This window comes from Panicum virgatum, chromosome 1N (genome assembly GCF_016808335.1).
Source record: "Panicum virgatum strain AP13 chromosome 1N, P.virgatum_v5, whole genome shotgun sequence".
NCBI classification, from domain to species: Eukaryota; Viridiplantae; Streptophyta; class Magnoliopsida; order Poales; family Poaceae; genus Panicum; species Panicum virgatum.
This window is the reverse complement of record NC_053145.1, coordinates 2389069-2458661: the sequence shown is the minus strand read 5'-3', so window position 1 is coordinate 2458661 and position 69593 is coordinate 2389069. Positions and strand designations below refer to the sequence as shown.

General features: G+C 44.8%; 6 protein-coding genes and 3 pseudogenes across 9 annotated transcripts; 3 read left to right on the top strand and 6 right to left on the bottom strand.

The window, feature by feature from the left end:
• Nucleotides 1–513: 513 nt before the first annotated feature.
• LOC120654292 (65-kDa microtubule-associated protein 3-like) lies at nt 514–3135 on the top strand. The gene is made up of 9 exons (XM_039931798.1): nt 514–735; nt 844–1080; nt 1227–1415; nt 1493–1648; nt 1724–1883; nt 1975–2123; nt 2230–2317; nt 2406–2479; nt 2571–3135. Exons 1-9 carry the CDS (start codon nt 514–516, stop codon nt 2877–2879), a joined length of 1584 nt encoding a protein of 527 aa, XP_039787732.1. The 3' UTR covers nt 2880–3135.
• A 2194-nt stretch (nt 3136–5329) lies between these two features.
• LOC120654522 (general transcription and DNA repair factor IIH subunit TFB4-like) lies at nt 5330–9452 on the top strand. 2 transcript variants are annotated; one of them, XR_005667090.1, is made up of 12 exons: nt 5330–5513; nt 5617–5705; nt 5845–6115; nt 6201–6247; nt 6493–6530; nt 6604–6649; nt 6880–6933; nt 7030–7098; nt 7830–7906; nt 8102–8197; nt 8943–9055; nt 9221–9452. XR_005667090.1 is itself a non-coding variant. In XM_039932081.1 (11 exons), the coding sequence occupies exons 1-11, from the start codon at nt 5483–5485 to the stop codon at nt 8998–9000; spliced, it is 876 nt and encodes a 291-aa protein (XP_039788015.1). In that variant the 5' UTR covers nt 5330–5482; the 3' UTR covers nt 9001–9436. The 2 variants fall into 2 exon arrangements, 1 of the variants encoding a protein (XP_039788015.1); XM_039932081.1 differs by having other exon boundaries at nt 8943–9436.
• A 34-nt stretch (nt 9453–9486) lies between these two features.
• LOC120654523 (light-harvesting complex-like protein 3 isotype 1, chloroplastic) lies at nt 9487–11160 on the bottom strand. The gene is made up of 3 exons (XM_039932083.1): nt 10708–11160; nt 10033–10170; nt 9487–9920 (listed from the first exon to the last, which is right to left on the bottom strand). Exons 1-3 carry the CDS (start codon nt 11066–11068, stop codon nt 9673–9675), a joined length of 747 nt encoding a protein of 248 aa, XP_039788017.1. The 5' UTR covers nt 11069–11160; the 3' UTR covers nt 9487–9672.
• A 3256-nt stretch (nt 11161–14416) lies between these two features.
• Nucleotides 14417–18191, bottom strand: LOC120654521 (annotated as a pseudogene).
• An 18579-nt stretch (nt 18192–36770) lies between these two features.
• On the bottom strand, nt 36771–38555 carry LOC120654291 (annotated as a pseudogene).
• A 2001-nt stretch (nt 38556–40556) lies between these two features.
• LOC120654520 lies at nt 40557–44306 on the top strand (annotated as a pseudogene).
• A 675-nt stretch (nt 44307–44981) lies between these two features.
• On the bottom strand, nt 44982–49697 carry LOC120654518 (RNA-binding KH domain-containing protein PEPPER-like). 3 transcript variants are annotated; one of them, XM_039932078.1, is made up of 7 exons: nt 49217–49697; nt 48124–48379; nt 47248–47393; nt 46943–47152; nt 46684–46794; nt 46331–46516; nt 44982–45705 (listed from the first exon to the last, which is right to left on the bottom strand). In XM_039932078.1, the coding sequence occupies exons 1-7, from the start codon at nt 49625–49627 to the stop codon at nt 45538–45540; spliced, it is 1488 nt and encodes a 495-aa protein (XP_039788012.1). In that variant the 5' UTR covers nt 49628–49697; the 3' UTR covers nt 44982–45537. The 3 variants fall into 3 exon arrangements, with proteins under 3 accessions (XP_039788012.1, XP_039788013.1, XP_039788014.1); XM_039932079.1 differs by lacking the exon at nt 46684–46794; XM_039932080.1 differs by lacking the exons at nt 46684–46794; nt 46943–47152.
• Nucleotides 49698–58208: 8511 nt separating this feature from the next.
• On the bottom strand, nt 58209–60592 carry LOC120654517 (cyclin-P4-1-like). The gene is made up of 2 exons (XM_039932077.1): nt 60009–60592; nt 58209–58826 (listed from the first exon to the last, which is right to left on the bottom strand). Exons 1-2 carry the CDS (start codon nt 60383–60385, stop codon nt 58457–58459), a joined length of 747 nt encoding a protein of 248 aa, XP_039788011.1. The 5' UTR covers nt 60386–60592; the 3' UTR covers nt 58209–58456.
• A 1556-nt stretch (nt 60593–62148) lies between these two features.
• Nucleotides 62149–65883, bottom strand: LOC120654516 (bax inhibitor 1-like). Its single transcript, XM_039932076.1, has 6 exons — nt 65579–65883; nt 64761–64904; nt 64530–64621; nt 62928–63114; nt 62655–62810; nt 62149–62540 (listed from the first exon to the last, which is right to left on the bottom strand). The coding sequence occupies exons 1-6, from the start codon at nt 65699–65701 to the stop codon at nt 62487–62489; spliced, it is 756 nt and encodes a 251-aa protein (XP_039788010.1). The 5' UTR covers nt 65702–65883; the 3' UTR covers nt 62149–62486.
• Nucleotides 65884–69593: the final 3710 nt, after the last annotated feature.

Here is a 69593-nt window from a genome sequence, read left to right as displayed (position 1 = left end):
CACGCGGCCTCTCCCCTGCATCTGCATGCCTCTTTTAGCCGCAATCCTCGTCTCCCAATTTTTCCCCTTTCTGCACTCTGCCCGCTGAATTCCTCGTGCAACAACGGCAATGGCAACAAGAGCAGCGACTCCCTGAGCAGCTAGCGGCGAGGGTGCAGGCGTGAAGAAGCATGGCCGGGGGCAGATTGCGGTTGCACGTCGCATCGTTCCGTTCAGATTCGCCGCCATTGCTGCGTTCTTGAGCTGATCAGGAGGAGGAGGAGGAGGAAAGCATGAGGAGAGGCCAGCGCGGCGGAGCCCAATGCTCTCCCTGAAGCCGAGGGCCATCCTTTTCCCCTTCCAGATGGAGCCCCGGCGCGAGGAGCTGCTGCATGAGCTCGGGGTCGGTGTCCATTGCGTCGTCTCTGTCGTTCGGTTCGACGATCTCCTCACGCATCATGCACGCCGATCAACGCCCGGCGATCTGCTTGCCATGTTCAATTGTTGGTTGAGTTTCTTGCGCGGTCGCAGGAGATGTGGGACGAGATCGGGGAAAGGGAGGAGGACCGCCGGGGGATGCTGCAAGCGCTGGAGGAGGAGTGCCTCAACGTCTACCGCGCCAAGGTCGAGCAGGTGCGGCAGCACAGGGCGCAGCTCAAGCGGGAGATCGCCGACTCCGTCGCCGAGGTCGCCGCCATCTGCGCCACCATCGGCGAGCCGCCGGCCACCGTGCAGACGGCCTGCTCCTCGCTGCAGGTAAATAATTAATTAACAAACTGCCCCAAGTCCCAACTAACCATCGTCGCTGACGTGTCGATCGTGATGCATGCCGATGTCTGACGGCGGATTAATCTGAGAGACCAGGGCACGGGGAGCCTCAAGGAGGAGCTGGGCTCGATCGCGCCGGAGCTGGCGGAGATGAGGCGCCGGCGGGAGGAGAGGCGGCGGCAGTTCTCGGACGTGACGGAGCGGGTGAACAGGATCCACCAGGAGATGAACCCGGGCGGCGGCCAGCCTCGTGTCGTCGCCGACAGCTCCGACCTGACGCTGACCAAGCTCGAAGAGCTCAGGGCGTACCTGCAGCACCTGCAATCGGAGAAGGTTCAGAACTTCAGATCAATTCACAAATCACAATTTGGGGGCTACAGATCAACTGTGACAAATCTGAAGGAGGAGTTCATTCCTTATTGATCCTTACATGAAAAATCTTCATACATTCTTTGAAACTTTCTTCTAAATCTGGACAGGAAAGTCGCACCAGGAAGGGGGCAGAGCTCATGGCCTCGCTGCATTCTTCGTCCTTGGTTCTCGGCACGAATCCCAGAGAGATCATTCATGGCGGCGATCAAGCCGGCCACTTCAGCGACGCCGCGATCGAGAGGCTGGCGTCGGAGATCGAGGGGCTGAGAGAGATCAAACGGAGCCGAATGGAGAAGGTGAAACCAAGCGGATGGCGTGGCTCTCAGATTTATTTGTGATGCATAACAATGTAACCTGCTGGCCATTTCGGCAGCTGCAAGACCTGCTGGCCAGCATGCTGGAGCTGTGGAACCTGATGGACACGCCGGCGGAGGAGCAGCGGCGGTTCCAGGGCGTGGCCTGCAACATCGCCGCCTCCGAGGACGAGATCACGGAGCCCAACGCGCTCTCCATGGACTTCATACGCAACGTCGGTGGCGCGCGGCTAGCTTCGCTTCTCCGCCGGGGCTTCGCCGCCGTTCTGACCGGGGTGCGCGCGGTGCAGGTGGAGGCGGAGGTGGTGAGGCTCGAGGCCCTCAAGGAGTGCCGGATGAAGGACCTCGTCGTCAAGAAGTACGATGAGCTCAAGGAGATCCGCCGGCGCGCGCGCCTGCCGGAGGAGGACGACGGCGACGCCGTGGCGATGTTCGACGCCATCGACAGCGGTATGCCGGCAAGGAGATCCGCTAGCAGTTTGCATTGCAGTAGAAACTAATTGCTTCTCGAGCCTGAAGAATCTGAATTCTGTGCCTGCAGATGCTGAGCGAGCCCTGATCCTGGAGCGGCTGGAGGTGCAGATCTCGGAGGCCAAGGATCTGGAGTTCAGCAGGAAGGACGTCCTCGAGAGGATGGACAAGTGGCAGGCGGCGCTGGAGGAGGAGTCCTGGCTCGAGGAGTACAACAGAGTGCGTGCCATCAGGCTTCTGAACTCTCGGATTCCTGATCTCCAGAAGAAACAGACATGCCTCTGGCTTTAAGAGAATCACTGAACATTTCTGTTCTTGATTGCAGAACGAGAACAGGTACAATGTGGGAAAAGGGACGCATCTAGTGCTGAAGCGCGCCGAGAAAGCGCGCGCGTTGGTCAGCAAGATGCCGGGTAATCAACGATCTAATTCACCCTCTGTTCTTCAGCGTCTCTGAATGTGATGGTTCCAAGAAACTGATGTGTTTCGAGTGTTCGTCAGCAATGGCGGAAGCTCTGACGGCGAAGGTTGTTGCTTGGGAGAAGGAGAGAGGCGTCAAGTTCGAGTACGATGGTGTACGCCTTGCTAGAACCTATGGCTGTTCATGTCGAAACAAAAATCCGCTCTCGAATGAAAATTTATCCTGTCCTCGCCGGCGAACTGCAGGAGGCGCTGCTGGACATGCTGGAGGAGTACAGCAACGCGAGGAAGGAGAAGGAGCAGGAGCGGAAGAGGCAGCGGGACCAGAGGCGGCTGCAGGGCGCGGCGCCGGAGCGGGACGCGTCGCCGGTGGCCGCCCGGCCGCCGCCCAAGAACATCAAGAACGTGACGAGGACGCTGTCCATGGGCGGCAGCGCAAGGAAGGCGGCGTCGTCGTCGAGGCCGGGCACGCCGAGCTTCCTCAAGTTGCCCATGTCCGCGCGGCGGGGCGGCAGCGACGAGGGCCAGATGATGGCGTCCGACTCCTTCGAGTGAGTGGTTGGCTCTAGCGGTCTCTGATCTGTCTGCCCGAGGGTCATTAGGAGAGAAGAGCTCAGCTCTGGCCATGGCCGTGAGCTGAATTCAGCTGCATCTCGATCGACATCTTCCTCCTGAATCCTTAGTAGAGTAGATTCTAAGTGTTTTCTACACGGCTTCTTAGAGATTATGTAGAGCAGCATGTTCTTTTGTTACTAGGATGTACAGAATCACTGCGATGTTATTTCTGCAACAAAAAACCGAATGAACAACACAGAGTACGAATCACAAAATATTCGCCTGTCGTTTGTCCAAAAAAAACGAATTCCAAACCTTCAAATGGACAACTCAGTATAAAAATTTATTTAAATGTCCGTATTAAGAACTTGTCAAAACTTTAAGGCTAGAAATATTAAGTCATATATACGGATTGTATTGAAAAGCATTTCCACAATCTCCTAGATTTATTATAAATATTTTATAATATAAAATAGAGATTGAAGTTACACCAGGAAGATAGTAAAACTTAGCAAAACGTCAAGTACATTTCACTATAGTAGTATTTTTAATAGATTTAAAAGAATACGTGCAAGTTTGAAATAGGGTATTGCTTTCATTTTTTAAGAATAATTCATCTCAAGGTTTTGCATAGCCCCCATGTTCAAATTTCAAACAAAACCTTCGGAGAAACAAATGCAAATTGAAAAAAGAGTGATGCCACAAACCTGTCAATATCTCGGGCTAGTAGTGGTCACAAACCATGACTAATTAGGTGTTGTCTTTTCATAAACCTACATCTTTATCTTGAACAAGCTTTTTATGACTAATAGATCCCGCACATTAGAGAGGGTCTGTCAACTTGAACATGTGAGCCTAGCTTGTACTGTAAATATGAGAAGACAAAAAAGTGGTGAGTTTGTGATTGTGAAGGGCAAAACAATATTATGAAATGTATAAAAAGTCCAGCTGATGCAAAAAATGCAAAAGTGAAAGGATGTGAGCCTAAATTCAGGCCCAGAAATTTTAGGCCTAACCGCCTAAGGGATTTTTTTTCATTTTTGTATTTAAAAAAAATTAAAATTTCAAAAATATATGGCGGTTTCGAAAAATTTCAAAACTATACCCCTGTCGCCCTTTGCCTGGGCGACAGGGGGCCTGTCGCCCTCTGGCTGGGCGATAGGATCTAAATGTAAAAAAAATTACATTTAGGTCCTGGCGCCCGGGACGCATTAAACAGCGAACTTGTAAAATAGATATAAAATCGTAGAAAAATCGGAAAAATACAAACTCAACTGTTCTGGATTCTATGAAACAAGATCTACAACTTTTGTTATATAAAGTTTTTCATTTAATCAATGTATCTTGCTCTATTTTAAATACTAGTTTAATGCACTTTTATTTAAATCTCAAGATCCATCCTTTGGATGCATGTCATCTTTGGCCAGAGTGTTGCATATGATAAGCATAGGCTTGTACAAAATTGGTAGGCCAAGAAAACATTTCTAGAATAAGTTTTTAAATTAAATCTTGCAATATGTCTAGTTTAAATGAGTTATTTATCCATGCTGCTATACTGAGTTTTAAAAGCCATAACTTTTACAGTACCATTATTTTATTTCCTAAGAGCTACAAAAAAAAGTTTGGTAAATTTTAGATAAGCACAACTAGACCAAATGAATTATTTCAAATTTTTCTAGGTACAAGAACTATTTTTCTTGATTTAGTGCATTTACCTTAGTCATAATTCATTTGGTCTAGTTGTGCTTATCTAAAATTTACCAAACTTTTTTTATAGCTCTTAGGAAATAAAATAATGGTACTGTAAAAGTTATGGCTTCTAAAACTCAGTATAGCAACATGGATAAATAACCCATTTAAACTAGACATATTGCAAGATTTAATTCAAAACTTATTTTAGAAATGTTTTCTGGATCTACCAATTTTGTGCAAGCCTATGCTCACCATATGCAACACTCTGGCCAAAGATGACATGCATCCAAAGGATGGATCTTGAGATTTAAATAAAAGTGCATTAAACTAGTATTTAAAATAGAGCAAGATACATTGATCAAATGAAAAACTTTATATAACAAAAGTTGTAGATCTTGTTTCATAGAATCTAGAACAGTTGAGTTTGTATTTTTCCGATTGTTCTACGATTTTATATCGATTTTACAAGTTCGCTGTTTAATGCGTCCCAGGTGCCAGGACTTAAATGTAATTTTTTTTTACATTTAGGTCCTGTCGCCCAGCTAGGGGGCGACAGGCCCCCTGTCGCCCAGGCAGGGGGCGACAGGGGTATAGTTTTGAAATTTTTCTAAACCACAATATATTTTTGAAATTTTAATTTTTTTAAATATAAAAATGAAAAAAGATCCCGCCTAAGCACACAAAGTTGGGCCAGGCCCACGTATAGTCCCGGGCTTAGAAGCTCAACATCCCGAGCACACGCGCACGAGCTCCACGGCCTCCAGTCCTCCACCGTTCGTCCCCTCCCCCCCCAAACCGCGGCAACTGCCACCGGACCGCCAGCGCCGCCGCCCCCGCACCTACGCCCCGCCGCCGGTGCTCTCCTCGCGACCCGCCGGCGCCGGTCCGGGAGAAACGCCGCCGCCGCGGTCATGACCTCCGCTCACTCCAAGCTCTACTCCAGTGAGCCAGGCCCAACTCTCGCGTTCCGCTGCTCCGCGGGCACCGCATCGCTCTGACTAACACAAGCCCTCGTGCTCTCTCGTGTCACTGCCGGCGCGTGCAGATGACGTCAGCCTCGTGGTGGTGGTCGTCGACACGAACCCCTTCTTCTGGGCCGCCGCTGCGCTCCCATTCGCCGACTTCTTCGCGAATGTACGCAACCCTAACTCTCCTCCGCTTCCTCCCCTCAGCCAGCTTCCTCGCTCGATTTTCGATGATGATTTTTTTTTGAGCATAGATGGTTTGTTGCTCGGTGTGTCTTGAGCTTGATGTAATGTCTATGTCTGCACAGCTGGTCCACTTCGTGAACTCGCTCCTACTGCTGAACCACCTCAACCGTGTGGTCGTCATCGCTGCGGGAGTCAGCTCCTGTGCCTACATCTTTGATTCCAGCGATGCCAGCCCCGCTGGTGGTGTAGGTGTCACGGCCACCTTTGACAAGGCAAGCCGCAAGGTGGAGGAGTTCATTGCACAAGATGCCCGTGCCACTGCAGGCAACGGTTCCGTTGCCTCTGCCAATGCCGCGTCGCTGCTGTCTGGGGCGCTGTCCCTTGCTTTGTGCTGTATCCTATGGTCTGAATTCCTTGATTCTTGCATGTTTGCCTATCATATTTTGCATTTGTGTTGCTTAACATGGAGGGTGTCTAGATATACAGAGGATTTTCAGGTCCGGGACTCGACATCCGCAACCTCGGGTGAGTACCTACCTGTTCTCATGTAGGGTTTTAGGTAATATTTGGATCTTCATCGTTGCTACTGATTGAGTGCTTTAGAAGAAACATATATAAAATAGGTAGAATATTGCATTTGATAAAACAGGAAAGACACTCATCTTTTGATCGACAATATTGCTCTGCATTTCCCTTAAATTGTTGTAGTCAGAGCTCTTACACATACAATACTATAGTGCCATGATAGTTGATACTAACATGAAATACAGATTTTGTGTCTGCAGGGTTCTCCAGATGGTCCTGAACAGTATGTGTCCACCATCATCAAGACAGTTTTTTTTTCTAGAACTTGATTTTCACTTAATCAAACATATGTGCAGATATGTGGCAGTGATGAATTCAATATTTTCTGCTCAACGTTCCATGGTATCACATCAGTCCTCTTACCCAATTTTAGTCTCATTGAGATTTATTGGTGCTTTAATTTCACTGGCCGATCACTATGTATTACTTTTCAAGTGCGGTGCATTTAGTGGGTTCAGAAATTGGAGGACATTGAAATGTGCTTATAAATATATGCATCAATGGGAGAACTCTTTATGGCCTTAAATTAGCTAGTATGGAATAATGACTGAAAGATTTTACAAACATCTTAGGTTCCAATTGATTCATGTATTGTGGGAACCCAGGATTCTGCTTTCTTGCAACAGGTAACTCTTTGTCCCTTATTGAATTTTATTGACTGAGTATTTATCAATATGTGCTGCCACAACATTCTCTTCCTGAATTGGTGCTTCACTTTGCAGGCTTCATACATAACGGGAGGAGTTTATTTGAAGCCCCAAGAGCTAAATGGGCTGTTTCAGTATCTTGCTGTAAGTTATCCACTCTCCCTTTGCTTGTACTCGCATACTTCTTATATTGCCCAATCTTTTACTTCTAGGATAGCTTGATGATGGATTCATAATCTTGTTATGGTCCTTACATCAGAATAATCTTGTTATGGTCATAATTTGTGTGTCTTTCACATAATAGCAAAAGGCTGCGCTTTGGAAGTTTTAGCACACAATGCTGAAGCCACCCTGTAAAAGGGAAATGGCATACTTACCGTTATATTAAATTATCAGTTGATGTTTTTCTTATAGATTCTTTTTTTTTCTGATGTAGTTTTGCAATGGAAAATAGTAAATCAGGGATCTTTAGCCATTTGCATGTTATTTAACTGTGAATTGTCCTTTAGAGGTTTAGAAATTTATCATGCATTTATGTATGCCTTGTGATAAAATATTTGTTGATTAGTCATTGTTCTACATTAGGAGTTCCAAACATTTACTAAATGAAACTTTATGTTTGTACAGAATCTTGGAAGTTACTTGTATGAATCTATGCAATAGATCCACACATGTCCGAGATACTGAACTGAGCTCTACTTGTTGCACAAATCTCTTTCGTCACTTAAGATTGACAATACCTTTTCATTTTAATTTCATATCATTTTGAAATAGGGTTCTTTGTTTGTATACATGGTTTTTGTGTAAAGCTTTTTTCTGTTTTAGAAATTAATTAGTTTTCTCAAGGTCATTGACACATTTCGACAAGGATGCAGGCTGTATTTGCAACTGATTTACACTCAAGAACGTTTTTGCGCCTTCCTAAGACCCTTGGAGTGGACTTTCGTGCTTCGTATGTGCTTCTAAATTTCATCCGTTAAGCATCAATAGGATAGCCATAGCTTCCTTTTGTGCAACTTTACAAACGAATCAAAAGGCTGATTTACATTAGCAACTCAGGGTTTCATTTCATTCTTTCTAAAAAATGTCCATTTTGTTTAATACTGCTGGGAGTTCAATGCAACCAACATTGTTTACTGATTTGCAGATGTTTCTGCCATAAGAAGACTATTGACATGGGATATGTTTGTTCAGTTTGTTTGTCAATATTCTGCAAGAATCAGAAGAAGTGTTCAACCTGTGGGTAGGTCTTTCATTCAAGCGTTTTCCCCTCTCAGGAGCTCTTTCTTTTTAACCTTTTGATGATAGTAAGCCTGTCTATTGTTCTTGTTTCTTGCCATAAGTCCCACTGCTTCTGTTTGAAAATATATGGTTTATTTGCTATGGTCATGCATGATCTTGCTCTCTTCTCCTTCCTCTCCATTTGACTTCCTGAACTTTGATCAGCATCAAATGTGCTGAGTTTTCTTCTTAGAGGAAATAAGCAATCAGATGCTTACCAAGTTGACAACAAATTTTGCTTTCCTACATGTGCAGTCAATTTTACGCTCTTACTCCCTGTGTTTCTTTTTATAGGGCATATTAGGATTTGGAATGGTTTCTAGAAGCATACTTTGACAAAAATTTCTTTTGCAATAGATTATGAATTGCTACAGATTCAGTATTTATTACAAGATATATCAAATATGAATCTAGTTATACCATTTTGGTACAGTAAAATTAGTCAAATTTTATGAAGTTTGGCCTTTTGAAATTCTAGTACGCGATATTAAAAGAGACGGAGTACCAACCTTATGCAGAATTGAAAGCATGCCAAAATTCAATAAACCTACTACAGAAGTATGTTTGGCCCATCAGTTTGTACTTTTAGGAAACATATTAACCTACTACAGAAGTTACTACTGAATCACTGATTCCCTCTGGTGTCATAAATCTGGATGTCTACAAAGATGGTGGGATGGAGTTTAATTTGTTTGCTTTGATTGCAGGTCAGAATTCAGTCGTGTCATGCCTGATTTGAATTCCATGCCAGATCAAAGCAAGTAGTAGTCTGTAAACAGTTAGCCATCAACCAACGTGCTTTGCTCAAATGTCTCCACAGGTTTGTTTCGAAAATATCCTCTTGGATGGGCATCTTGACAAGTTCTGCATTATCCAACAATTCGATGAACAGATACATCCAACTCGCACATACAGAATGCTTTGATCAATATGTAAAGGATTCCTGTGCCTGATATCAGACTACCCTTTTTTGTGATTTGCCTAGAATGGATCATGCTCCTGGTTTTCCCATGTAGATGGCGAGTTGGTGAAATGTGGTAAATGATGCTGCTTGCACTAATGGATGTGGCAATTTTGTGGTCGAGATGGTTTTTGGTGCACGCTCTGTGATTTTGGACCTAGAGTTCTCAGGGAGCAGAACATGTCTGTGCGACGAATTGTTGTCAAAGAACGAAAAGAAATACAAATGAAAATGGCATGACATGTTTGCCCTTTCTTCCCTGATTGTTTGAGCCCATACATGGCAAACCATAACAAATGAAACTGCAGCGTAATTTATCTCTAGCACAGAAAGTGAGTTCATACTTTTTACAAGATACGTAGATTATTATATTGTCAAAATGTTCCTGCAAGTCTCACTAGATGGGGAAACAAAAAGGGCCGTAAAACAAAACACAACACAAGAAAAGGATTCTGCATTCAGACCCCAACGCTGATCTAGTTCTTCGGCCCCCCAGTGGTCTCATCTTGCCAGGTTGCCTGCCATTGCTTGTCGTAGAACGTTGTCTCATCGATTATCTTCTTCAGTGAGTCAAGGTCCTCATTCTTCCTGATAAGCAGAATGCCAGCCACAGCAACAAACAGCAGGGTTTTGCAGAAGAAGTTGCCCATTTGGTCGACAAGCCCCACACCCGTCAAGCTATCGACAAAGTAAGCCATGAAGAAGCCGATCATGGCAGCACGACCTGCATAGACATAGGCCATATCATTGGATGAGAAAATTGGGTCTGAGGGAGCAGTTTGAACATTAGTTTTAGCTGTAAATGGTACCACCATGGCGGGAGTTGAGAATATTACCATTCAGCTTCTCAGCTTCAGGAAGGTGGAACCTCTTCATCCATGCCCACCATGGAATAACTGAAGTATCAAAGACAACAGCCTCATCTGTATTTGTGGCCTCTGGATAATCTTCAAGCCATTTCCTTCTCCTTGCCTCTGGAATCATACAATGGTGACATCAGTTGACTGTGTCATTCCCTAGGAGCTACAATGTCTGTAAGACACATGACACTTGTAACATAGCAATGTTTCTTCCACTCTAGCAAAGGAACAAATGTCTGAGTTTATGCATATTTGGCAAGCATGTGCTGTGTATGCATCAAGGTTTTTTTTCCCCTAGACACTTCACGTGAGCTAACAAAACCACACAATTTTTTATGCATGAAAATGCAGACCAGTTCAGAAACTGTGGGCTAAACCAAATTAGGATCGGCTGAAACTCTACTGGGGCTCTTACATCTCCCTCCCACAATCCACCCCTCTGTAGACTGGAAATTCATCTTCAACCATCGGCTGTTGCAACTTCAAAACTAAAAGGGAAATCATATCCCATAGCAGGTAGGAGACACCCAGATTCTAGCATGTGAATCCACAGCTCGCTTAGCAGCCAGCCACACTAGCATCAAGCCCAGCAGCAGGCCATCAGCATCCAGCAGCAGCATAGTAGATACGAGACAGGAATCTGAGCCTCACCGGCGTCGATGACGGCGTCCCAGTCGACGGCGCCGCCCTTCTCGAACTTGCTGAGGTCCCAGGTCCCGTTCACCCACCTCGCGTCCCGGAAAGCCGGCGCCGGCGCGGCCTCCGCGGGCGCCTCGACGGCCTTGACGGCGGACCCGTTGGAAGCCGCGGCGGGTGCCGGCTCCGCCTCGGGCTCCTTGGGCGGCGCGACCTCGACGGGCGCCTCCCCCGCGGCGGCGCGCTCGAGGCGGCTCCCCCGGCGGCCGGCGCGGAGGCGGGGGAAGGGGAGGAGGTGGAGGCGAGGCTTGGCGCCGGCCCGCAGGGGCCTGAGGGAGGCGGGGCGCGGGGAGAAGGTGGAGGTCGCCATGGCCATGGAGCAGCTGGGGGGCGAATGGGAGGGGAGCGAAGCGAGCGAGGGAGCAGCCGAGCAGTGGCCCGTGAAGGAGATAGAGAGGAGAGGATAGTGTGCGGCGAGGCGAGGGGGCAGTTGGGCACTCGGGCTCCGGGTGCGGGGCCTCCTCTTTTTTCCGGTGACGTGGCGGGAGCGGCGCTGACGTGGCCGGGGGTGTGGATGGGGTGCCGTCCTGGCTGGGCTGCCATTGGCCTGTGGTTGAGGCGGCGCGTGAAAAAAGGTTGGCTGCCCTTCGAATGAATGAACTAAAACTAATGGAGGGAGTGGTATTAAAATATTCAATCACAAATGGAGTTGGATAACTCGTGGGTGTTGAGAGCGCTTAGGGTTATGGAGTCGATCCAAAAGTCGATAAAATAAACTAAAATGGTAAATAATTCATTAAGGGTATGATAATTCTATCCTACTACTTTACCTTCATTTGCAATAAGGAATGCAAATAGAGTGCATTTCTTTGAGCAATAAAATGGATCAGCCACCTGTTAGCTAGTGTTAGTGTAATCTCACGAATAAACCAGTAAACCACCATGAGGCATGAGCATCCATCCGAGCATCACGAGGAACCAGAACCAGGAGCATCTACACGCTACATTCACGTGCTCGTCTCGTCAGCAACCTCAACCACTCTACCTCTACATTTTTTTTTCACGAACCTGACTGAACACGTATTTCATTAAGAGGAAAGTAATACGATCATTATAAACTTTAATAGATAGGGCTATTAAGGAGGAAACAGAGCACCACAAAGCAAGTAGCGGGCGACCCGTACAACAAGCAAGAACAGCAAGAACAACAGAGAGACAAGCAAACTCACAAACCTAGGCGACCACACAACTAAACCTGTAAAAGATACTACAACACCAAGGATTCAACGGCCGACAACACAACAAAGCTGGCAAAGCATCCACCAGAGTAGAACAGCGGCAAAGTATCCGCCGGCGAATAGAGAGGCGGCAAAGCATTCGCCGGATGACGACCAAAGCAACCCGGACAATGCAGATAAAACGAGCGAAAAGGCAGGTGCAGAAGCGGGAACTCTCCGAGAAAAGTAGACGACCACCATCAGCAGAGCTTCCAAGACGATGCCTTCAGAAAGGGAGCGACACCACATGCGCCATCGTTGTCCGACCAATAAGGTAAAGGCTTTTACCCGGAAAGTTCATCGGAGAGGAGGAAAGAGGGCAAAGAATGACGCCTTCAACAAGGTATACGGCATCAGAGAGCGTCGTCGTCAATGGCCCGCAAACAGACCAAGGCTTTCGCCTCCACCCTGTTCCCTCCCCAGAGCCGAAGGCCGAAGAAAGCGGCATCGTAGAAGAGCACGCCGGCTAGCACCCTACCGCAGATGACCACAGAAAGGGACGGCCAGCGGAAGGCAGAAGCCTACCACCCATGCCAGCACCAGAGCTGATGGACTGCCGGCCCCCGAAGACCAGGGGCGAGGCAGCACCGACAGAGCGAGACAATAGCTCGCCCTAGGGCTAGCGGCGGTGGTGTGGCCACTAGTCCCACAGGTCTCTGGCAAACAGAGCCGCCGAGGGCGCAGCCCACGCCCCGGCTCGAGCGGCGGCGGCCACCCAACCACCCGAGGATCGGGAGTGGGGCCTGCCAGGGGTGGGAAGCTGGCGAGAACCCGGACGAGCCCTAGGGTGAGTGGCGGCTGCACGGCACCACCCAATCGAGCACACCGTAACCCGAACCACGGGTAGGGCCGGCGACAGATTCGACACGGGGAACCGCTGATCCAGCGAGGAGGTCGGATCTGGCCCTGGCGGCTGGCGGAGGAGCATCGAAGTGTCGAAAGCTGCCCGAATAGTCACCGGCGGTGGCGGCGGCCACCGGAGGCGACGTGAGGTGAAGGGGTGGACTGCGGCGTGGAGGCCCCCCGAGTCGCCGAGCGACGCCGGGGTCGGAGCTTCACCATAATCTGGATTATCAAGGTATATTCAGAGCTCCAAGTGAACTTCTCTATTGCATTACCTCCTCTACATAACTACTGTGTCGACACGATGTATCCTTTTCTTGCTCGCTGACAAGATTTCCTCCATGCCTGATGACAACACCGCCCTTCTTGCTTGCGTAGTTGGGTGTGTTTATGGCATCAATGTGTGGCGTGGCACATGTACATGGCAGCGGCGCTATGCTCACGCGTTGGCACGGTGATCCGAACAAGACTTTCCGTGTACGGACGGACGTTGAAGTAGAAGAGATTCTTCCACGTTCGTGCCCTGCGGCCCTCGTATTTCAAGCGATCCATCTGACACTCAGTTGTCAGCTTCGCGGTAGCCATGTCGTAGATGCTGATCTGGAAAGCCAACGACACCATTATATTCGTCCACCGGGAAGAAATGCCAACGGATGGAAGAAACCGCCGAGCTGGACGACGCAACGCTTCTCCCAACATTGGCCTTGGACCCCCATCTTCTTGCACAGCCAGCGTCCAAATGGTCACGGTCTGGGCATGGCTAAAATCGGTCATGCATAGCTGCCCGTGCAGCTCGTCCAGTGTGAAGGCTTCGGGGAGCACCGGGTCGACGGAATCAGGCAGCCTGGTGATGCCGAACGTCTCGTCGGCCAGGCTGAGGTGGATGAGACCCCATGGAGGCTCGGGGAGGTGCTTGGCGACGCGCCAGAACAGGAACCCATTGACAGCCACCGCGGTACGCCAGTTGCAAGCATGGTACGAAAGACGAGCTGCGATGTCCCTCCAAACGGCGGCGGCGCCGCCATTGCCGGAGACGGTGAGCACCTCCATGCCCATGCCTGTCCCCCCGCCCGTGTCAGGGTCCCACGACCGCCAAGGAGGGACTTGACAGGCAGCCGGACCAGGATATCCTGGACAATCTCGTCCGAAAGCTCGGGAACAGGTTCCGGTGGTGTGCTCGTCTCCCTCTTCCTCTTCCTGCTTGTCTTTAGGTTCATGGCGCACATGCAGAGGACAAATAAAGATTGAGATTGATGATTGGTGACGAGTCGGCACTATAGATCGATATATACTACACTTTCAGATATGATGCTCCGATTCGAAACAAACACGGATACCTATATGATGTTCCAATTCGAAACAAACACGGAAGCGGTATCCGTCTCGGAGCAGAGTATCACTGACATCCAAACGGAGATGTTTTTCCCCTAAAAAATAGCTCAGCTTTTTTTTTCAAAAAAAAATCAATCTGGGACAATAATGAATGACTCAGCTAGCAAATTGCAAAAAGGAAAAAAAAAATCCAGCAAGTAAAACCAATCTCCCTGCCCAGGCATCTCTGTCAAATGAAAACCCATCCTCACGGGCACGAGGCAAGCGTGGCGAGCATTAAGCAGCAACGGAAATTCAACCAACCACTGCAAAATTTGTTTCCACCAGCTAGAGTTCTGCATCCGGATTGCAAGCCTCAGCTACCAAAATCCCCCACCAGTTCACACGTCTGGCGAATGAATGCCTGCATCGATCGCAGCAGAACCAGGAGCACCTACATCTACATACTCGTATATCCTCTCATCCTGCCACCAACATCTCTACGTAACATAACTATGCCAATGCACTGCACATGAACAGCGTATGTATCCTCTCCTTCAGTATCCTCGGTCAGAATCATCAGAAGGAACGAAACCTGAGACTGTTACTGTACTCGTAGTCTCGGCGTGGGCAAGAAAGCGTATGCCGCGGCGGCAGTCACGGGCAGGAGTTGGAGCGCTTGAGGCAGGGCGCCCGGGAGCGGGAGTGGCCGTCGTCCTCCAGTGCGATGATTCGCAGGTGGGAGGGGTCGTCCAGGAGCATCTTGGCCACCAGGTAGCCGGCCACGGACCACGTCTGGTACTTGCGCGCCTGCTTCCCCACGTACCGCCCTGCCTTGCCGTCGTAGTACTCGGGGAACTCGTCCTTCGCCAGCCGCCGTTCCATCAGCTCCATCGCCCTCCTCGCCAGGTGCGGGCGCCCCAGCTTCACGCTCACAGCCACCAGCAGCCACAGCAACACTGCACAAGCACACGTATAGGATTAACACAAACAGATGAAAAAGCACGCCACATAAAAAGGAAGCTGATGCAGGGTGAATAATGTACACTAATGATATCAATTGGACAAACAAAAATGTCTGGTCATATATGCAAACTGTTCTGATCAATGATAGCCTTCAGTTTCTACATACTACCTGTTTTGCCAGAGCAGATTACACATGGACACATATGCTAACCTAAAGATGGAATTCCTATAGACAAATCAAGCTCATATTGTTAAAACAAAGATCAGATCGTCAAATAACCAATTTGAAATTGAATTGCCAAGTCCCTAAACCACAGAATTAAAAATGACTCAGGACCACCACCAGCCAGAGTAGCAGATTAATAAGCAGGACAAAGAGAAGATGTAAGCATGCCACGTAAAAAGGATGTTGATGCAAGGTCAAGAATGTACAGATATCAATTTGAAAAAAAATGTTTATATTCACAAACTCTAGCTTGTTTTGTTCCAATCAAGGATGTACAGCTTGCTGTATCTGTATCTATCCACTATCTTTTGATCTTCTCTACCAGAAGTACGTCAATAGATTATGCAAGTAAAGATTTGCTAAACCCAAAGATGAAGTTCATATAGACAGATCAAGCTAATATTGCTACCAAGTTTCCAAACCCAAAAGATTGACAAATAACAAATCTCGTACGTTCATAAGATTTGAAATGTAACTACTTATTACTCCCTAAACCATATAATGCTTAACAAACTAATAATATGACTGTTAAGATGTTCAATAACACAGTCCACTGATATATATCGAGTTACCAAAGCGTCCTAACCTGGCCATGAGCCTCCATTGTGGTAGCTCCACCTGGTGTTCTTCGGGTCGCATCCAGTGACTATCTGCCATTCCTGATTTTCCATTGCAGGGTAACAGATCTTGAGTGGCATCTCTCCAATGAGTTCTTCCCAGCGCTCCTCCACAAGATCCAGTATAGCTTCAGCCTGTTCCCCAGTTGCTAATGATGACAGAATTGCAATGAAGTTGCCCAGGCAAAACCAGCGGAAATCCATCCTTGCAGGACTAACATTGCCAATGAAGTATCCACCACGGCTAGGCATGAAGTCAAATATCCAATCAGGTATTGATTCAGGTATCACATTGAACTTGTTCAAAGCTGTCTGCGAGTACTCTTCAGTCTTGTAGCGGTATATGTCATTGAGTCTTTGGAAATCAAGCCAATAGTAGCTGTGCAGATGGTAGCTCAAAGCTTGGATTCTTTTGGTGATGTGGTTCACAAAGTCAGCATCAGAATCTTGTTTCAACATACTTAGGGCACATCTCATAGCCATGAAAAAGAGAGCCTGGATTTCAATTGGATAGCCATATATACCCTGCAAGGATTCAATCAATAGTTCAGTAAACAAGATACAGGATAAAACATGGACAAACTTTCAAGAAAAGCACTAATAACTTGCCATCAAAAGATCAAGGGCATCAAACTGATTCCCTACAGGATGAAAATGTAGTAATTAGGTAACAAACCACAGGGAATTAAGATAAACGACTTGCAGCCTACTAAGTATGTTCAATAAGAACCAAGCATGGGTTCAAACTGAAAGGAAATTAGCACCTAAATCGAGAAGCCTGAGAATTTGATGACATGTTGACTATACACAAAGTAAAGTGTTGTTGTTCGCAACTACATAGCATAAAAAATCTATGCAGTCAGAAAACCATCCTACAAGTGATTCCTTCTATAGAACTCATATGGAAACCTCCGAAGTATCAATACATTATCGGACGGGCAAACCAGTTTCAATTCTGATTGATATTCGACTTGAAATGATGCAGTAGAACAGTAATATTCTAGAAAACCTGAGAAAACAGGCACGAGGTGTATTGTCACCAATAACAATGAAAAACAGTAGTAGTTGGAGATGAGCTCCTACCATTCTTCGGTCTATCATGGAGCAGCCATCGGCACAAAGCAAGGCTGGAGAAGTATCACACCCCTCTGAGAGACAGCCTGAGAATAAGGTGCATGGCCCTTTGGCAGTTAGGGCTTTCAGCCAGAGAATTGTCCCCTGTCCATCTGGTGTAAGCACGAAGAAGAATAATCCACCATAAGCCAGAATCTACTGGAGCAACCCTCCCGATGGCAGTTTCGCCAAAATCAGCCAGTAAACTTTCCGTCTTCAGGGTAGGGTTGCGATGGTGCACCTTAAAGCTTGCAGGCATGACACCCTGACCAAGCTTAAAGAGGTCAACCATCTTCTCTCTTGACTGAAGGCGGGCAGTTTCTACCAGAAAATTCTTTACTATCAAGTGTTCTCCTTTCATCAGAAAAGCCAAGGCACTAGGAATGAAATCCCTCATGAAAACCTGTCGCAGGGTATGATAAAATTTATAAATTATTGCTGATCGTATTGTATGGCTAGGTACAAAGAGATGGATTAATTCATGCATGAGAGTTATCAATGACACTTTCTTGAAGGAAGCCAATAGTTGTCCACATAAATATACTCTCCATTAGAGAATTTTGGGACAACCATTTTCGATAATGCTGGATGCAAAATCAGCAGCAAGAGATCATAACTACGAAGGAGATGCAGATTTTGGTAACAGAATATAATAGTGTACAGCGTGATACAAAAGATAGCGAAATCTTCAAAATAGACTACACTATCAATGCTTGAACTGGAAACAGAAAAGGTTACCTGGTCATAGTTGAGTGCCGCTCCTTGAGACTTGTCTATTGCAGCAACAGTCCCAATTGGCTGGCCTCTGAAGTAAACTATTGACCTTTTAAGGGCTTCCCAAGCAGCATCTGCAATAGCACGCCTGTGTGATGCATTAGTATCTGTAGGTGTTTCTTCATGGAGTGAGGACTGTGATCCTGCTCCTGGGCTTTTGGAGACCTCAAGGGTCTGGAGCAGACGACGAGGTTGCAAATCATTGAGTTCCATGTCAGATAAGGTCACAACACATGATCTGTGTCGCTCAATGTGGTGCATCCTTGTCCTTCTCTCCAGTTTTGGCGAATCATGGTTAGCATCATCTGCCAGGTCTGTGATCTTACTCTCTGGTATCTTCAACTTGGGAGGAGGTTCAGCACAAAGTACCATCTTTCTTGTTCACTAGTTTCCGAAAGAGAAAGCTCTAGTTGCTAGAAATGGCAAACATAGGAGTTAGCATATGATAACTAGTTTCAAAATCTCAAAAATTAAAGCGCCACATACCAAGTGATATTCTAATGTTGTCCCAAAACATAGAAAAAAGAGGAGTCTGTTATGTCGCTAGCTCTTGACACTTGAAATGGATATAACTATACATGGAGAACATTTCTACTATTCTACTGAAAACAATTAGAAAGCATAGCATGCACACAAGATTTAGGCAAAAGAAAATAGGACCTACCGATAACTTTTTGATAACAATGAGAAGGTATCTGGCCATGTATGCCTGAAAGAAAGGAAGTTCATGCTAATATAATCTATGTACTGCAAGGAAATTGTGTATATTCTCATAGTACAATTCTCATGTAGAACATTGAAGCCAATACAACTTATTTTTTTACTTAATGCTGAAGCCGATGCAGCATGCTAGTATGCTACTGCAGTACCATTAACTCTTGTTAATACATTCTGACATTCACAAATTTCAATGGCAAATGCAGACCACTGACTACAGATTATTCCTATTCCATAAAGAATGATCAGCTACTGAAAACATGATAAAACTTCCATGCCCAAACTTGTTGTACCTAGATCCTCCACTGGGAAAATCACGTCCTCCATGCTAATACTACAAAAACCAGTATATCTTGGTAATACAAATCAAGGGCCAAGATAGAAGAACACGACATTATATTTGGATCTAATTACCATCATGCAAACCTTGAAAACACGGGAAAACGGCCCCCCTAACAAATTAGAACCAAATTTAAAATAACATTACACTCGAATCAAACATTCACACCTACATATAAACAAAAATCAAGTCGTGCTCACACGATTTCGATGGCAAATGCAGCCTACTCTCCGATTCCTCACTGATAAGTTAATGAAACAGTATACAACTTCCATGCCCAAAATTGTTACACCTAGGTCCTCACATGGGTTAAAAAAAAAGGACCTCCAAGCTGTTGCTACATGAACCAGTATATCTTGGTCGTGCACTCTAGGGCCAATACAGAAGAACACAATGTTGCATTTATATCTAATTATCAGTATGCAAACCTCAGGCAAACATGGAAGGACAGTACACTGATGAACTCCATTTGACCAAATTTGGAATAGTACTACATGCAAATTCAATCAGACAAATTTAAATGGCAAATGCAGCTTACTCTCCTACATCCCATAAAGACTGATCAGTTACTAAACATTAGACAATGCTCTTAAGCTGTTGCTACAAGAGTATATCTTGGTCACATGGCCCTAGGGCAAATAAATAAGAACAAGAAGTTGCATTTGGATCTAATTAAGTAATGGAATATCATTATGCAAACCTCAGGCAAACACCAAAGGACACCATAGTTAACCAGTTTGATCAAATTTACAATAATACTACAAGCAAATTCAATCAGATGAAACATGTACAGCTGCATAAAAGTAAACAGTCATTGAATCAATTCACCTTCACCCATCCAAACCGTGACGGCCGAACTTTGACATTAAGTCCTAAACTGGGAAATGGCGAACCAAAAATGGCAGCAGAACAACCACTAGACCTCCCTGTAATCTCAGCAGATAATAATAAAAAACTAACCACAAATTTACGCGTCGGATTTCAAACCAGCAGACACCACACCAACAATATTTGGGGAAAACCCGAGCGGGTAGGCAACTGAATTTCGATCGAAACCAAGCGCTGTACTAGCACGCAACAATCGAGCGATCGAATCTCCGTACCGCGACTGAGAACCCTACCCACAAAACCCAACCCATAAAACAACAGGATAGCTTCCCCTGGAATCTGATCAAAGCAGCATTCGAAAATCACAACTAAACACCCGCTAAATTGGGATGCTGCTCGAACCCAAAAAAAAAACGCCCACACGTTTGAAGGGAATTCAAAACGTTCCTTCAAAATAGAGGGGGGCAAATCCTCAGAAAAGGTTTCCCGACGAATCGCCAGAAGCCGCTGGTTAATTTGGGAGCAGACAACCGCAGGTGCGGCTCGGTAAGGACGAGAGCCGCACCTCCTACAGCCCGCTCCGTTTCGGGAAGGAAGCTCGATCGAGCTTCCAGAAGCTTCCCACGCCAATTCCCACCAACATTTCCGGAAACTCACCGCAAACAAAAAAAAGTAACAAAACAAATACCGGAAAAATCCTGGAAAAAGGGTCTCCCAACGAATCGCTAGTCGCCACAGATTTTGGAGCAGAGAGGCACTCCTAGAGCCCATTTGGCTTCGAGAAGGAGGCTCGATCGAGCTTCTAGAGAGCATCCCCTGCGATTTCCCACCCGCATTCAAGGAAACCACCACAAAACCTCACCGCAAAACCCCATCCAAAATACCCCAAACGAGCAGGTCGGAAGTGGAATGGAACGGCACGGCACGGCTCCGATTCGGAGGCGGAGAGAGGCATGACGATTAGGGGCGAGCGAGCAGGGAGAACGGGCGGAGAGACGGAGCCTCTCACCTTTTGCTTCTTCCTCCAGAGACCTGCCCCGCCTTGAGGGAGGGAGGAGGGAGGGGGAGGGGGAGGCGGAGGACAGGCGGAGCGAGCTGGAAAAGGCGGTGCGGCGGGGTCGCGTGTATTTATATTTGGTAGGCAGGAGGGTGGACGGAAGCCTCGCACGGTAGCACTCGCACCACCCTGTCCGGTGAATCGCCCTCGGTCCGTGCGGTTTTTTTATTTTTTATTTTCATTTTTTACAAAAATATATTTTCGTTTTCGAAATTTACAATAATATACTCCGACCGCCCAGCTGCCGGGCGGCCGGCACCTGGTCGCCATGTTGTCGGGCGGCAAGGGCTTATCTGTAAAAATTTTCGTAAAAAAATTGTGTTCCGGTCCCTGAAGGACCGGCCGCCCGGCAGCCGGGCGGCCGGTCCAGGCTAGCTGGTTCTTCAATATTTTCAGAGGACGGAAATAGCTCGTGTTTCATGTGCATGCTGGTCTGATCGTGACAGGCTCACTGCTCTCTCTCTCCACCAAGCAAATCAGCACCTGCTCTACTTTTTCCACGCCAAGCACGGCAGAACAATCAATTAGCAGCAGCAGATCTCTCTCTTCTCTCTCGTACATGCAGATCTCATGATAGCAGAGGGCGTTTTTTTGTATTTTTTTAAAAAAATTACAGAAATATATTTTTGGTTTCAGGTTCTACAGTTCTATACCCCTACCGCCCGGCAGGAGGGAGGCAGGGGGCCTACCGCCCAACAGGGAGGCGGTAGGGACCTATATGTAAATAAAAACTGCCGCCCCACCAGTTGGCGGCAGGGGGCCTGCCGCCCGGCAGGGGGGCGGCAGGCTCCCTCCTCAAATATAAAACTCCGCCCCTTCCCTCTGCGCCCTCATTTTCTGCCCACGAGATCCAGAGAGGAGAGAGGGAGAGAGGAGGGGTGAGGGAGGTAAAAAAACCGGCGAAGCCCTGCAGGATTTTGGATCCGAACCGCAGGTAACCAATATTTCTCAACTTTGTCATTTCAGATTTTTTTGTATGTTTAATTTTATGATTAGTATTTTTTATTATTGTAAGCACTTAGGGTTCGGATTAGTGGTTATAATTGAAGGCATAATATATTTGTATATATTAGATTAATTAAAATGAAGTCTTTGCATGGCCAGATATGTCGAGTAAAGTGGCATTTCAAGTTCATTAAGGTGACTTCTATAGAATTACTCATGATTCCTATGGAGTAAATCTATCAGCATTGGAAAGAAGACAGTGCAGTCTAGATAAACCCCTAGAGAGGAGTTTTGAGTCCATACGGAAATGTCTTCCCAAGATGTTCAATGTGAATCCAAAGAACCATTTGCTTATGGTTCATACCTTGACTTCCTGGGAAGCTAATGAGGATTTCTGGGAGTTGACGCATATAAGTAGTACGGAAGAATGGCAACATTACATGCACGCAGCTCTTGAAAGTGGGTGGTCTCTCGCAATGGTAATTCAGATTCACCAGAAGACCGCTGATTTAGGTGAAGGGTCAACACACACAACATCTGACTGCAATGAAGAGATGGAAGAGGATAAAGAAGAAGAGAACATGCAAGCTCCAGAACCAGAACCAGAACCACAAGGTTTAGCAGATGAAGGCGAGCGGATACCTGGAATTGGGGAGGGCATGGAGAAAGAAGACCAGGATGCACAAATAATAGAGCAATGTGGGGACTCATCGGACGATGAGGACGATGAGTGCTTCCCAGTGTTAGGTGAATGGCGTAAAGATGGTTTTGGTAATCCAGTGGTACAAGATATTAGATGTCCGGAGTTTGAATACAGAGTAAATGAGGTCGTACAATGAGCAAAGTATCGTACCATTGAGGATGTGAAGGATGCTGTGAAGCTCTGGGCTGTATCTCTGAGGAACGAATTCAGAGTACTGAAGTCTAGCAGCAAAGAATACGAGGTGAGGTGTGCAGATAGAGACTGTACATGGCGAGTGCATGCATACAAGGGAAAGTTTAAAACAAACTGGGAATGTTCAATTGTTACACCACATCATCGTAATATCACATTAACTTTCGTGGCTAAGAAAATGTATGGGGTGATTCTTGACAAAATGGATTATGAGTCTGCATTGATAATTAGGGACATTGAACAGAATTTTCAGTATGTATTTGAGATGAGGCAAAGGCAAAGGCAGGCTAAATAAAAAGTATTTGAGATGAGGTTTGGCACTTATGAAGCATCATATGACAACCTACCTCGTATGCTTGAAGCTATTGTGCACAGAAATTCTGGAAGTGTTTTTGATACATACAGTGTACCGAGCTTGTCAGGGGGGCCAAGCATTCTGCTACGAGCTTTCTTCTGCATTGGAGCATGTGTGAGGGCATTCATTTACTGTCTTCCTGTTCTGTGTATTGACGGCACTTTTCTGACAGGGAAATATAAGAGAACAATATTGACGGCAATCGGAATTGATTGCAACAAGCCGATAGTTCCCATCGCCTTTGCCTTTGTTGAGAATGAGAATACAGAAAGCTGGTACTGGTTTCTTGAACGTCTGACGATTCACATTGTTGCTGGAAGGCCTAATGTTTGCCTTATCAGTGATAGGCATGCAGGTCTACTTGCAGCTATAAGGCAGCTCCAAGAAGGTAGTCATTCTTCACCTTCTATATGGCCAGATGTTGTCAATAGATGGTGTGTGAGGCATATGGCTGCTAACTTTTATGAGCGGTTAAAGAATAAGGATCTGATGAATTTGTTCAAGCGATTGTGCACTCAGAATCAGCAGAGGAAGTTTGATACTTTGTGGGGTATAATTGATGACATGAGCGCTGAATTGCTTAAGAGCCAGGCCTCATCATCCAGCAGGAGACGTTCTACAGATTCATTAGTTGGACATGCTAAGCCATTTTCACAGTGGATTGATGGTGCGCCTAAAGAGAAGTGGTCACTTCTGTATGACACAGATGGGAGACGTTATGGGATCGAGACGACCAACCATGCTGAATGTTACAATATGGTAATGCGTCGTGTTCGTGGATTTTCTCTTGTTGGCATTGTTGAGTTCAACATGTATGGATGTATAATGTATTTTCGGGAGCGATACGCATCAGCCGCTCCCTTAATGATCCAGGAGTGCATTTATTCTTGCACAGGCCAAGTACTATCACCCGAAGATCTTATCCACCTCCTTCGTCTAGTTTGCGGCATAAGTCCACCAAAGATACATACCAATTTACAGAAATTTGGTATCGATTTGTTAATCAACTCCGTGTTCTCGGAGTAATCCTAGCATATAATTACACAATAATTTTACTATTTCGTAAATATGGATTACAAATAACGGACGTGATTAGAACTAAATAAGAGTTATCTTAATGTGCATCTCATACACTTCTGGCCGCATCCATATCTTACAATTAGTTTGTAAGAATCCAATAACATAAGGATGATTCGCTAGTTCACATACCCTCATGTATATCTTCCGACGTTCTAGCCGGTGTTCTTTTAAATCTTGCATTGTAATACCTCGAAACAATGTCAAATCTTTAAACTCAACTAATTTGGATAACACCATCTCTATCGTATCATCCGCTAATGGATCCAACTTCTTACTGATTACAAGATGTGTCATGATGTCAAGAAATATACTAGATTTTTCTTCGGTCCATGAAAATCCAACAGAATTGGAGGCAGCCATTGCCTTATGCTGCAATAACAATAAGGTACTGTCATTCTAAGTTTACTATTCTATATTTCACTATCTAAAAACTAAATCTATTCTAATTCATAATTATTTTAGAAATAGGTCTATAATAGTTGAGAAATATTGTTTACCTGCGGTTCGGATCCAAAATCCTGTAGGGCTTCGCCGGTTTTTTTACCTCCCTCACCCCTCTCTGGATCTCGTGGGCAGAAAATGAGGGCGCAGAGGGAAGGGACGGAGTTTTATATTTGAGGAGGGAGCCTGCCACCCCCCTGCCGGGCGGCAGGCCCCCTGCCGCCAACTGGTGGGGCGGCAGGGGGCCTGCCGCCCGGCAGGGGGCGGCAGGCTCCCTCCAAGGACCTCTGCACAAAATAAATTTATTTTTATTTACATATAGGTCCCTACCGCCCCCTGCCGGGCGGTAGGGTACAGAACTGTAAAACCTGAAACCAAAAATATATTTCTATAAATTTTTTTTTGAAAAATACAAAAATAAAAAAAACGCAGAGGAGGCGGCGGCGGATTGGATGTCAGCTGCTCCCCACGCGAGGTGGCGCTGGAAGGCCCGCCGCGCACTCAGCTGCCGAGAGAGGCCGCCGATCAAGATACGGGATGGTGCAGATGGGAATCCTCTCGTGCTCGATCCTTGTTCCCCTCCAACGCTCCAATGTCGCCACCTCCCCTGCCTCAATTCACCGCCTCGTCTCGACCCGGCATCTCCTCTCTTCCATGGCATCTGGTACACCTCGCTGGTGGTCATCACCATCAGGGCTTGCGCGACGAGTTTCTCCTCTCTTTCAAGATATGCGTCATGTTTCCCGGTGAGATTTCTTGTTCACATGCTAAAGTTTGTGCATTTGTGTTAATTCCCGCGACCGGCAAACCGAAAGCGGCACAAGCAACACTTGCCTACACATAGCTCAGAACACACCCTATCCTTGAAGAACAGAAGGCCAGAAGCTCTAACACGGCGCTCACAGGAGAGCCTTGTGTTCTGCACGGCGGCGGCGGGCAGAAAGGGGACGGCGACGGTGCTGCAACCACGGTGGTCGACGGCAGGGGCTATAACCTCATCAAATCGGTTGAGGGAGGATTTCTAGTAGTGTGTGTGCAAGGAATTGGACAGAGGCGGACTGGTGATGTCGAATTTGGCGAGGAACTGGAGCTCGGGCTGATGAGGATGAACTGAGCGAGGGTGAGGTGAATCTGCCACTGGGAGGGTTATCTATATATACTACACGCTAACTATTTCTCTCTTCATGCAAGGTGTTCATATCATTCTCCATTAAGTGTCCCATTAACTTTCAACTATCTTATTAATTAAAAAAATGTTCATGTCATCTCTACAGTATACAATACTTTTAATCTTTAATTAACTAAAGTAAAATCATATACATATGCTATTTTTTCATCAGCTATTCTTTTTTTTTCGAAGGGGCTGGAACCCATTAATTTTTTTTTCGAAGGGGCTGGAACCCATTTATTAAAACACTGAGACTCTTACATCAGGAACCCTGGAGGAAGAAGGAATTACAAGAAAGTCCACAACACTCCTCCAGAGATAAGAAAAAGCATAAAGACCCTAGAAAAGAGCAAATTTGAATCTACGGTCCTTGGATCTTGACGCACAGAACAGCACCAACACCCTCCAGCTATTTCAGCCGCAAGACATCCAACATAAGGCGCACATCGGCCGTCATCGTCACAGTGTTGGAAATGGAATCTTCTCCGATCAGATCGTCGACGCTGTCTTTGAGATCGCCTGTCAACTCTCCGGATCTTGCAACCACCCATCTGACCTATCCAAATCGACTGGCGGACACCAAGTATGGTTAAACTGCAAGAGATACTCGTTGAAAGAACATCAGCCGTCGGCCACATCAATTTGACCCCTCTTCCACCCTCTTCCTCAATGGATGAGAACCATCCACCCCCCAAGATCCAGAGCGCAGCACAAGATGACACGGACACAGCAGCAGCGAAACAATCGAAGAAATCCATCGATCCGACGTCACCAGAAACAAATCCAGTGACCGGAAAAGAAATCCACCGCCGGCGCCCTCGTCACCGACCCGGAAAAGCAAGCTTTTTTTTTTGAAACGAACCAGCCAGGAGAGCTGCCGATTATATTAAAAAGAAGAAACAACAGCCAGACTGGACAAAACAACAACGACAAAGAAACCGACCAGTTGGATTTGTACACGGCCACTCCAACTCCACTCGAACTCTACTCAACAAACAACCGATTGGATTGGGACATCAACGCGGCCGCACCACTCCACTTGACGAGACTAGAAACAACCAAAAACAACAAAGACCGAAAAGTAGCACCCAAGACTAACCAGGAGGCAAAGTAAGCCCCGCAACAACATCCCAGAAGTCTTTACTTTTTAGATTCGCTAAAGACTTGAGAAGGTCTGGTGGCAACTCCTTGAGTATGTCTGCACAATCTTGAATGGCATCCTCGTTAAGTTTCCCATCATTCGCAATGATCCCCAAGTCTTTTAACGCCTTGCGCTGGGCGAGGCGAACACTTCGACGAACTGACGATTTGTCATAGTGCTTGCACCTACGTCTTGCTGTTGATGTCGCCAACGGTGTCACTATTGATGGGGGTTCTGTACGAGTGCAAGCAAGCTCCTCAAACTTCATAGCAGTAACATCTGTCATGGACGTTGTGTCCATTGAAATGTTATGCACCTGTACGGGCACTTCCACCTTGATCTCAACTGTAGGCTGGGTGCAATCATCCGCATCAAGGAGGAGGACAATAGGGTCCTCAATCGCCGTACCCACATCCGAGGTTGTTTCCTCATCATCAGATGCATCTTCCACCACCACAACATCCTCAATAGAGGTGCCACCTTGTATGGACATTTGCTCTACAGGAAGGTCCAACGGAACATCTCATGCTTCTCACATTCCAAAGGGATCATGGCCAAAGGCATTGTCCCGGAAAAGCAAGCTCACACAGGAGCACAGATGATCCCACCCCTTCGCAAGAAGAAGGACCAAACCTACGAGCGGAGCACCCGCATCACCTTGCCCACCGTTCCTTCCATCAGCAGACACCAACACATGCGGCAATCCCCAAGACGGAAGAAGGAGAGGCACCACCACACCGAGCCGCCGCAGAACTGAGCAGCCGGAGAAGAAGCTGGCTCCAGCACTCGCAGAACGAAACGATGGCCCAGCAAGAAATTCGCCGCCAGTGACGAACGCACCGACGCGGAAGAAGAAGCCCCAAGGGGAGCACAAAAGTCCCTTCCCCATCGCACAGAGGAAGAACACTAACCTTCCCCTCGGCCCGTCGACGCCGTCACCATCGCCATCGCATCAACGGGAAAGGAGGGAACAAAAGCCTACCACATCGATGGTGGGGAACCTTATTCGCTGGCGAGCCGACGCCGTCGTCGACTCCGGCAACCCTAGCTCCGCCATCAAAAGACGGCGAGCACAACCTAGGCGTAGATACAAAGAAGCTACCCTATACACGTCCGAGCGCCGATTCCGCGGCCTCCTCCCTCTCCAGCGCCTTCCCGGCCGCCGGAGACGAAGCAGGCCGGCGGAATCGCGCCGGAAGAGCTGCTCCACCTCTTTGTCGCCTTTTCCCCTTCACTCCACTGTAGACGGATAGGATAAGGCCGAGAGAGAGCTTATTTGATCGGTGCTCCAACTATTCTTCTATAATGTGATTAAATATTCTATTGGTATTTTTTCTTTTAGCTTATTGATTTTTACGAGATTCAATAAATAAGAAAATGTCCATATAATCTCTACTATGTGCAATACTTTTAATCTTTAATCTATTAATGTAAAGTCATATACATATTCTATTTTTGCAATATTTTTAATCTTTAATCTATTAACGTAAAGACTCATATACCTACTCTATTTCTTTGAGCACATATTATTTTATAATGTGATCAAATATTCTATTGAGGTTAGTTTATCGATTTCTACCAGATCTTGATAAAAAATAACAAGTAAAATTCATATCAACTATATAGCCTATATAGACGACACCTACTAAAATTATTAACTCTGTTTCTCTTAACATGCAAGTTATCCGCATCATATAGGAATTCATTATATCAAATGCCACATTAACGTCCACTAGGGCCATCTATTTATGTTTTCCATCGATTTTTTTTGTGAATGTTGCCATGCAATCATCTTAATTTTTTTGCTTTCAAATTTCACGTTAAAATTTAAGAAATCCTGCAGCAACGCGCGGGGTATCACCTAGTTTATTTGAATATTCACAGTGATCCATTTGACACCTTCTCTCTGCTAGCTTCCACGTTGCCCACACTCATGCATGACACGTAGATCCCTTGAATTTTGCCGCCAATTTCCTCCACCGGCGCTCGAAGTCTGAAGTTACTGAGTCGAGCTCTTTTGAGCCCTCAACCCTGATCTTTGAGCCATTGATTCTCCAACTTCTGCTACTAGACATTGAAATCGACCAAAATAAAAGTTGTAGAGGGTTCATACAGCTCACTTTTTCATGTGGTTCACTTTTCTTGATTCGAACTCTTATCTTATTCAAAAGAAGCTCTGAAATCTGTTGTTTATACGACTCTAAATCTGAATATTTGTGAAGCTAAAACTTGCGGCACATATTTCTCCAAAAAATCTCCACTGAACTTCAAAATCTCCAAAAATAAAAGTTTTAGATTTGAAAATTCTCTACAACTTTAATTCTGTAAATTTTCTCTGATTCTATCTTTAACCTCTTCAAAATCCACCTCAAACAGATCAGATTAATGCAAATATTCAGAGTTTTCAGATAAGCTTCCCCAAACCTGCTGGCTTCAAATCTAATTATCTCCCAAAACTTATGCTGCACCTCAAAATCTCCAAAAAAAACAAAGTTGTAGATAATAAATCCAGATACCTTTTTCATGTTATGCACTTTCCTTGAGTCGAGCTCTAACTTGTCCAAAAAGAGCTCTGAACATTGCTATTTGCATTTTGGTTAAACTGAATATTTCTGAACCTAAAACTTGCAGTGCATTTCTCTCCAAATTCTTCTACTGAACTTCAAAAATATCCATAAATAAAAGTTGCAGATTTGATATTTACCTACAACTTTTGTTGCAGTCTCACATTCAAATTCTGCATCTAACTTGATCAAAATTCGCTCTGAACATATTGGATGCAGGCTATTTTTTCAGTCGAGCTGCCCCCAAACCTGCCGGTTTGTATTCAATTATCTCATAATTATGTTTGTAAACTCCAAAATCACCGAACATTAAAGTTGTATATCTGACACTTGGCTAAATTTTTGCTTTCATGCACATCTTCTAATTCTTCATCTAACAGGGTTAAAAATCCATCTGAACATAGCAGGTTCAGGCTGTTTTTCAGGGTTTTTTTCTGTCCTTTAATCTGCTTGTCTTTGAATCCAAATTTTCTCCAAAATTTATTATTGAACATTAATTTCGTCCAAAACCAAAGTTTTAGGAAAACCACTTATATACAACATTCATCATAGGCAGATCTTTTGATTTAGCTTCTAACCCTTTCAAAAATAACTCTGAACCAGTCAGCTCAGCTGAAATTCATATTTCCGTGCCTCTTTTCCAACTAGCTAACTTTGGAATTCAGAATCAGTTACTTACCAACCGTATTCAGTATGGCAAATGGTATTTATTTATCTCCTATCCATTTGGTTACTTGTCATCCAACACTCACACATAAATTCTTATTTATAAGCCTCTGAATATTACTGTTTAACCAAATTCAGATGTTGTCAGACTTTCAGTCTGTTTACTCAAACCAGCCATCTATAGATCTCTTTTTAAATACCTTGCTGACCTTTTTCTGAAGATAGAATGGCACATTTGTGAAGAACAAACATCTACCTTTACAATGATACCCTTTTTGTCCAACATTTATACAGGAAGGCTCACTTTATTTAAGCCCCAAGTCAAGGCTTCATCACTGTATTCCCTGGCAACATCTACTAAGCCTGTGATTTAAACATCTTTTCTTTGAAATTTTTGGGGGCTTCAAGTCTATCCGAAATTGTTATCAAAAAAAAAAAAGTCTATCCGAAACGTTCTCCCAACTTTTCAAACTTGTACATACTTTGTATTGCAGTTCTCATGTTATCCAAAAGTTGACTTGTTCAGCATAAATTCAAACCAAGAGCTGCCAAACATGGCTAATCAGACATCCCTATTATTTCATTTGACCCTTTAAATTTAAACTCTTTTCCTTTCTTTTTCCTTTGTATCTTCTTAACCCTAGTTACTTAGGGTTAATCCATTCTCATAATAAGGTGGGTTGTCACATTATAGTAGCTTGGACTTTGTGGGTGACCAGAAACAAGATTAGAATTCAGAAAAACTTCCCTCGCTCTCCAGTTGTAATTCTATACAAGATCAACTTCTTTGTGCAGAATGGTGAAGGATCTTCAAGAGTAGATGGGGGCTTGGGTGAAGAATTTTGAAGAGACAAGAGATCGTGCACAAGACAAAGCTTGGTGTTAGTTTCCTTGTGTTTTCCTTGTCCCCAGGCTGCGTCCTGTGAGAGGGTTCTGCTCTATTTGTTTGGAGCCTGTTTTCTTTCTTTAGTTCGTGCTTGTTTGCGTAAGTTGGCAACCCCCACGCTAGTGTTTTGTAACCTAAACTGTATTCGCTTTCTGGAAAAGCAGGTAATCTTTCTTTAAAAAAAAACTACTTCCTTTCCAAACACTTACTAATTTATTTGCAAAAACAACGTTTACATTTTCAAATATTACTTAAAAAAAATATCAACTCATATCTGTACACCGAATACGCCCCAGACTCTAGTATCTATATGTATGCACCTCATTTTACTTTTCTGCGATATAATATCCTCTTTACCTATGCTCTAAAAGTTTCCCTTTACCTATGCTCTAACATTTCTTCCTCACAGACTCTAGTAGTCACACATTATAGTTCCCTCTTCCTTGGCTGCCCTGGCAGTCAAAACTTACATGATAATGAGCCAATTTATTCTCTTGATACGTTGAGTTATTGCCAAAGCCTGATTGCAAACTGAAATGAGCTTGTAGTCAAAGTTCCAAACAAAACACTGCTACGATACATACTACTGCAAACTCAGGCTATTCAGCCGTGCCCCCTCCACTTTTATCTGGGCTCGGGAGTTGGGACCGGCATTGGCAGTGTTAGGCAGCCCCCATCCCCACAACCTAATACTACCACAGATATAGAAATAAAAGGAAACAAGAAAGATCAGATCAAATCCCCAGCGCACCTCAATCAAATCAACAGAACCACAAAGAATGGAACTTCATCACGGTCAGCCATCACTACAATCACCAAACCACATATAATAGAGGAAGCTATATAAACTGCTATCGGAAATGCACCCATCACCGGCAAAAGCAAAACCAATGAATTTAATGATGGTAACTACGACCAACTCAAGCAAATGCAACCATGCATCAGGGAAAATGGTACCATAAGACAATCACCCAGCTAAGCTAAGTATTTACCAGCAGTATTCAAGTTAGCCAGCATGCAAATAATGATGGTCACCTACAAAAACTTGCCAGTTTACCGAACACAATAGCACATTTTGGCACAAAGTCATTACAATTTATAGCAGAAGACACAACTAAAATCGCATTACCAACATTTCTAGAAATGCATCATCATAATAACTGACCTAACACTATTTTAAGAAAAGATGGTAAGAGAAACAAAATCAAACAGGAACATCATTAGTGCTGTACATTTTCATAGATGGTCTACAGTCTTTTCAAGAACTAATCTCTTCTCTGAGGAGTCAGAAATGTGCAGCCCTGGAGCCTTCACATCCCTATATCAAAATAAATATCAGAAAGCCTGATAAATTTAGAACAGTATAATAATCCAGAAGATGGCATTCTAATTTTCTACACAACCCAAAATAGTGCAGTACCACAAAGAAGGCCATGCACGTACAATGGAACTGAGAGAGAGAGAGAGAGAGAGAGAGAGAGAGACTGTTTAGTCTTTTTTTTCTTATTTGATTTTAGCTTTTACAGACTATCTGAACCAAGTAGCAACCATCAACCGTGTTATCATCAGGACATATAGAAGAGTAAACTGGTAAACTGAAGAAATTCAGATGTTGCAGTAACTGATTTTACATAGGCGTGCCTTGATAGGTTTTATGCAATGAAAAAAAAGTAAGGTGCCTAGGATCTAAAACCCTAAACTCATTATACCATGTAGAATAATAGGATCTATATAATGTGTGGGATGATGATTGTATTACATTGAGACCTAGACCGGTATATATTAGGGTACATGACTTATGGTAGAGTCTGGATACAATCCTAACCTACCTATTATAGAGATATCCCAAATATACTCTAATATACCCTAAAGGTGCTAATAGAGTAATAGCCACCAATAGGATTTTCAGGGACGCTTTATTTAGCTCTGAGAAGGTATAAACTCACAACACAAGCAGAAATTTAAAGAAATTTAGGAATTTTCACATCTGAATACCACAACAATGATAATAACGAATAGTTCAATGGTGGAGCCAAAATCTCATAAGGCTAATCGGATAATTTTACAAACCTGCAGAGCCCTCCAATTTGAATAAGCATGAAATGATGCCCAAAAAACATAGGAAGGTTTGGAAAAGAACCTCCTGCAACTGAAAAAATCAAGTATAAGACAGTTGCAGCTTGTCCTAGCCTATAAAGCTTAAATATGTAAATTTTCAAGCTATATCATCCATTTAACATTCTTTGCTACTAAGACTTATGTTGTAATGTGCAATAATGAATAATATAATCACATCCTTGATCCTTAGTCAAACATTAAAATCAACTCGTAAATAAATAAATAATCCATCTGAAAGCATTGTCATGAATTGCTAGCTTATACCAGTCCCCCAAACAAGTGACTCTAAACCTACCATAGAAACACTAACTGAAAGCAAACAAACAGAAGCCATAGACAAATTTCCTGCGAACCAATGCACCCCTAGTCGTCACAAACAATCCACAAGCAAAACGGTCAGAAAATATTTAAACTAAACTAAAAAAATACAAATGTGCTGTGCATGGAAATTGGAAGGTGAGGTTTGATCATAAAACATTCACCTAACAGCGCTATGCTGCAACCATCAACAACCAAGACAAGGATTTCACTGCAGTGAGAAGTTTCCTCCTAGAAATAACAGGTGTTAAGATAAATTGAGGCGCATGATTAAAAAGTTGTTGCTAACTGTGTTGGCACTTGGCAGTAAGAAAATTTTGACTATTCTTGATAGCGCCATAACTATTGTTAAAGCTCATGAGCTAACTTCTAAATCACATCAAACATGTGATTCGGTAAATGAAATGTGATGTTATACAAGTACAAACAATGCCAGGAAGGAAACTCAAACTGCAAATGCCTCATTTCTAGGTTCTTCAAGTAATATAAACTTAGTAGTTATAAAAATAAAATAGCATATACCCTAAAATTAAGAAAGCATAAATAAGCACAGAAGTGAATATTTAATATAGGCCTCCTCTATTATACAAAATTGATGCTGACTTATCCTCTTATTACAAAAGGTCGTATGAACACACAAATGCCTTAAAGCGTAAATAAAGTAGTAACAACAACCATTTTCAAACAAATTTGCAGAGGAAAAAGTAACTAGGCAAGGAAACTTTTAGGTTACCAGTGCTTTAAAAATGCTAATCTATTTAACATATGCATGGAATGGGAATATTGTATAGTAAAAAAAACAACTGTAATCTAAAACGAAGAAAATAAAATGGCATCTACTACATGTTTATCAAGATGGGTATGTTGAAATATGAAATGCATACTTGGAACATTTTAGAAGATTGTGGAAATCACAAGAAACTAAATGCATGAGGATAAGATCATGCCAAGGTAAGAAGATTCTAGAAGAGTGGAGAGCAAGTATGAGTAATAGTTATCATGCTTCATGGTGAAGTGTAGAATTCTCTAGAGAAAAGATATTTGTATGATAGGATAAAGATGAAGAAATTTCTAGAAATGTAGAAGAGTGTAGAAGGTGGACACATGAATAGGGGTGTCCTATAAATAGGGGTGTCCCCCTCCCCCTTGCCATACCATGGCATAAGAGGTCTCAAGTAGGAGATGACAAGGTTGCCATGTAGTGTAGTAGTATTATGGTAGGTGCATCTTTTCAACATACCAAATCCAACATAAGAAGCTTGATTGTCCGTTGCAGTTTTATATCATTTTGTGAAACATGTAATATATCAATCCAAGCTATTCTTTAAATAGCACAGAAGACAAAACTCAATAAGAAACCATGAAGAGCAGCAAAATCCACTAGATAACTATTTTGAATCCACTAGATGACTATTTTGCAAGGGAAGTCAGAAGTGCATGACTACAGATAACAAAATGTACAGTAACAATAAAGCACATAATGTTCACATAGAATATTGAAATTAATATTATTAACTAAAATGTATGCATGGTATATGAAACTGAAGTGTGTTGAGTTATTCCTCAGCTCTATAGTTTCGCCACGACATTTGTAGATGACTTCAAAAGCTTCTTGGAAAGAATATAGACCAAGTCTAACTTTACGAACATCACCTTGAGGGGCAATGATGTTGTAGTTCTTCTTGAAAGGTAGTATTTTGACATTTTCTCCCGACATATAGTTCTTCTTTCTCGGACAGGATTGTGACTTCATCTCAAAAGTACCTTTTAGGACAACGGAATCCCATTGTGTAAAGGTCTCTGCCATAAAGTGATATGGAAATGATACGCCCCCAATGGTGAACTTAGAAGTACATCCTGAGGGTGTGGTGAAGACCACCATCTTTTTCTTGAAGATGTTGGACAAGCAGCATGTAGTCGATATTCCTCACACCACCATCTGAGGCATCCAATTGCTGTCAAATAACTTGGAATGAAATCATGCAATTCATCCAACTTGATTACTGCTGAATTACCAAAGCTTGTTTTTTTACTGTAGCCCTCTTCCTGTATAAAAAGAATGAAAAGTTCAATAAAAAAAACTAGCACATCTACAAAGGAGCCTAAGATGTGATGGTACATTGACTGACCACATATAAACTATGTTCAAAGCAACATACTGCTAGTCCAACTTTCAAAAACCTATGCACTATTTGGACTCAAAAGTTCACTACTTGTACCGATATTACTATTACCATCAACAATCATAAAGAAACAACCGAAGTATTAGGTTGCAACTGAGATAACCAGCCTACCAGTTTTGGGTTGATTGTTGATAGTTTCTCAGGACAAAACCAAACATGAAGTACAATGCATTGTTCAAGTGAATGTAGCTCGACAAAATCAGATAAACCATCAGCACAAAGTAAGGCTGAAGTGGTATAACAATCCCCAAAAAGGCAGATCTTCATAACTAGGAACAACAAGCCATATCCCGCCCACTTGAATATTGGTTTGCTAGCCATAGACTTGCCCCTGATCCAGTTCCTCCAAAGTGAAATGATCTTACACAAGCCAACTAGTGGACTTCTGTCCTCTTGGTACCTAAATGACAGAATTTTAAAAAAATCTCAGGAGATGTAACCGTGCCATGCAAAAAGGATGTAAGCCCCCGAGGGCAACAAACAGAAGATGTGCGTGCCATGCAAAAAGGATGTTGATGCGAGGTCAAGGATGTACAGATATCAATTTGCCAAAAACAAAAACTGTTTATATTCGCAAACTCTAGCTTGCTTTGTTCCAATCAAGGATGTGCAACTTGCTGTCTCTATAGATATACACCATCTTTCGATGTTTTCTATTATACAAGTACAGATTTGCTAAACCCAAAGATGAAGTTCACATAGATAGATAAAGTTCATAGTGCTATCAATTTTCCAACCAAAAGATCAACAAATAACAAATCTGACATCATTTGGTTCCATTCTTTTTTTCTCGAACACGCAGGAGAGCTGCGCATCTTTGTATTAAGAAGAAGAGAGTGGCCAATTTACATCACCGATCACCCACTTGGGCCAGAATGGGTGACGGTTGAACAAAAATCCTAAAAGACTTACTTGGTTCCATTCTAGAATCTCTAGAACGTGTTTTCTAGGCTCCGCATGAAGTACTAAATGAAATTTATTTGCAAAATCTTCTCATGGATGGATGTAATTTTTCGCAATGAATATAATGACAGTAATTAATTGATGATTGGCTACAGTGATACTACAATAACCTTCTAATCACGCGGTCAAAGACCTCATTAAATTCTTCAGGATTTCTAGCGCAGGGGTTGTGGAGTTGGTTTTGTAAATTGCTTTTATTTGACACTACTAATTAACGGTCAAAGTCCATTTTAGACTATTCTAGGAATGAACCAAACGGGGCCTCTCATGCATTCCTCAGCTTAAATCATAGAATGCTTAACAAACTAATATGACTATTAAGATGTTCAGTAACACAATTGAGTGCTATATATCGAGTTTCCAAAGTGTTCTTTGGGTCGCATCCAGTGACTATCTGCCATTCCTGATTTTCCATTGCAGGGTAACAGATCTTGTGTGGCATCTCTCCGATGAGTTCTTCCCAGCACTCCTCCACAAGATCCAATATAGCTTCAGCCTGTTCCCCAGATGCTAATGATGACAGAATAGCAATGAAGTAGCCCAGGCAAAACCAGCGGAAATCCATCCTCACGGGACTAACATTGCCAATAAAGTATCCACCACAGCTAGGCATGAAGTCAAATACCCAATCAGGTATTGATTCAGGAATCACATTGAACTTGTTCAAAGCTGTCTGTGAGTACTCTTCAGTCTTGTAGCGGTATATGTCATTGAGTCTTTGCAAATCAAGCCAATAGTAGCTATGCAGATGGTAGCTCAAAGCTTGGATTCTTTTGGTGATGTGGTTCACAAAGTCAGCATCAGAATCTTGTTTCCACATACTTAGGGCACATCTCATAGCCATGAAAAAGAGAGCCTGGATTTCAATAGGATAGCCATATATACCCTGCAAGGATTCAGTCAATAGTTCAGTAAACAAGATACATGATGAAACATTGACAAACTTTCAATGTAAGAACTAATAGCTTGCCATCCAAAGATCAAGGGCATCAAACTGATTCCCTACAGGATGAAAATGTAGTAATTAGGTAACAAACCACAGGGAATTAAGATAAACTACTTGCAGCCTACTAAGTATGTTCAATAAGAACAAAGCATGGGTTGAAACTGAAAGGAAATTAGCACCTAAATCGAGAAGCCTAAGAACTTGATGACATGTTGACTATACACAAAGTACACTGTTGTTGTTCACAACTACATAGCATTCCAAAACCTATGCACTATTTTGTAGCATTATTAATGTCCACAACACTCTTGCGTTTCAGGTTTTTGGTCCTGATCTTAGCAGTTAGAAAACCATCCTACAAGTAACTCCTTATATAGAACTCATATTAAAACCTCTGAAGTATCAATACATTATTGGACGGGCAAACTAGTTTCAATTCTGATTGATATTGGACTTGAAATGATGCAGTAGAACAGTAATATTCTAGAAAACCTGAGAAAACTGGCACGAGGTGTATTGTCAACAATAACAATGAAAAACAGAAGTAGTTGGAGATGAGCTCCTACCATTCTTCGGTCTGTCATGGATCGAGCAGCCATCGGCACAAAGCAAGGCTGGAGAAGTATCACACCCCTCTGGAGACACAGCCTGAGAACAAGGTGCATGGCCCTTTGGCAGTTTGGGCTTTCAGCCCTGTCCATCTGGTGTAAGCACGAAGAAGAATAATCCACCATAAGCCAGAATCTACTGGAGCAACCCTCCCGATGGCAGTTTCGCCAAAATCGGCCAGTTAACTTTCCGTCTTCAGGGTAGGTTTGCGATAGTGCACCTTAAAGTTCGCAGGCATCACACCCTGCCAAGCTTAAAGAGGTCACACCCTGAAGGCGGGCAGTTTCTACCAGAAAATTTTTTACTATCAAGTGTTCTCCTTTCATCCGAAAAGCCAAGGCACTAGGAATGAAATCCCTCATGAAAACCTGTCGCAGGGTATGATAAAATTTATAAATTATTGCTGATCGTATTGTATGGCTAGGTACAAAGAGATGGATTAATTCATGCATGAGAGTTATCAATGACACTTTCTTGAAGGAAGACAATAGTTGTCCACATAAATATACTCTCCATTAGGGAATTTTGGGACAACCATTTTCGATAATGCTGGATGCAAAATCAGCAGCAAGAGATCATAACCACGAAGGAGATGCAGATTTTGGTAACAGAATATAATAGTGTACAGCGTGATACAAAAGATAGCGAAATCTTCAAAATAGACTACACTATCAATGCTTGAACTGGAATTAACTATTAATATCCATTCATTCATCACGCGGCGTTCCACGAATGAAAATAGGAAGGAAAAAGCAGCAGGAGTTAAGGTTGAGAAAGTGATAGGTAAAAGATCCCACAAATGAAATTGCTTCCACGAATCTTCGGAAGTTGGGAAAGAAAGGAAAAAATCCTTCCAACCTCCCTCAACTATTTCCATTATTTGATTTACCTCTTTCAACTAGAAAATCGGATGTTTATCCTCTTCGAACTATTGAAACTGGCCGATTTACCTCCTTAGGCGGTGTTCAAAGCGATTTTGTTTGACGTGGTGCCGCGCCAGCTGTCCTACGTGGCACCATGTCAGCCACGTGGGAGTTAAATTGAACTTTCATGATAGTTTAGGAAGGTCTATTAGGCTTCATAAAAAGTTGTGAAAATATTATTTATAAAAATCTAAATACTTTTCTAGAATATAAATGTATATTAAAAATAGAGTAAAATGCACTGTGGGTACATGAACTTGTAGTGCTGTGTCAAATAGGTCCATAAACTTAGAAACCGGACATCTAGCCCCTCGAACTTGCGAACCCGTTCACCCCAGGTCCAGTCCGGTTTTGCATGGCTTGCATGGCACTGTGCACCCGCGATTTGCTACAGTAAACCCGGATTTGCTACAGTTACCACGGTTTTGTTTTTCCTTTTCTAATTTATTTCGGCTAAATCTTTGAAAAATCATAACTCTTCGATACAACATCGGATGAAGATGATTTTTATATGAAAATTGTAGCCCCTCGACGAGATCTACAACTTTCTAGTTTTGAGTTTTTTCATTTGATGAAGTTAAGTTGCCCAAAAAAATTATACAAAAGTACAACACCATAATAATCACGTACTTCTGCTTGTCGCACTAGAAAATTAATATATTTTTCTGTTTGTTGTCAAATGAAGACACTTTGTATACCAAAATTTTAACACTTTTAACGATCTAGATTCTTGTAGTTTTGAGTTTTTACATTTAAAGTTGCTAAGATGTTGATAAAATAGTATAAAGGCTCAACGTCTTTTGCGTACTTAATATGCTGCTTTATACTGTTTTATCGACATTTTAACAACTTCAAATATAAAAACTTAAAACTCTAAGAATCTAGATCTTTTAGAGTAATAAAATTTTAGTATACAAGTGTCTTCATTTGACAACAAACAGAAAAATATATTAATTTTCTAGTGCGACAAGCAGAAGTACGTGATTATTATGGTGCTGTACTTTTGTATAATTTTTTTGGGCAACTTAACTTTATCAAATGAAAAAACTCAAAACTAGAAAGTTGTAGATCTCGTTGAGGGCTACAATTTTCATATAAAAATCATCTTCATTTGATGTTGTATCGAAGAGTTATGATTTTTCAAAGATTTAGCCGAAATAAATTAGAAAAGAAAAAACAAAACCGCGGTAACTGTAGCAAATCCGGGTTAACTGTAGCAAATCGCGGGCGCACAGTGCCATGCAAGCCATGCAAAACCGGACTGGACCTGGGGTGAACGGGTTCGCAAGTTCGAGGGGCTAGATGTCCGGTTTCTAAGTTTATGGACCTATTTGATACATCACTACAAGTTCATGTACTTACAGTGCATTTTACTCTTAAAAATATTATAATCAATATTATGAAATTATATAAATATTAGTGTAAGTCAAAAAAAAGTTATAGATATTTCTTTCCTCAACACACTAGGATACGCGATTCCGGCGGTCGGGCTCTCACCGGTGGCTGCGTGGTGGCGCTCGGGCATGCTTGGGCTAGCACGCACCCGTACAGAGGTGTGGCAGGCTAGTAGCGATCTGTGTGTTGGCTCCTTGTTCCCCTCCAACGCTCCAATGTCGCCACCTCCCCTGCCTCAATTCACCGCCTCGTCTCTACCCGACATCTCCTCTCCTCCATGGCATCTGGTACGCCTCGCTGGTGGCCATCAGAGCTTGCGCGAAGAGTTTCTCCACGCTTTGCTACAGCCAATCAACATATGCGTCATGTTTTCCGGTGAGATTTCTTGTTCCCATGCTAAAGTTTGTGCCTTTGTGTTAATCCCATATGATAACGAAGCACAGAAAAGAGGCCAAAAAAGAGAAATCTATTCCAGGATTAAATATATGTTACATGAAAAGATTTCAATCCTGACAGATGATATCAGCTTATTTTCGTTGGATGCTGAAACTGGCTTTTTATGCTCTTCGTGATAGATTTCATCAGGGATCTCGGAACATGGCCAGCAGCAGTGGAGTAAAAGGCGAGGAGTTGGGTAGTCCACACAGGCGACCATTCAACGCGTCTGCCAAGGATTTTATTATTTCCCTGGGTATGCACTCTGCCATGTCCCAAGGCATGAAACGTAGAGAATATGCACACAGCCAAAAAGTTCATGATTCGTTATAACTATGGTTCTCCTGCCAATTGTGCAGAAGTTGAGAGGAGAGCAAGGGTAGATATCATTTCTGGCGATGAAGATGCATATAGGACAACCTTGGAGGTCATGGATAGCAAACCTGATACAACAGAGGGAACTGTACATCCAGCTGGTTGTGAGCTGAGCAATGATGACAAAGAGAGCTGGGCTGCAGAGATACCTGGTTATCTCATCGATGATATATACCCTATGGAAATACTTCCAAATAGCAGCCACCGTGATGGTTCTATATACGGTGACACGCATAGCTGGAAAAGAGAATTTCGTATTGCTGACCGTAATGAGAGTAAGTGATCAGTATCTCTGTTCCTACTTTTTTATTTGTTATTAGGACCATTTTTTCAACCTATAAGGTCAACTGATATATTCTCTCCTGAAACCTTGAGGTTAATTTTGCCTTGATTTGTTTACTTTTACTAGTTGATGATGCCATTGCATCGAGGCAGATAAAAGGAATTCCTGTCAAATTTTACTCATGGATTGCATTTCTAGGTGTCTGCCAAAGTAGGAGGCATCTAGCCATCGTGCCTTCAGCAAATCGGAGCTTGCACCATTGGCTGTTGTATTCGTTTCCCCCTGCCTCTTCTCCCTAGGCCACCTCACCTTGGGTATAGGCATTATATCTCTGATCTCCTGAAAGGTGTACAATGTTTTTTACATACACACAGCAGGCGTTGAGCCTGAAACCAACTATGACTAAGCCTCCTGAAGACCCGGCAATACCGAGAGAACAGATTAGGCTATTTACAAGTCAGTGCTGGCTAACAAGCAAGATGCACCACTCTCCATCCCCCAGAGCGTTTCAGATGTGACTGATGATGCCACCAGCCCTGACGCTCACCCTGGTTGTAGCATTCCAAATGCTATGTTGGACAAAGCAGTGCCTAGTTCATGACCATGGGTATCATGCATTACCAAATCATCAGCAAGTTATCTAGTTGCATTCTGAAAGCACAAATGGTTTCTTAGTTTCCACAGTGCCCATGCTGCTATTGTGCTACGCGCGGCAGGCAAGGAGTGCACTCCATCAAACATGAATAGAACAATTCCAATGCTGCTATTGTGCTGGACATATTAAGCACTGCATGTTTTCTGTTAGTTAGTCATTACTAATCCAAAGCAGAACTACTGATTCGTAACTATTTTATACACGGACACATCGCTGCTGTACACATATCAAGACCCACAGGTTTTTATCACTAATCCAGAACCGACAACTGATTCAAAACTACTGCCTACATGGACTCCTGTGATTTCAGCTAGATCTATCGACATTCTACTGGAGACCCCACACTGGAATCCGGAAGAACAGATGTTGTATGGATTCCTTGTCTGTACAGAACAAACATGATCAACCATGGACTCCTGATATTACTCCCTTGTCCTTTGGGTTTTCCTAGAAGAAAAACTTTTCAAGAGAGCAAGTTTTCTACTAAAAGGAACATAGTTCATTTGGACGAGAGGGGGGATTTCTAATAGGACCAGCATATTTACTTTTTTTTTGTATGGCAGAGTGTTTGTTTGTTTTATTATTTTCAATTCTAATAAGATTTGTATTTTTTATGAAGCTCGTCTGGAGGCAATGATGTTTTCAAATCCCACGGATTGTAATAACATCAATGGAACCTGCTTGTTCCATTCAACTTGTCACATGTTGCAAATTTTCTCATTGAAGTTGGCTAGCATTCCTGTGGAGCATGGCCCAGTAGAGTTGTATGGATACATAGCAACGCGAGATCCTCTGGATTGTTTACTTAATTATGTCATCAATTTTAGCAGGGATGATCCCATCATCATCGAGCAGGTTCACATCTATACTTCTCTTATTCAATGGATAAGTCTAATAATATCCGATCCCATCATCAGAGCAGGTGACCGCTTGACCTAATCTACTGCTGTCACTGTGCAGGCGGGGTAAACAGTACTGTGCATAGTACAAGGCTGGCCACATTTGGGCCTTTGGGCTCTTATTAGACAATGAACAAAATCTAGACATGACAACACACAACTACTATGTCAAGTCTTACTATGAAAATGGATCTAAATTATGTATCTAAGTATCATATAGTCCAAACAAAATCAAATATAACAGTTCTGAACTCTTGGTTGCTACCAATTAAACCTCACAAAATTGATTTCATTTGTTTATAGGCACATATATGCATAGCATGAATGATTCCATCACTTCAATCTTCTCTTTTCATTGCTTACGGTCAATAGATGCCTATAATTAAAGTTTATGTATTGTTACCAGTGAAACATCATAAGAAAAGTAGTGAGCTTTCGGTATTTCTTAATTTTATTTGATTCTGTAGGGTTCTCTCATCAACATGGCTGGCCCAAAGCGAGGGATCCAATTGATTGGCCCTACTCTAATTGAATTTGACATGAAGATCAAGACAGGCAGACATGAAAACGAAGATCTACAGCTGATCGACGGCGTATCACTCGTAGACAACAAAGAACCGAATTGCAGCCCATTCACGTGCCGCCTGCACGGCGGCTGTGGTGCGATCGACATAACCGCCTCATGTCTTGACTTTGCGGTTGAGGCGACTGTGGAAGTCGCCATATCACAATTCACAAGTGCAAAGTGGTTTCAGCGTGCGCCTCGGTTGTTTTACCAGCGGTATAAATGAAGAAATCCTGCTCTTCGATGGTGCTATTGCTGAGTCCTGTGGCTTAAAGAGGTCAGTGATTGCTGTAGTGAAGGGTGCTCATATGGATCTGAAGTTCAAGGTAGCCTCAGACTCGTGCATCCCAGCTGAACATTGTTGTTCCTTTGAAGCGACCAAGCATGGGCATTCTATTCAAGAGATAAAGACTGATTTCGCGTTAATCGCAGTGAAGGTGTCTTGGTCGACTTTGTGCTGATGGGATATTGGCTTATGAAGTTTCCATTTAAGGGTTGTCTGGCCATACTTGTGGCAAGAAAATTGGCCTAAGAACCTTAAATTGAACTTTGTCAACAAAAAAAGAAGTGGGGGTCTGTCTTGATTCTTGAATGTGCCAGTTTGGAGTTGTGGGCTTGGGCAGCACTCAAACACTTCACTAACTATATTTCGTCTGTCTAGTGTGATGTCTACTAGCAACTTTGGATTGTAATCGACTAGTGTAATAAGTAAAAGTTTGAACTTTCTACAATTCTAAGTACACTAGATCTGTGCCTGTGTGTCGATACAAACAATAAAATACTTATAAAAATTCACATGACCAGCTAAAGTAGAAATTTAAACTGATTTACAGTAAACACACCTTCATGAGGGCAAGTTCCGCACCAAGGTATAGCATACAATCATTTTTATATTTTAGAATTTGAAACACCATATGCATCTCGCATCCCCAAATGGAGTGTCCAAACTTTGCTTGTCACCCCGATGGTAGCATTGATAGTTCCTGCCATGCATCTCGTTGCCTCATGTGGCCATCTTGCATTTTTGGCACTATTTTGTATCCTTGTAATTTCCTTCAGGCTGCGTAGTTCATCAAGAATTCTCTGCTGCTCTCCTTGCACTTGGTCAGATTGCTCGCATTTCTGTACAAAAATAAAGCTAAGATTCCCAACAATATCGTGAAACACACTCCCTGCGTAGTTCTTTAGGCAACGAAGGCATGGGCGTGCTACTCAGGAGATGAAGACGGATTTCGCATTGATGTCGGTGACCATCATTTGCATTGGTCGACTTTGAGCCGAGGGGTGTGCTGTGTCCGGCCATGCTATATGTAGCAAGAAGAGATTGGTCTAGCAACCTTGAATCGACATCGTATATTTATAGGTAATGGAAACCATGGCCATTGTCAGCCAAACGGCATCACTCCAAATCATACATAACAGCACCATCTTTTCAATTTAGACCAGTAGAAATGCTAGAGGTTCAGATAACAAGTGTTACAAACATCTACTGCACAGACTGCACATGTTTCAATTCGAGCATGGAGATGCAGATCGATCGATACCATTCGGCTTTTGTTCCTGAACTGATCATGAGGAAGAACTGAAGAAGGGCAGTGGTCGATGCATGTGCGTACTCTCGGTTCGCCGGCGAGGTCGCACGCAAGTGGTCCGCGCGGCGGCCGTCGAACCAGTGCCTGATCGTCTATATATATGAAGCATGCATGAAACCATACGGAGGCTAGGTTCTTTCCTGAGCTAGTCATACTGTCACATTGTTGATATTAAGTTAGTGTAGGTGTAGCAAGTATATAAGGGCTAATACTTCTCTATACTGGGCATACAGTGAGAGCTAGCTTCTTGGTCAGGTGAGCTGAGCATAATCTAGACTCTAGGCGTCAGGGAGCCAAGCCCTGATCTCGCCTTTCTACGGCCCGTAGTAGCCTCTGTGGATGGTGGGTAGGGTATCTCCTGTGGCCACGGGGCGGTTCATCTTCGTAGTGCCCCCGGCTTGTTGCAATGGCATGTGGTAGGGGGGGAGTTCAGCAGCATCGCGCCAGCATGAGGGGAGCTCGGCACCCGTGGGCCAGCTTCAGCGCCGCGGAAACAAATCCTCGGTGGCAGCGGTGGAGGCTCCCTGTTGCCTGAAAGAACCTCCTGCAAGAAGTACAATGAGCAGTGCATTCATCAGAGCACGGTTACAACATCATTCGGACACGTGACTGGGCGATTCATCTGTATAGAGATAATCTTAAGTTTGTATGTACATATATAGTAGTCCTATATTCACATGCATTTATCATCTTCGTCGCATTGAACTTTAGAAAAAGTTCCATTGTGCTTAATTAGCGAGTATTTTCCAGTTTCATGGTAATCTATAAGGCACTGTGCGTCAGATACCAGCTAGGAGGCAGGAATTCTGACATTTCGTTAGTTGGGAACAGGTTGAAGTCACCACGCCAAGCAGTTAAATAAGACTTTTGACAGGAATAAGATAGATTTCTCCAATCCCTTCCATGCCTTTCAGGAGGAAATCAACTAGCTTAGGCACTTTGTGTTCATTCCAATAGAACTATATGTAAGACACTATTTTGAACAGGATGCAACAAGCGCATGCTATCTCAAAACTTGTCATTACGAACTAAGCTTAACCCAGCAACTGACTATATAAGCGTAGTTCTTGGAATCCAACAGTGCTACAATATCCATATAGCATCCTAAATTAACTAAACAACAGAGTACAAGACTAGAATGCAAGAGGGAGATATCGAATGGAGGTAACCTGTAAAAGTTGATGCGCAGTTTGAACTTGTGAAGGACTGCCTTTGATCACAATTAGAACCTCTTCTGGATAATCTCCAATTTCCTCAAGAATCACAACTGCTCCACTAACAGATCGGACAAATTCAATGTTTTCTCCCCTCTCGCCAATTATCTCTTCAGCATAGGGCAGCGGGATCTTCATTGTCTGTGTAATGTGAAAGCCAAAATGTTATGTAAAAGCAAGGTCTGAAAAAGTGCGACTGTTAAGATTAAACTCAAAAGAAACTGGGCATAATAGCTGAAATTTTGACCTAAATAGGAAAATAAGATGACAAAATATTTCAGCTATAGATAAAGAGTACATCATATGACCTGTGTTATTAACTTATGGATTGGTTGGCTGAGATATGGTGAGTACTGATCACAAAAGGATGGATCGCATCCATATAAGAATCTACTGCCTTTTGGATTAGCATGACCCAGCTGATCATAGAACAAAAAAACATGAAAAATCAAAAAGAAGTCTTGGTTTAACAGTAGAAATTTGAATGAAATCAGGCGAGCAAGCTGCCAAAACATTTATGCTGTAGCTAGTAGCTACTAGGTAGAGTATGCTAGTTTAGCATAAAACCTGTGTCATCAAGGAATCAGTTGCATGGATGACATCTGATGAGTAAGGGTCACAGAAAGATGGATCATGTCCACACAATGGTCTACTGCCTATTGGGGGACCAAAACCTCGCTGATCAGATAGCCAAAAATCCTGGTTCACTGCAACATGATAAGTATCAATAAATTGATTTTCTTTCAAAGTATGCTGTGCCTGAGCAACTTCTTGGTTCTGCAATGAGCAAAACAAACATCGATTGCATTAAATATTACAAGATGCTAAAATATTTATGCAAAAGAGACCAGGTAGAATTATACGATGATTACCTTCCTTTCAAATAGATGAAGCACACCATGATCAACTAGGAACTTACGGAGAAGTCCAAGCACTGATTTTAGGGCATTGTGAACCTTGAGAGAAGCACCATATATCTTCACAATTCTTTCATCCAGTACCTCACTCAATAGCTCATCTAGAATAACAGATGGAGCAAGAAACGTTACATCTGAATTCTGGAAATCTATATAACATAGAACTTGATTGCAAATGAAAGCAGAACTGCAGAAGATGTTCTCGGGCATGGAATTCAAACTCGGCCCTCTATCACGAGTCTTAACCGGATAATAAACCAGCATCTAAAACTAGAGTTTGAAATTTTTTGGTTTACTGATTAGTATCTACTAACAAAATTGTCGTACACAACCAAATCAAACAAGAGGCAAGTAAGAATCCTTTTTCTTTCCAATTTTCATTCCTGGAACAGGAGATATTCAAGTAAATAGAGCTAGTGCAAACTTTGAGACAAGGTTAGTACTACTTTTCCTAATAAGAAGTCAGGTGCTATAAGAAGCTACTTAAAAAAGGACAGCAAATTGTATGAAGCCTTAACAGCGCATAACAAAACTTCAAATTGTGGGTGCGTGTAATTTAGAAAAGGTGAGACCAAGAAACAAATGCACCCTGGATGTCTTGAATCAGAAGCTGAAAAGGCAAATGGTGAAGCATGTATATTTTAGAAAAAAAAAATTAAGGAAATACGTTGAGCTGCAAGTTACATTCAGTGGCTATATTCCAATAATGAAGGTGACAAAAAGAAAACAGAAAATTAATACTTACTGGACTGCACATATCCCCATTTAAACTACCACTAATGCACGTAACCTTTAACTGGACAACTTTGATGAAGATACTTAGCAACATACCTTCATCTATAATCCTTATAGTAGCACCAGTACTTTCTTGGATTGACTTAATTGTAACTCCTTGCGTGCCAATTAAGTGGACAGCTTGTGCAGCTGGAACCAATAATCTAACAGAACAAATTTCTGGTGCAGAAGCAGATAAAGTTCCATCAGAATTGATCTCTTCTATGCCGTTTATATGCTTGAAGATCTTAATCGCAGCATTCATCGCAGGTGATAGCTCTGCTTCAACTTCTTCTGTTGCAGATACTAAAGCCTAAAGAAAGGGAAGAAAACAAATAGAAGGGTATCACTACAACTGGGGGCACAACCGCACAAATAACAGGTCTAGTGATGTCATTTTCAAATCCTGATATGTATCATACCACCTGTACATGTTACATTAGTTTTCTGCAATTTAATAAGTTATTTACTCCAATGGTTGCAACATAGTATGAGAATGAAACAAGAATTGTGTACCAAGATTCCTAGAATGATCCGACATTTCTATTAACAAATCATAGATTTTCAGAGGAACTAGATCAAGACAACTCAGAATGTTTCCACAGTGGATCAAACCACATAATAACTGGTAAATAAATGAAGATTCCAAGCAAACATGTGTACGCAGTTTGATACAATTTAAAAATCCATTTCCTAACTGAGCCAAGGTTCAAAACTTGACACTGCTGCTGATAAGACACAATATGATCGTCTACAAAATGTAGTAAAAACATTGCAGCGTAACAAAAGATTTTTTTTTTGAGGAAGTAGTGTAATGCAAAATTGAAGGGTCATGTTCTGAAGTTCAGGAATAACTTTGAAATTCGTCCAACCACAACCAGAGCTACACGGATGGCTGAACACACTACACAAAGGTATGGCTTATATTTCTAGTGTTTACAATCAACAAGCACGATTCCCAGAGCGAGAGAGATCCAATTCCATATGAAACAATGGAACAAGCCGATCGAACAACACTTCGCTTGCTTGCTTCGCACAGCATACGGACTAGGACACAACAAGATCGACACCACTGGCAAGTTCCAACCGCCCATAAAAACATAGCTCGACAACGAACCAAATTTTGCGGGGACAGGAACCGGAGCCTTACAATCCGGTCGGCGGCGGCGTGCGCGGCGTCGATGACGCGGACGCGGGCGCGGGTCTCGTCGCAGAGGCGCTTGATAGTGCTACCGCAGCGACCGATGAGGCCGCCGACCTTGTCCGCGGGCACCAGCAGCCGGAACACGCTCGCGCCGGGCCACCCGGGCCACCGCGGCCTCGCCTCCTCCCCCTCGCCCTTCTCCTCCTTCACCGCCATCCGCGCCGGCTGTAGCGCTGCCTCGGCCGCGGCGGGGGAAGGGTCCGGCGGCTCGAGCGCCGGGCGGTCCTCGTCCGGCTCCGAGTCGGAGGATGGGATCCACGGCTCCACCTCCTCCGGATCCTCCTCCTCCTCATCATCAACGCCAGCTTCCAGAATGGCATCGATCGCAGCCTCCTCGTCCTCCGGCGGCGGCGCCATAGCGGAGGGTTTTCGTGACGCGGCGGAGCGAGGCGAGTGTGAGCGACCGCTTGTGGGGGAGTGGGGTTTTCAGGATGGTTTGGTTGAGCCGCACCCACACAACGAGAAGCCGAAGAGTCGTGACCCATTAGGACACGTGTCAACCCGTGGTTAGCTCACTTGGTTTCCTTATTTTATTATGGGAAGAATCAAATGTTAAGAGCAAGATTAATAATATAGGCAGCTTATAGCTGTAAGAATTTTTTTTAGTTTTCTTTCCGTTCATTCATATAGTAGTTGAGCTCTTCACTATTAATGCATGTCCCACATATTCCTCTCACAAACTTTTTTTTGTTCTTGTGTATAAGCGGGCTGTAAGCTTGAAATCCACATTTCTTCTCTTTCCTCTCCTCTCTTATCCACCTCAACATTCAGCCAACTTACAGCCCACTATAATACTTACAGCATGGAGTGCTAAATGAAGTCTATTTGCAAAACCTTTTCAGGGATGAGTATAACTTTTCACAAAGAATCTAATAACGGTAATTAATCGATGATTGGCTACAGTGATGCTACCGTAACTATTCTCTAATCACGCGGTCAAAGCACTTATTAGATTCTTCAGGGTTCCTAGCGCAGGGGTTTAGGGGTTGGTTTTGTAAACTGGCTTTATTTAACACCGTAATTAGCAGTCAAAGTTCTCTAGCATTTCCTAGCGCGGAAAACCAAACAAGACCATGTCATCTCCAATATCCAATATAGTAGTAATAATTTGATGGACAACACCTGACTACATATATTATGCCCCCTTTGGATGCAGTAGGATTTTAGAATCCATAATTTAGGAGCAATTTCTATATTGGATTTCAGTAGCAAAAGTTTTGGATTATCATAATTTCGGAATCTTCCCGCTGCTACTGGCTACTCAAATTAGAGGTGCAAATTGATGATCCTTAGGTGCACCACCAACCCTTTCAAAATTTTATACTAATTTTTCAAAATAAAATCTAATTTTAAAAAAAATAGTACAAAATTTTGAAATAAAGATGATTAGAGATGCACCTAAAAATCACCAATTGACACCCCTAACCCAAATCAGCATTTTGTCCATCTTCCAGGTTCCTCCATCTTCTAGACACAGATTTTCTTTCGAAGACCCTCATTTTCTAGACACCGATCATATAGAGAAAAATAAGACGCTTATTATATGAAAAATATATTTTCTACATTGTATTGTACAGGTATTATTTATTAGTCAAGTCTCGGTGAATGTCATGAGGTGCAGATTTGATTGCTCTCTATTTATAGTCATTTATTGGCATCGGTTTTAACATGTTTCAATTAATATATTGAGCTCAATTTTGTTATAGACCTTGATTGAAACGTGTAACTTTCAAGTCAACGTGGGAATTCACCATAGTGGGTTACAGGAGCTCGAATAGATCCAATAATGGAGGTGACACATGACTAAACATGAGAGTATTAGAGCAACAAGACGGTAAGAATACTGCTAGCTTTAAGCAGCACAGGTCGACTACTATCCAATGGGTTAGGTGGATTGGAATGGTGACATCATATAGCACATTTTGATAGTGTGACATTGTGTTATATGATGTCATATAACACATTTTGTAAGATTAAAAGAAACGACACATGATCGTTGTTGCGGGTAAGGAGGTTCAAGGTTAGAGGCCAACTCTGAATTTATCAAACCTGAACTCGAAATTATATCGAACCGTGATCGAGCGTCAGATGCATCAACTGATTCTGTTCTACAAACATCCTGCTATTTTCAGTCAGCTACCTCTGAATTATCTTTTAATCTTACATTTGTTTCTAAACTAGTAGTAATTGGTTTGTTCTAACTGCCGTACTTTTATAAGAATATAATGGGACTAAACAGGCCCGGAGGACGCATTGTTGTTCGCTGGACTCCGAGTCCAAAACTAAAAGGAAAAAAAATTGCTGTACTCCGAGCTCATCATGTTAGAATTGATCTCGGACTGGGCTTTTACCCAACGGCAAAGCCCAGCTCGGACTCCTCCTCGCGCCCTGATCGGGGGCGCCCAACCCAACTATGGTTGGTGGGCCCCTGTCACCCTGCGCTATATAAAGATGGTGGGGGCCGGCGGCTCTGGTCACGAGGTTCGTCGCAGTCGTACACCCCACCTACAAACTCTAATCCGATCCCTAGGGAGCGCAGGCAGTGACGGGAAAGCCCGCCGCCACACTAACGTCTCCGCCTCCGCCGTCTACGCCGACTTCCTGGTGTCGACGCCGTCGTCCACGACTACACCGTCACGACCGTTAGGCCGTTGCATCACTCGTCGCCGCCTTTGAGCAGATCTCCATCGCCGAACCAGAGATGGCCGGATCCACTTCAAGCTCCTCTGCAGGCGGCGAAGGACCCCTCTACCCTATCTCTCTGTGTATATGTTGTAGATCTAGGACTCTTGTACTTGGAACAAAGAAAGAAGAAAGAATCCTCACTCGATCTGTGCACTGTGTCGATCTAGAGTCTAACATTGGTATCAGTCGCCTACACTAGAGTGTAGATCGAGATGGGGACAGAAGGATTCGACCACGAATCGAAAGCAAATCAAAAGAAAAGGTCAATTTCGAATCAAATCGTACAGCAAACCCTAACCCTAGAGCAAAGGGCGGCGGGTACTCACCTGCACCGCCACCACAGCCGGCCGCCCTCGTGCAGGACAGACCCGCGCAGCCCGCTTTGTCGGGGCGCGGCACAGGACGCTCCACCGCTCGCCGCCGGGACGCCGCGCGCGCACCGTGCGGATGCGAAAGAGCACCACCGCCAGGCCGCTCGACGGCGGCGCGCTACCACACGGGTGAGCGCACGCGCCGGCGAGTGGGCCGGCGGCGCCGCCGCCGCTTTCTTCCCCGGTCACCCATGGCCGCCGCCGTGCGCGAGACAGAAGGGGGAGGAGAGGGAAATGGACTAGGGTTTTGGACGGGAGAGAAGGCCGGCGCCATTTTGTTCGGCCGGGATTGCCAGACAGGCTTCAGATGTGATCCGACGGCCGGCAGCGGCCGACCGTTTGTCGGGCCGAATGCAGCCCAAGAGAGAAAGGGAGGGGCGCCGCGCTGGGCTGGTTTGGCGGCCCGGCCGCTGTCGGGCCGAAGGCCTGAGCGCCGCGCGCGCCGAGTGGGCCGGACCAAATTTTCGTCCGAGCCGCTTAAACAGTGACAGATTCAATTGTCTTTTCTATTTTTCAAAAGTTTTTTCAATAGTATTTCGAATGGTTTTGTTTATAGTTTGATCTCTATTTATTTTTGCACCAATGTGTACATTATTTAGAGATAAAAGTCCATAGTATTGCTTCTGAAAATAGAAATTTAACATGTTTCCGCTGTAAAGTTTAAAGTTATTGCTCTCTAATTTAATTCGAAGCAACAAGACAATTAAATTTAAGAGCATGTTTAAAGTATTTTTTGAGGATTATGGTATTGTTATTTTCTGACCAACGTTGTTATAACAATATTATAATTTTATATGGTTATTTGCTTTTATTTCTATTTCTGCCCAATGGTGATATAGATTTAATTGCATAAACAGTTGTATGTGTTAATTTTTGACCAATATTGGAAGTAATTCATGCAATTGTTATTGTTGTATTCTCACTTTCTTTGTCATTTCAGGAGGGATGTACTTGATGACCTGCATCAAGGATGTCCCAACTCTCAAAGGTGACAACTATGGAGAATGGCGCAAGAAGGTTGATCTAGCCTTCATTTGCGCAGAGGTGGACTGGGTTCTCTCTGAACCTAAGCCCAAAGAGCCACCTGCGCCAGTCAGGGCGACAGAGGATAGTGATGCCGAATGGCAGAAAAAGGAAAGGAACTATGCTCCCTTAAAGATGTCTTATGACTTAGAAAGCAAAAAGTGGGAAAATGCCAACAAGAAATGTATGGCAATCCTAAAGAACACGATTGAGCCTGCAATAGTGGGCTCAATCGCAGAGTGTGACTCCGCCAAAGGGTACCTTGAGAGAATACAGAGCCAGTTCACTGGTTCTTCAAAGACTTATGCAACCATGCTAATAAAACAGCTGGTCACATAAAGGTACCATGGTGGAAACATAGGCATAAGAGAGCACATATTAAGGATGAGCAACATGAATGCTAAGCTCAAACCTATGGAGTTGGATCTTCCAGAGAAGTTCCTTGTCCATCTGGTTTTTGCTTCTCTACCAGACCAGTTTGAGACTTTTGTCGTTAATTACGACATGCAGCCTGAAAACTGGGATCTGGAAAATACAATTGCTATGTGTGTGCAAGAGGAAGACGGAATCAAAAGTCAGCATGGAAGTTCAGTGAACTATGTTCATCAGAACAAAAAGAAAAAAAAACCTTCCATGCTGCCTCTCCCTCAAAGTCAAAAGACAAAGGACCTATGCAGTATCAGCATCAGTAAAAGAAGTATCCTCCAAAGGAAGGTGATGAGTGCTTTCACTGTCATGAGAACGGGCACTACAAGGGGGATTGTCCTATCTTCTTAAAGTCAATCATGGCAAAGAAAGATGAGAATATTATTTCATTTGTAAATGAATCTCTGTATATACAGTTTTCTAAATCTACTTGGTGGATTGACTCTGGTGCAACTGTGCATGTTGCAAATTCTTTACCGGGATTCCGTTCGACAAGGACTACGCTAAAAAGCGAAAGACACATTAAAGTTGCGAACGGAGTACAAGCAGAAGTTGAAGCTGTTGGCGATGTCTCGCTCGAGCTAGTTAATGGATTTATGCTTGTATTAAGAGATGTTTTATTTGTTCCTTCGCTTCATAGAAACTTGATTAGTGTGTCACGTCTAGACAAAGATGGTTATGGTTGCCATTTTGAGAATGGCAAATGTGAACTATGATTTGATAATAATTGTGTTGGTGATGCTTTCCTTCACAATGAGCTTTATTTATTATCTATGCATGATAAAGTACATTTTGTGCATGATGCGAATGTAAATGTGATAGCGTCCTTGTCAGTGAATGCGAACAGGAAAAGAAAGAGAACTCAAGTTGAATCGTCAAAATTATGGCACTGTCGTTTAGGCCATATTTCGAGGGGGAGAATTGAAAGATTAGTAAAGAATGAAATTCTTCCTCCACTAGAGTTCTCTGATTTTGAACAATGCATAAAATGCATTAAAGGAAAGTTTGTGAAGCAAATTAAAAAGGGGTGCCAAACAAAGCGCATGAACTTTAGAGATAATCCACACAGACATTTGTGGTTCTTTTCCTGTGCGAAGTGTGGATGGTTGTGACTTGTTCATAACATTCACAGATGATTACTCCCGTTTTGGATACATTTATCCAATTAAAGAAAGATGAGAGGCATTGGATAAATTTAAGATATTCAAAACTGAAGTTGAAAATCAGCATGATAAAAGAATTAAAATAGTAAGATCCGATCGTGGGAGGGAGTACTACTGTCGGCATACCCTGAATGGACAAGTTCCTGGACCTTTTGTGAGGTTTCTACAGGAAAATGGAATAGTCGCCCAGTATTCCACACCGGGCGAGCCTCAGCAGAATGGAGTGGCTGAAAGACATAACCGTACACTGATGGATATGGTGCACAATATGATGAGTTACTCCGCCTTGCCATTGAGTTTATGGATGGAGGCGTTAAAAACCGACATCCATATTCTCAACAGAGTGCCAAGTAAGTCGGTGCCCAAAACACCGTACGAGCTGTGGACAGGAAGAGTACCCTCACTAAACTACCTGCGTGTGTGGGGGAGCCTGGCTGAGGCTAAAGTATTTAACAAAAATATTGGGAAACTGGATCCCAAAATAGTGAGCTGCCATTTCATTGGCTATCCAGAAAAGTCAAAAGGTTTTCGTTTCTATTGTCCAGACAGACATACAAAGTTTGTAGAAACGAGATACTCTGTTTTTCTGGAGGAAGAAATGGTAAGGGGGAGTATGGTAGCTCGAGAAATTGATCTTGAGGTGAAGCGGGTTTGTATGCCCAATCCGATGATTGAAGAGCCGTTTTTCTCACTACATGTTGCTGCTGCACCGACAATACCTGATATTGTGATGCCAGCACCTGCTGCTGCACCGTCAATACCTGATATTGTGATGCCAACACCTATTGTGAGTTCTCCAACTGTGGAAATAAATGGTGATAGAGAACCTGTCCTTCAGGATTCGACAGAACCAATTGCCACAGATGAGGGGGAGCCACAACAACCCCAAGAGGATAATGTGTCATAAGTCGAGGTACAAAATGTACCAGAAGTCGAGGCCCCTAGAAGGTCTCAAAGAGTCAGAAGGGCAGCTATTTCTAGCGACTATAAAGTTTATAATACAGAAGAGTCTCATATGGAGGGTGATCCCGCTTCATATGAAGAAGCCATGAGAAATGTTCACTCATCATAATGGCTTGAGGCTATGAAAGATGAGATGAAATCGATGAGTTCCAATGGTGTTTGGGACTTTGAGGAAATTCCTAAAGGAGCCAAAACAGTAGGCTGCAAATGGGTCTACAAGATCAAACGTGACTCCAGAGGGAACGCGGAAAGGTTTAAAGCACGACTCGCGGCAAAGGGCTTTACGCAAAGAGAAGAGATTGATTACAACGAGACATTCTCTCTAGTCTCATGTAAAGATTCCTTCAGAATTATAATGGCACTGGTGGCACATTATGTTTTAGAGTTACATCAGATGGATGTAAAGACCTCATTTCTTAATGAGGATCTGAATGAAAATGTTTACATGGCACAACCGAAAGGTTTTGTCGTAGAAGAAAAAGAACGCATGGGATGCCGCCTAAAGAAATCCATTTATGGATTAAAGCAAGCTTCTAGGCAGTGGTATTTAAAGTTTGATGAAACCATAAGAAAATTTGGGTTTAAAGAGAATGATGAGGACAATTGCATTTATGCAAAGTTTAAAAGTGGGAAATTTATTTTCCTTATCCTGTATGTGGACGACATTTTACTTGCAAGTAGTGATGTCAGTCTGCTGCTGGAGATAAAGAAATTTTTGTCCTCAAATTTTGATATGAAAGATCTTGGTGAACCTTCATTCATTTTAGGAATAGAAATTCACCGAGATAGAAGAAATGGGGTATTAGAATTGTCACAGAAGACTTACTTGAAAAAAGTTCTAAAGAAATACAGTATGCATGCCTGTAAGTCTTCACCTGCTCCTATATTCAAGGGCGAAAGATTTGGGAAATTTCAATGTCCCAGAAGCCAATATGAGATCGATCAAATAAAATCGGTTCCATATGCTTCAACTGTCGGAAGCCTACAATATACTCAAGTGTGTACACGCCCTGACTTGGCATTTGTTACCGGGATACTTGGCAGATATCAAAGTAATGCAGGACAGACACACTGGATAATGGTAAAGAAAGCTTTGCGCTATGTGCAAGCCACAAAAGGCCTCATGTTAATGTATAGAAGATCTGACACCCTAGAGATAGAAGGGTACTCAAATGCAGATTTTGCGGGAGACATAGATGAACGGAAGTTCACGTCCGGTTATGTTTTTACTCTCGCAGGAGGAGTTATATCGTGGAAAAGCTCCAAACAAAGTGTCACTACATCATTAATGATGTATGCAGAATTTGTAGTATGTTATGAGGCCTCGGGGCAGGTAGAATAGTTAAAGAAATTCATACCCGATTTAAGAGTGGTAGACAGCATTCAAAAACCACTCAGAATGTACTGCGACAATGAACCCGCAGTGTTCTATGCTCACAACAATAAGTCAAGTGGTGCTGCCAAACACATTGACATAAAGTTTTATATTGTGAATGAGAAAATCCAGGATCACTCTATTACTCTTGAGCATATAAGCACAAAGAAAATGCTTGCGGATCCGCTCACAAAAGGCTTACCACCCAGCGTGTTTAGTGAACACATAGCCGGCATGGGTTTAAGGGAAAGCCTATGATTCCTGGACAATATAGGGCCCGAAAGTTAAAAGAATTTGTTCAAAACAGTAATGAGTATGGTAGCTGTTGAATCTATCGGCGGCTGGCTGTGACGATGAAGCATGCTCTATGCGCTAATCTGTGATGGAACAAGTAAAGTTAAAAGTGTTATGGACAAAGTACAAAGTTAAAAGGAAAAGTAGAGATCAAGGGGGAGAATGTTAGAATTGATCTCGGACTGGGCTTTTGCCCAACGTCAAAGCCCAGCTCGGACTCCTCCTCGCACCCTAATCGGGGTGCCCAACCCAACTATGGTTGGGGGGGGGGGATGTCACCCTGCGCTATATAAAGATGGTGGGGGCCGGCGGCTCTGGTCACGAGGTTCGCCGCAGCCGTACACCCCACCTACAGACTCTAATCCGATCCCTAGGGAGCGCAGGCAGTGACGGGAAGCCCGCCGCCACACTGACGTCTCCGCCTCCACAGTCTACGCCGACTTCCTGGTGTCGACGCCATCGTCCACGACTACACCGTCACGACCGTGAGGCCGCTGCATCACTCGTCGCCGCCTTTGAGCGGATCTCCATCGCCGAACCAGAGATGGCCGGATCCACTTCAAGCTCCCCTGCAGGCGGCGAAGGTCCCCTCTACCCTATCTCTCTGTATATATGTTGTAGATCTAGGACTCTTGTACTTGGAACAAAGAAAGAAGAAAGAATCCTCACTCAATCTGTGCACTGTGTCCATCTAGAGTCTAACACATCAAGCCCCCGTTCTCGTGCCGTCACTTTTTCACTCACCAACTCAATCCAATCAACAGCGAACACAACAAAGGCATGTCGTGGCAGCTCACCAAGAACAAGAACTAATCAATCGGAAACGAAGCCCTCCTAGGACAGGAACCAACAAATTAAATTAAATTAACTGAAAAGAATCGTGTCGTCATCGGGCGAACATCTCCACGGCCACTCTCGGGACGACGGGCACCGCGCCGCCGGCGGCCCTGCTCCCGGCCCCGGCCTGATCACGAACGGCGGTGGCTGCACCATCCTTGGCCTTCCTAATCAGCAGCAGCGCGGCCTGGTGGTCGCCGCGGCGGCGGCGCTCGGCCTCCTCCGCCTCGGAGGCGGGAGGCACCGCCGACGGCATCGGCACGAGCATCTGGCCCTCGAGCGCGGCGCAGTAGCGCGCGAAGGTGTCCGGCGTGACGTTGAGGCGGAAGCGCAGCGCGAAGAGGAGCTCCAGCTCCAGCCCGTTCATCTCCGCCACCTCCACGCCCCCTACCCGCGCAAAGTAGGCGTTGTTGTTGTGCCTGCAAAAAAAAAAGAACACTTAAGCATTTCATATAATAAAGATTGACGTTAATATAAAATAATTTGTTTCCCGTAGCAATGTAGGAGCATACATCTTTATTAAGGGGGGGAATTCATAAATGGTTGCGATTGTGAACTAGTCATTCGCATTCCTGGAAATGTTGAAGGTTTTGGTGTTTTGCAACACGATCGATGAGCAACTGGTGGTCACGGGATGATTTAGGTTGCATGCGAAGTAAGTAGGAGCGGCGTTTGTTTTTCCTGGTAGGTGAGCAATCGGGTTCAGAGTTTAGAGGTGGGAGAGGAACAGCCTAGCGAGCGACGAGCTGGACGTGCCAACAGACCAATGCACCTACCGCTAGCTACCGGCTGCTGCATTGCACATGCCTCTTTCTGATTGTCTTGTAGGCATCATGCAGCAGGTGGCACCATACATCTGCTGATCTGCATGTGATTCTAGGCCATTGCCCATAGCACTAGTACATCTCAGATAAACACGGCTGGATCTTGAGCAGTTGGAGCAGCATCAGCATGCACCCAACAGCTGATGGCCTGAACGAATGAAGAGGGAGAGGCTGATTGATGATTGTTGGTTGTGTGCTCCAGCTCAGAGGATAGGATAACCAAACATGAGTAAGCTGAGCTGAGGAGCTGGATCAGGTAGGTAGTGGAAGGCAGTGGTGCCACGTCCTGTCCCATGGCTCGCGTTGCCGTGACACGACTCTGATCGGGAACAGCTAAGCCGCCAGCACTACAGATTTGACCTGCCTTTCCCGGCCGGCACACACACACATGGTGAAGGGACACGGCTCTCTGCTGCTCTGTATCCTACGGTTAATGCAGGCAACTGACACTGATGAGCGGGGTTATTCAGTCAACTCTCGCATGTGCGGCCGTGTAGTGTCAACTCCTCCCGTGTGCCTAGCTGGAATTATTTGCTTGATTACTCTGCATGTCAAGTTACTAATATTACTATAGACCACAGCCCAATTGCTGCTGATGGCTTAGTAATTCTTCTTTTTTTCCCCCTCCGTGCCAACCAGGAACGGGAAATCAGTGGTTTGCCGCCGCGAAATGCGAGGTGATTAGCAGCGAAGAAGAGAGCAGGACTCATCAATGGAGCGTGACCAAATGGCCGGAGTGGGATCGGGAGCCCGGCTGGTGAAGAATGGGCTACTCACATGTCGTCCATGAACTTGGCGGCGACCATGACGGCGGTGATGAGCAGGCGGTGCACGCTGTAGGAGTCGACGCCGACCACGGCGGGTGCCTCCGCCGCATCCCCGTCCAGCGGGCGCTGCCCAGCCAGGCGGTCGAGGTAGACGTAGGCGACGACGAAGCACGCGGGGCTACACCCCGCGTACCGGTATATCCGCTCCGCGTACCGTCGCACGGGGATCGCCGGCAGGGCCTTGCCCCGGAACGCCGCCGCCGACGACGACGCGGGAGCGGCGCCCCCGTCTCCCCCGGCGTCGCCGCGCTCGGCGGCGCGCTCCAGCAGCCCCGCCAGGACGGACACCGCCCGGGGCACGCGCGCGCCGCCCTTCCTCGGCTCCATGCCGCTGGCGTGGCGTGGCGCGGAACGTGGTGGTGGTGGTGGGCTCAGCCGCTGGCCAGGGGAGGCAGGGAGGAGAGGCCGCGACGGCCGGCAAATAAAAGGGAGGCTGGTGGCGCGCTGGCAGAGCGACCCGCTGCTCTTGGTGTGCCGCTTGCGTACTCGCGGAGACGTAAACTTGGGGAGGGCAGGGCGCCTTTGGTTCGGTGAGGAAGGACAAGGACCGACCGCCACCGACGAGGTGAAAGAAAGGCTGGTGTGGTGGTGGACCACGCATCGGTGGAGCTTTATGTACAGAAGCGATCCGAGCGAGCAAAAGACGCCATGCGAGTCTGTGTCGGTCCAACTCGGCACATGAGAAAGAGAAGCCGAACTACGTGTGAGACACGCACGGGGCGGGGACACGCCGTCTTATTTCTTGGCCCGCCTCCCTGGGCCTTTGTTGTGTGGAAACCGCCGGTCCGATTCGGAGTGGTACAGCTTCGGCGTGCGTCGTCCGGATTAAGAACAGAGAGAGACAACCAACCTGTAATTATCCGGGGGCAAGTTTGCGTTGCCGTCAACATCAGCGTGCGGTGTGATGAGCCAGCCAACCCCTCGTGAGGCCGTGATACCAGACGAGCGGAGTTCCCGGCTCCCCTGCTCCGGGCTCCGGCCATCGTTACGGCAGCAGCACGCTTTTGTACGTGACAGGTGTATAGATTGTCATTTGTCCTGCAGCCCGAAAGCCACGAAGCCCGGATTTTTAGCATGGCCCGAAGGAAGGCCTGCAGCCCGAAAGCCACGAAGCCCAGATTTTTAGCATGGCCCGAAATCCTTCGGGCCTGGGCCGGCATAGCCTAGTACCCCGTGTAGCCGTGTCGGACATGGGCTGTAACCCCGGCACGTCGGGTGGCGCGGCACAACTTGCAAAACCACTGCCCGCCCGATAGCTAGGGTCATGTACCAAGACAAATCCCGCCCCCGACAGCCTAAACCCCACCAGGCGCGGTATCCACAAGTGTGGTGGTCGGCGTCGGGATTTCTATTCATCGCGCGCGCGAAATGTCGCGGACGCGTTGCAGAAGAGATCCAGCGGTCGCTGCAAGTGGGCCCACGCACTGTGCTTCTTTCTCCTCGCGATGGTGATGGCCACCGGGTTAGTGGAGGGGGGATGCAGGGGTCCGAGAGTGGTTGGTGGGGGGGCGGCGAGTGGCGGGAGGCGGCGGAGCTTTAGGGTTTCGGATTGCTGGGGGTTGAGGCGGGCTCCATGGACGCCGGATCTAGAGAGGCCCGGGGGCAGCGGTTTGACTGGTGGAGGGCGAGCGGCACGAGAGCGGCGCCGGCCAGACTGGGCAGGATCTCCGATGTACGGTGGACGGCGGCGGGGCAGCAGCTGGTGTGCGGAGGCCGCCGGAGCCGCTGCGGGGAATTGACGCGACGGTGGTGGACGGCACGGCAACGGCCTCTGTTGGATGGGCGGCACGGGCACAACGAAACACCTGTGCTTTTCAGACCAGCCCGGCACAAAAAATGGACCCATGGGCTCGTTCTTAGACCGAGGTCACGGCACGACGGTCGGCACGGCATGGCCCGTTAGGCTGATCGTGCCGAGCCTCGCCCGATATGTTCATACCCGAGGCAGCTCGTGCCTGTGCCGGGCCGGACCAAGCGGCTCCGAATGGCCATCTATAGACAGGTGGAGGCGTCGTTTCAACCACCACCCACCAGAAATGGATCGACGCTAAGCACATTATTACGACTCGATTCTAAGCATACAAAATGACTGAACAAAACACAGAATACGACGTTAACATTTGTTTTCAGGTTCAGACAATAATGCCGACATTCAGTAAAAACGGGCAAAAGCATCCAAGCCGTTTGCAGCGCACCCATATATGCAAAGATTCAGCAAACTTCCCACGAGATTCACAAAAAGAACTAACAAACTAAGAGAGCAACCAATGAACAGTGTGTTCCCACCACCACAGCACCCTGTTGTGTGGTGGCAACTCCGTTCCATCCTCAACGCACATGTAGTAGACTACTAGTAGTAGTAGAAGTGATACTAGTAGCAGGTAGCAGTGGCTTGTCATCAGCTAGCACACGGGGAGCCAGCTAGCGCTCACGACCTCTTCTTCCTCTTCTTGTCCTCCGACTTGTCAGCTGCGTTCTTGAGCTGCACAAACAGATCGAAGCGCTCGTCGTCAGCACATACAGTTTTCACACACTGCAAGCAATCCGGCCACGAACAAATCGAGGTGGTAATAATCAGGCAACCCCAAAGTCTCACCATGATGACGAGGATGCGGACGAGGACAGCCACGAAGTCGGTGAAGAGGGTCAGGGCGTGCTTGATGTAGTCCATGTCGCCACGGTGCGCCCTCTCGATGATCTCCTGCGTGTCGTACACCATGTACCCCAGGAAGATCAGCAGCCCAAAGTAAACCTGCAGGTTGACAAAGCCACATCATCAAAGGTTAATTACTATACTCTTCCAGCCATCAAAACACCTGCCAGATGGGTTCGCTCGAACAGCACAAGCTTGCGTGCATGTCTCACTGACCTCAAACATGAAGCTGCCAGTGGAGTGGCCAAAGATGGAGGCGGCGAACTGCAGCCAGAGCAGGATGGAGAGGCCAGAAGAGAGCAGCCCACCAAGGTAGAGGTACTCCCGGCGCTTGGCCACGATGGCAGCGCAGGAGAAGCACGCGAAGGCAATAGCAGTCCCAACAAATGCTGTCACCAGGATGCTGGCAAACACGACAGAAGCAAACGTGAGTAATTTAAGATCTACTTCGTTTATGATGGTGAGCAGCAATAGAACTAACATTAAGGTTCCAGAGAACAAATTCATGGCTTTGAGTATGCACAAATTTAGTAAAAAAATACAGCACAAGAAAGTTCAGTTCATCATGCTAACATAGCTGAAATAAAGTAGGAGCACTGCACAACAGCATAAACAGAAAGGCCCAAGCCCAAGTGGCTAATCAGAGGTCTAAGCCATTTCAGCATGTTACAGGTGGCTAGCAATATCATAGGTGTTTAAGGAGAGATGCACACACGCTAATGGAATGCCAGCCTATGCAGTAGCATTTTTCTAAACAACCAGAACCAAAATTGTCTTCAGAAAATTGCTTGGTGCTTATTGTTCAATCTATATGCCAAGTCCCGAACGAATAATTCAGTTGCTTTTTCTTGAGCACTTTTGACAAACACGGTGCATGAGAAAAGGCACATCAAGGGCAAAATCAATTCTGCACCAAGGTGAAAAAATCTTGCACCCTCATAGCAAGGGAATGTAAACTGTTATTGGCCGTGTTTGGTTTTTTACCGGCACTTTTCCCAAGAAGAGAATCTCGCATGCATGGAGTACTAAATGAAGTCTATTTGCAAAATTTTTTCTGGGATGAGTGTAACTTTTCGAGACGAATCTAATGACGGTAATTAATCGATGATTTGCTACAGTGATGCTACAGTACCCATCCTCTAATCACGCGGTCAAAGGCCTCGTTAGATTCGTCTCGCGATTTACACGGGGGTTGTGGAGATGATTTTGTAATTAGACTTCGTTTACTACTCTAAATTAGTGGTCAAAGGTGCTACAGTTTTTTCATGTTTTTAAACCAAACACGGCCATTAACTAGTGATAACATCATGCATGACGCACTCAAAACTGCAACTGTCAGCAAGCAATTTAAAATTCTTACTCCCGCAAGAAAAAAGATTATCATTAGGAAATGCTTGCCATGCAAAATTCTGCTACTGTGACGTCGACATGGGTTAAATGAATTTAAAATTCTTACTCCAGCAAGAAAAAAGATTATCATTAGGAAATGCTTGCCATGCAAAATTCTGCTACTGTGACGTCGACATGGGTTAAATGAATAAATACCCGCACGAAGGCAGAACATAACTAGACAGTGATTGACAAAGAGAGACGTAAACCATAGGCATCCAATATGTCCTAGTCAGCACTGACAAATAATTGGCAATCACCATCACCTAACTGTTCAAGAATATCACATTTACTACTACAACTATGCCGACTAGTAGCTCCTACTAATCCACTCATGCATGATCAAACAAAGTGGACTTGTATTGATTAAGCGGTAACCCACAGCATCAAGCAATTTCCGAGACAACTGCTCGGTAAGTTCCTTATTACCTCGGGTCAAAGTCTACAGCGAGCTTTATCAGAGGTCCAACCGACGCCCCTTCCAGTAGGGCAGCCGCCATCAGCAGTCCATACCTCTTCCTCTGCACACACGCACACACAGGGCACAACACCACAATAGTCAGCGCGATTGACATTTTCCGATGTCAAATTTCTCGCGAACTTCTACAGCGCGATCAAGCAATCCGGATATCAAGGTCAACTGACGAAGGAGAGACGAACCTCCTCGTAGACGGGGACCGAGAAGAGCCAGGCGATGCTGCCGACGCAGCCGAGCATGGTCAGCATCCCGCCGATGTTCCAGACGACGTGCAGGTAAGCGCCCAACGCCGACGAGGCCAGCGCCACGCAGAGGGTGAGGTAAACCTGTGGGCGACCAAACAGCCAACCGTGAGAATTAATTAAATTGAAATTACTCAAGCGCTAGCTGACATCACGCAGTGGTGGCACGATCGCACAAAACCTGAGGCGAATGGAACCAACTCGCTAAAATATTCTAATCGAATTATTATATTCTTAAATTAATGACAAATCAAGCGGTGGGATTCGCGGTTCTCAATCCAACGAATAAAAGCGAAAATCAGTGCGCATCGCATTTGCATTCAGTGGGTGAGTCCCTGCAACTGCGGCGTTAAAATAATTGAACCCGACAAATTTTATTCATCTGGACAAATCGAACCGGCAGCGGTAGACCGGATCGTCTAAACGATCGGGCGCAGAAAACGATCCAGGGGGCGCAAGCCAGCCTGGAACAGAAGAGCAAACTTGGCGCTTACGAAGAAGCGAGAGCCCAATCAGAACCAAATTGCCCCCAAAATTTCCCAAAATAACCGTCAGATTAACGCCCCAAAACCACGAGAGCACCCGAATCCGTAGCCGCATTCCACCACGAAAAGCCCTAGACATCACCCGGTGGTACAAACTACAAACCCAGCACGCAGCCCGCGGCACGAAGAGAAACACGAGCGGAAATCCGGGGAGGGAAAATTTTCAGAGGATCGGGAGAGGAGGAGAGGGAGGGCGGAGGCCGGGAGACGTACGAGCTTGAGGTGGGTCTGGACGGCGGGGGTGATCTGGCGGAAGTTCTTGAGCGAGTCGTAGCCCCAGCCGGCGCCGGGCGCCGCGCCGTACGCCGCCGACGAGGTCGAGTAGAAGGCGTCCATCTCGATCCCCTGCTCTGCCGATGCCTCCTCCCTCTCTTCACGCGGAACGAATCGGATCGGGGCCTCGCCTCGCACGCAAAGCCTTGCCTGACTTGTGCTCGATCTCTCTCCCGCCGCTGCCTTTTTTTTTTGTTCGGTTCGAGTCGCGTCGTGTCGGGTCCCGATGAGGTGTTCGTGGGTTCCGGAATGCGGAAGGGCAGGGCCGGGGGCGTGTTTATATATAGGGAGGCGTCGCGTCGGTTGCGGTGGGGGCGACGGGTTCGTGAGTCGTGACGAAGGAAATGCCGCGGCACCGCGCGGGTAGTTTTCGGGAAGGCGCACGGCACGGGCGCCTCTCGTGCTCCGCGACCGTCCCAGAAGCTTCCGTCACGTACAGCCGCCACGCTGGCGTTCACGGCACCCTACCCTACCACCAGTCGGCGCCAACGTGTTTCCAAATTCCAATTCCAGTCATGCTTATCTCGCGTGGATCCTTTTGCTAACTAGTTGTGCGGGGTAGGGCTCGCATTATTTTTCAAATGCAGTTACGTGCAGCACAGCCGTTTTAATTAAGGTATGATAAAAAGATCGTCTAGTACGGTAACATTTTTGGTTTCTGGTTGGTCGTTTGAGAACATTATTTTCGCATGGCTAGTTTATCAAAGAGGCTCAAGGACTACAATGATCCACCGCCCACGTTAAGAATGACTTATTGATATCCGTACCATTTCGAGCCCTCAATTCTACACAGTTATTCGTATTTACATTAAAAGACAATATTCATACAAAATTAGTTATGAAATAAAGTAAATAGTTTTTTTTGTGATTAGACAACTCAAATATTCACAATGCATATATACTCACTCTCTATAAACACACGTCCGAGCATCTTCGAAAAGTATATAAATGGAATCATTGCTTGCACTTTTTGCATAGTTCCTTTCCGTGTTTATGGCATGCATGCACGTAAGCCCTCAAACGCTAGTATTGGTTTGACCCAGTTATACACACGTAGTACAGGCAAAGGATCCTTAATTTCTTTGGCGTTAAGAAAGGAGACTTTTTCCTCGCAAAAAAAGAAAGAAAGAAAGGAGACCTGACGCTTGCGCTTGCGCGTCGCACGCCTCATCTCAAACGTGCCTCTGCGGCTCTGCCTCCGGCCGGCCTGCCCTGGCCTGGCATCCCGCGAGCAATTTTCGTGATGAGACGGTGACGCAAACTGTCGGGCCGGGACCAATGCCGCCCCTCCACGTGGCGGAGCCGCAGCGGCCGGCACGGGGTGGTGGAGCAGAGCGGGGGAAGCTTCGCGAGCCCGAGCGACAGCCCTCCTCTCTCTCTCGGTGGCTGCTGCTGCTGGCAGACGGGCCCCGGGAACTTTCGCCCGCTGCCTGTGGTCTGTGTAAGTATTAAATAAAATTTAATTATAAAATCACCTGCAGTTTATTTGATAAATTTGCGAGACCAATCTAATGAGACTTTTAATTATATGGTTAGAAGATGATTACTATAGTATCGCTGTAGCAAATTATAGATCAATTACCATCATTAGATTCGTCAAGAAAAAATATACCCATCTATGAAAAAATTTCGCAGATAAACTTCGTTTAGTACTCAATGCATATATTTATCTTTTTGTGAAAAAAATTTCGTGCTCTAAAACGAACCGGCCGGTCCCACCGGCAGACCGTGGGCCGTGCCGGGGTTTATCCATTTCCAATTCCATGCGCTTTTCGTGACGACGGTCCACGACGTTTCCACCAGTGTCGCCGTCGGAGTCGCCTCGACCCGTTTGGAATTTTCCCGTATCAGCCGGGCCCCGACGCGAATTTATTTGGAGTTTGGACCCGCTGATTTTTTTTCCAACCCTAAAGAATAGTAGTACGCGTAGTAAGCTAAGGAAAACGTATGTGCGTGTGAATTAAGTTTGATCTTTTCTTCAAGCAAAAAAGAATTCAGGAGATCGAGTAGCATGCATTGATCGGGCCAGATTGGAACTTGGAACGAAGGAGCAGAGCTATCATTTGGAGTAGCAGAAGCTTTACTAGTAATCTCTTTATAATGTTTTTTAGCATGAGAGGAGACATTGTCAAGCTTTGAATTTTCCTTTTAGTTACGTGGACACGCAGTATGCTAGTATTACGCTTGAACACATGTTTGAGAAATGTTTAAACACGCAGTGTATCTAGATAAACGTAATGTCAAGATACATAGTTTTCACTATGTATTTAAATTTGCTAAAATAATCTACGATTTAGAATAGAGAGAGTACGATGCTTCTCGTCTTGCTTAATTTGTGCTGAGAAACCTTGCTTAACTTGTGCTGAGAAAATTACCGAAGCTACCGATTTATGGTGTGCAGCGAGCAAGGCTTTAGTTTCTCGTCATTTGCTATGGATATCTGAATGGCTTGCACATATATGGAATTCACGTACGTACGTATGCATGTATGTATATACCGATTGGCGACAGCGATATACTCTCTCCGTTCGAAATTGTAAGTTATTTTTTGCTGTGCATCTAGATATAATATATATTGCTTCTCTAGATGCCTAGCAAAGCTATCAGCCCATTCGGTTTGCCGGCTGGTTCGGCTAGGGCTGGTGAATGTTATGACACATAAGTACTGTAGCGATAGTACATAACAGTTCTCCCAGCCAGTGCTGGTTGCCCAACCGAACAGGGCGTATATATATCTAAATTTGCCAATTTGAAATAGAGAGAGTACTTTAATGTATTCAACTTTATGGTGTGTATAGTTGGTGAAAAAGTTTGAGTTTTGGTACTGTAGCACATTTCGTTATTACTTGACAAAGAATGTGTCGGTGTTTAACGCCAATCCTGCTCAGGGATACCCTTAGCAGTAAGGTTTGTAGGTAGGGATCGACTGCTCTGGAACTCGATGGTACAAGAAACATAAAGATTCAGACAGGTTCGGGCCGCGAGTTGCGTAATACCCTACGTTCTGTGTGGTGGTTTGTATTGCCTTAAATGTTGATAATTTGGAGGGGGTCTCTGCCCGCCCTTATATATCCGGGGGGACAGGGTTACATAGAAAGTTCTAGCCGAGTACAGTTGGAATTCTACTACAACACAATCGGGTAGTTTCTTTTGTACTGCAGCTAGTTCTACGTCTATTTGGGTATTTACAAAAGAGCTAAGGTACATCCATAAACTATCCCTTACTCTAGAATATTCTATGCCTATAAGCAGTCCCGCTGCTCCGGGTCTGACAAGCCCCCGAGCTCTTCGTAGCCGAGTCCTGCAGTCGTCGAGTACTTGGCTGGGCGTCTTCGAGTACTTCAAGTAGCCAGAACATTCTTCCTGGTTACTTTTGGGCCTTCCTTCAGATACGTTGAGTAGTCCTTCAAGTACTTCTGGTTGCTCCGAGGCTGTGAGGTGCTCAAGCCCCGAAATCCTGATCATATATGGTGCGCGAAGTACTCGCGCTCCATATGGAGTAGCCCCCGAGCCTTAGGTTGAATCGCAGAATCAGGTTGAGGGCCACTTCAGTCTTTTTCCTTTTTTATTTTCTAAAAAAATTGAAAAATAAATCTCTGATGCACATATCCCGCAGCCCTCAAGCCTTAAATCAAAATCCCTTTTGCCGCGAGTATCCCCCGAGCATAGATTTGGAATTAAGGATTTAAGACGTGGCATCAAATTTTATCCTTCAGATTATTTGTAGGATTCATCAGATCCGGTACCCGAAAAGACCTCTTTTCCGGGTAGAATCCCAGAAAAATGATACAATTGGATACGCCACACTGATTGCACCCGAAATAACTTCAGGAATAAAACCCAAGATGTACGGCTCTTTACTGTGTGCTCCCATGGGATGTTACTGTATGGAGAGGGATTTGCATTATTGCATCCTTGAATGCGTCCGTGAATGCTGCAACTGTAGCGTCACGAG

Coding starts and splice junctions, on each gene's coding strand:
- LOC120654517 (XM_039932077.1), bottom strand. CDS start 60,385: ATGGAGCCGAGGAAGGGCGGCGCGCGCGTGCCCCGGGCGGTGTCCGTC. Junction 58,827..60,008: donor GCCAAGTTCATGGACGACAT/GTGAGTAGCCCA, acceptor TTTTTTTTGCAG/GCACAACAACAACGCCTACT.
- LOC120654518 (XM_039932078.1), bottom strand. CDS start 49,627: ATGGCGCCGCCGCCGGAGGACGAGGAGGCTGCGATCGATGCCATTCTG. Junction 47,153..47,247: donor TTCATCTATTTGAAAGGAAG/GTAATCATCGTA, acceptor TGCTCATTGCAG/AACCAAGAAGTTGCTCAGGC. Junction 45,706..46,330: donor CTGCGCATCAACTTTTACAG/GTTACCTCCATT, acceptor TACTTCTTGCAG/GAGGTTCTTTCAGGCAACAG.
- LOC120654516 (XM_039932076.1), bottom strand. CDS start 65,701: ATGGACGCCTTCTACTCGACCTCGTCGGCGGCGTACGGCGCGGCGCCC. Junction 64,622..64,760: donor CGGTCCCCGTCTACGAGGAG/GTTCGTCTCTCC, acceptor GCGTGTGTGCAG/AGGAAGAGGTATGGACTGCT. Junction 62,811..62,927: donor CTGGCAGCTTCATGTTTGAG/GTCAGTGAGACA, acceptor GTCAACCTGCAG/GTTTACTTTGGGCTGCTGAT.
- LOC120654523 (XM_039932083.1), bottom strand. CDS start 11,068: ATGGCCATGGCGACCTCCACCTTCTCCCCGCGCCCCGCCTCCCTCAGG. Junction 10,171..10,707: donor GGACGCCGTCATCGACGCCG/GTGAGGCTCAGA, acceptor GTATGATTCCAG/AGGCAAGGAGAAGGAAATGG. Junction 9,921..10,032: donor TGAAGCTGAGAAGCTGAATG/GTAATATTCTCA, acceptor ATGTCTATGCAG/GTCGTGCTGCCATGATCGGC.
- LOC120654522 (XM_039932081.1), top strand. CDS start 5,483: ATGACCTCCGCTCACTCCAAGCTCTACTCCA. Junction 6,248..6,492: donor CTCGACATCCGCAACCTCGG/GTGAGTACCTAC, acceptor CATGAAATACAG/ATTTTGTGTCTGCAGGGTTC. Junction 8,198..8,942: donor AAGAAGTGTTCAACCTGTGG/GTAGGTCTTTCA, acceptor CTTTGATTGCAG/GTCAGAATTCAGTCGTGTCA.
- LOC120654292 (XM_039931798.1), top strand. CDS start 514: ATGTGGGACGAGATCGGGGAAAGGGAGGAGGACCGCCGGGGGATGCTG. Junction 736..843: donor CGGCCTGCTCCTCGCTGCAG/GTAAATAATTAA, acceptor CTGAGAGACCAG/GGCACGGGGAGCCTCAAGGA. Junction 1,416..1,492: donor AACGGAGCCGAATGGAGAAG/GTGAAACCAAGC, acceptor CCATTTCGGCAG/CTGCAAGACCTGCTGGCCAG.